At 31.3% G+C, this 72,089-nt stretch overlaps 1 protein-coding gene across 1 annotated transcript; it reads left to right on the forward strand.

Annotated features, from left to right (window-relative positions):
• The first annotated feature begins 7,918 nt into the window (after positions 1-7,918).
• LOC130443700 (zinc carboxypeptidase-like) lies at positions 7,919-15,635 on the forward strand. The gene is made up of 7 exons (XM_056778491.1): positions 7,919-8,258; positions 10,310-10,476; positions 11,762-11,898; positions 13,061-13,065; positions 13,552-13,848; positions 14,108-14,198; positions 15,433-15,635. Exons 1-7 carry the CDS (start codon positions 7,923-7,925, stop codon positions 15,633-15,635), a joined length of 1,236 nt encoding a protein of 411 aa, XP_056634469.1. The 5' UTR covers positions 7,919-7,922.
• The last annotated feature ends 56,454 nt before the right edge of the window (positions 15,636-72,089 follow it).

The following is a 72,089-nucleotide window of genomic DNA, read 5'->3' on the forward strand; positions in this document are numbered from 1 at the left end:
TTTTTATTACAGTGGCGATTTGTTTATTTGTTTTAAGACCCAATTTCTAAGACGGCCTTTTTATTTGTTTGTTTATTTTTAGAATTATTCGAGAAACTCTGTTTGATATACATACGTGCTTTTTTAACAGCGAGAAGTCAGTAAATAATCGTATGTCATCCCGAACACATTGGGAATGAATATCAAGAATTAGATAAGTGTGGATATAACACTTAGTGTATAGTTTAGTGACAAGTAAATAGTTTGAGTATACTTAGTGTATAAATCTTAAATAAATAAATAAATATAAATAAACTTTCTACCATTCTCAAGATTGTCTCATGAAATGTCATGCTCAAAAAAGTATTCTATTTTAAAAGCTATGAAAATGGATTTTTCGTTTTTATCATATTTCACTTACATTTCCGTTTTTTGATCTGAAGCAGGTGGTAATATCGTTGTCATTGTCTCCAGCATTTCATTTTGTAGTATCCAACATTTCTAAGACTTTTTATTTTATTCATTTTAAAACAAATAAGAACTGCTTTGCATTTCCTTATTTACATCGATTATCATATCATGTTTTGAGTTATTTCGTTGTTGAAATAATTTCCTCTCAAAATTTATAGGACGAGCTAACAGAACAATTGTTAAAACAGCTAAATTTTGATGAATATTACAAGAAATAATAATATTTGGGTCTATGGAAAACATTAGAGTTTGATCAGATTGTCTTCCGCTTCCTGTAGTCAACTGTTATAATTCTAATACGATTCTCCAATAATATTAGAAATTTTCCCCAATATACATCTCCCATAAATAATTGTTACTGTCCACGTTATCTTAATTAAAAAAATTATGGCTGTACCCTGGTTTCAATTACATGAAACGATGGATCTATACTCAAGCATACGATTTTGTGGGTCATAAAGTGAACAATTTAATGTTTTACAGCTGCAATTGCACATGCATGTTTTTATGACAAGCCCAAGCCGATGATAAAACTAAGATTTATACAATGTAGCTCATTGCTGCAGCTATTTTAATTTTTATGGTTTTATCATATTTTTCAAACTTATTCCAATATAATATTACATTAAAAATGTAATCTACATTATTATTTTCTGTGTAATCTATGCCTTTAATGTAAATATAACGTTATATATAAAACTAATCGAATTGAATGTTTCGGTTTGCTAGATAAAGCAATAAAAATTCAATAAATGTTATTATCCAAATAAAAGTAGTGTAAGTAAGTAATTTATTGAACTCACTGGTTAAGTTAGTTATTTACTTTAAAACTTAAATATATTCGTAGTTTAACTACAGGAGGCAAATATAAAAAGAGGCCAGTTAGCAAGGACAAAAACAATTCGAAACATATATTGATTCACGTGTACTGTTCTATTCTGATTTTTCTATTCTATATTCAAGATAAATCGGTTGGCCCTTAGGCACTGCCTTTCCCTCAACAGAGTGTCGTAGAGAAAAGAGAGATTTTCGAATTGTGCTTTGGTATATGCCCCTGGGATCTACGGAAATAAGCTAACAAAATAAACGATTGGCAGAATTGGTTGTGGTTTATCATTCCCTATATTTTTTTAATATAATTTTGTTGTCATTGGTTGGCAGATTTTAACCATATCCTTATAAATTTCTAAAACAAAATTTCCACAGCCCATCACTTTCCGAGATATCACCTTTAAAAGGTGGTGACTGATATTGAGTTTTTATTTATTTTTTTTTTCCTAGAGTTTCAGTGAAGCTATAAACTTGGAAAAATTCTGTAATTTTCATGCAATGACAAATAACTAACCAGGGTTTTTCTTGAATATTCCTGTTTCATTATACGGGGCTGAAATTAGCAGCCCTTATCTTATTTCATATCAAGCACTAATTTATAATTTTTGTAATAAATTGAGTGGAAAGCACTAAGGATGTAAAATGTGATAAGATTCATAATATTTTTGAATTTTGAATTTAAAAATTTATGTAAAATATTTTTGGATAATACACGGATTTTAAGTTATAATTTCAATTCATAAAATTACATCTCGAAAAAAGTTTTAAAGGTGATATCTCGGGAAGGAGCGGGCTGAAGCAATCACCTTCTGAATTTATAGTTTATGATCAAAAGTGAAGACAATAATGGATCACAAAAATTGAACAATAGGATACAAGCTAAAAATATATATCTGTACAGCCTAGAAGATCTCATAAACTTGATGCAAGACGACCAAACAACAGGATACCTATAGGAAAAACCTCTACTAGGTTAAATACTACTCGGATAACCTCGATTTTTGTAGAGAAGCTATAGCGCAAAAGAATTATTGATATTCTTTTGAGAGTGGAAACCAACTTGCTGATATATCCACAAAACCATTTATAAAAGTTAAATTTGATAAATTCAGAAGCGGTTTAAGATTAACTGTTCAATGTTTTATTTGTAAAAATTAAACAATAAATGCATTTTATACAGATTTTTGTATGCTGCCATTCAAATTTATAAATGTTATAACAAAGGACTGATGCTTCTAAATGTATATACGGAACATATCGTTAACACACAAAAAAATTTCATAGCATTTATGAAGATTGAAGTTCATTTTTTCTGATCAATTAGATCACATAGCCCGATTTTTGTTCACTTCACGGGGTGGTTTGTATATTTACGATAATCAAATAACAGATGATTCTTGACAGGAGCAATATTATATCGTAATATCGTAATATTAAAACGGCAGTCAATTGAATTTCATCAATTGAGTATTACTTGTTTGTACAATGTATAATCATTTGGAATGAGAAGTACAACAATTTTCATCTTCTGTCAAGAGCACACACATTAAAAGGTGAAGCAGAAAACTAGAATTTTCGTTCCTAAACCTAAATTCTCAAATACTGGTGAATTTATTATGAAATAGCCAGCCTTCCGAAGTTTTTCTGGATCACTTGATGCTAATATATAAAACATAGGTCAAATTGTTTGGGTTATTCATTCTGGAAATTTCAGAATGTAGACATTTGAATGAATGATTGAACAGGGGTATATTGAATTTGGGTTTTATTTTACATCTATGAAATATTTATAAACGCTGAAAATTAGTTTCTGAGAAAGTTTTTATGTAAAATGTCTCTCATACCATTATAATTCAACAACGCTTGCTCTAAATGAAGTTAGTGCTCTTACAAATAGGTCCTCCTATGTTTTCAAATTGTCTACTATGACTTTCAATTCTAATTTAGCTTAACTAATAGAAAAAAAAATAGTTACAATTAGAATGTTAATGATATATATCATGACAATTGTATACAGTTAACTGCTGATTCTCTAAATATTGACAAATTCACAAAATTCGATGAAGATGATAAAATTCTTATCAATATAAAATTTTCTGATTCCTAGTTTTTTACATCCACCAATTTGATCGGAATAAATAAATGTGGGAAGTGTGAGTATCATAAAATATTGCATTTAATGCATTGAATAAGAGTGTTGGTGTTTTATGTTTAAAGTTTTACTGTTTGGTGAGACACAAACTATAGTCAGTTACTGGAGAGTACTTAAATGTTTCATAATTACAATTTCATACACGGAGTTTCGATTACTATCACTCACTGATACAATTTGTGTTAATTTTCAACATTTTTGAGGTTGTATATTATTGGGACACTTTTATTCTTAGCTGACATATTGATGAATAAAAAGTGCTAATTTTAAAACCTAACCTCCATATCTCGGTTTGTAGATAAAATTGAAAAATAGAGTGAGAGTGGCGCTTTATTGTCAAAAAATTGTTACAATTTGTTGACAAAAGCGTGTAAAAACAAAAACAAACATAAAAATAACTAAATAGATATATATTTGATCGATTTGATTTGAATTGGCAAGTGATTATGCATTTCTTTTGCATTGTAAAATATTGAGCCCTTGACTAATTCCGAACGTGGAGTAAGTAGGTAAAGGTTGTTTTCCGCGTTCCTAAGTGGATAGCCGTGACAGGAAGAGTCAAAAATTTTAATCTTTTGAAGAAGTCCTTGGTAATGTTATTTAATAAAAAAGGCTGCAATCTATTTTTATTTGATAAAACTTTGGTTTTATAAACGTTGAGTCAGAGAAGATTAGAATCGCACCATCATTAAATGGTGATTAGGTCACTAGACAGAATTCTATAAAGTGCCGTGAAATCAGAGAAACTAGTGTCTGCAAATAGACATATTTTACAACTGATGTCTAGATAGGCGATGTCGTGTGTACACAGAAGAAACAAAATTGGGCCTAGTACTGAGCCTCTACATCGTTGTGTCAACCCTTCTGTTGGTGAGGTATGACTTTAACCATGCGAGAAATATACACATTATAAAGGAGGGCGCAGACTCGAAACCTTTTTTAATGTAAGTCCATCAGTTCCAAATGAGTATTTATTGTTGATGTCATTAATTGTACTGCGAAGTTCTGCTAAAACTACGGCCATAAAGAAGAAACTGTGTTAGTTAGCATTAGTATCAGGGAGTGTCAGGATTATATGAAAACGGATCATGAGAAGCAGTTATAGAATTTGATAAATTTTTGGCTACTTTAACAAACTAATTTTTGCGGTTATCAGGTCTTATGATAAATTATTCTGTATAATTACACGTAATTTCTGATGAAGACACTATCTGAGAATTTCCTTAGGTGAGATAAATATCGCATGTTCTTTGTAGATATACGTAAACCTTTGGTGGACCAGGGTTTATTTTGCTCATTGCCAGTCTAGTTAGTGTTTTTATGAATCTAGAAAATTCGTCGAGATGTATTCTGTATATGCGAAGCCACACGTATTCTTAAGAGTGGCAGTTTGTACGCTAGTTTTGAACTACAGAACAACTACTTAACTCTCATTTTGAAGGTATTTAATATTGTGAGAACCGTAAACAAATTTTGGTGAAATAAGTAATACTATTTCAATTAGATATAACTAAAGTGGGAATAGAATGTGGAAATAGGAAACTCAGGTAGTATTATATTTCATGGTACCATTTTTTATCGTACAAATTCCTACTTTGCAGGATGAGACTTGCGAGCAGATGATTAGTTTTTATTGATTCCTCAAAAATGTTATAACTAAGAACTTGAATTATCGTTACTTATAGGAAATGTACAACCTGAACTATATTTAATAATAATTTGAATTATAAGTACGAAGGATATGGTTTTTATGTTTAGTGAATATGGTTCAGTTGCTAACAAAAAGAGAAACGATTTTCATATTTATCAATGAAGCAACACAAACAGAAGTTTTAGACACAATCACTGGTGGTAGAAATGACATAAGGAACAATAAAGGAAGCAGTATAAGTAAGTACACTTAACCTTTTTGGAACTTAAATTATTAAACAGAGTTTTGACGACGATATTAAGAGAAAGATTCAATTTTTTGAACGACTTTTATACTTGGAAACCAGAATATTTTATACAATATTTACTTTACCGATAGGTGTGAGTTTGTTTTGGTATGTTAACGACCAACAAAAATCCGGTACTTCGTAGGAAAGGTAATACACAATATCCATGAATATTTCGGCTGGTATTTTCGAAAAATCCAATTGATGTGGCCAATGACATTGGCGAGAAGATCTCATCAAGATCACGATTCATTAAGGGAAGGAATAGAATAGCCACCACGATCACCCAAGTTAGCTCTCTTATATATCTTCTCATAAAATAATCTGCAATCTGGCCAAATTTATTTCGAATTGTCAGAGAGGAATTTTTTAACAGACTTTATAATTGTTTGAAAAGTAATGAATGACATTACGGAAATTAAAAAGAAATTTCTTCTAATAAATTTTGATCATTGTAAAATAAATGAAATACTGTCTATTTCCCTTAATTTCTTGCAAAGTCCTAAAGAGAGAAATCAAATAGTTTCTACCCCCCGCTTGAGGATTACTGTAATTTAATGAACTAGGTAACAAACTGTCTCCGTTAAAAATAAGAGTGACATATCTTATTTTCTATAGGGGCCAAAATATACAACGTAGGGTTATGTAGTTATTTTTACATTCTTCTATCATGAAATTTATGAATAAGGAGAACAACAAACGAAATTTTGTTTATGACCTGGAAATAAAAATCTAAATGTTCATTATATTTATGGCCAACATTAAAAAAGTAACAAGCGAATTGAATTCACCAGTCTATTGAAACATTTATTGTGTATGATTTCTTTAGTGGCATTAGGTAAGTCGTAAAATGATATAAAACGAATGTTCGATATTGAATTACAGAAGTGATTCTTGATAGCTTCTCAGAATTTTCTATATAGGAATATTTCTTATTAAATATTCATCGTTCATTTCTAAGGTGTATCTAAGGGTTATTACAGTTTTACCCGTATAGTTGAAGAAAAAATATGTGATTTTCTTGAGAAATAATGAATTAGGTATACAGTTAGATCTTTGGGGCAGTTTTATTTTTGTAGTTAATTTGACATAACTATCTAATCCATCTTAACACACATGGAACTCAGTTTCATTTATTTTCTATTCTTAGGGCTTGTTGTGAACAATTCCTTGAAATGGGAGTTACATATCCACATACTTCATATAAGTTTCACCTGGATGTTTTAATTTATCTATCAAAACATCGGATTTATGTGTAATTTTACACATTCATCAGGAACTAATAAAAATGAAATAATTTCAAGAGCTCATATCTTCGTCAGGGTCACCAAATCAGCATGAAACGGAATCTTAGGGATCGAACATTTCACTCAATTTGAATAATAAGAAAAGCTAAATATTTTGGCTATTCGTTTGAAGCAGACGATAATGTAGAATTTCATGAATTTGTCTCATTATCCATGTCAGCAGCATCATATCGTGGAATGTATTTTTTAAACTCAATGTTTTTGCCAATATCGAAGTATCAGATGAACCGATGTCAGTACAATAATTTGAATTTCATTTTGACCGACTTTCAATGATCAGAAAGCGTTGGCATATTTGTTAAGACCATTTATGCATCATGCTTAACGATGTCCTTTCGAATATCAGTAACTCATCAAATATTAACATGGATTGAACATTGTCTTTCTGAGCTGGATATCAACTGCCTGAAATATTCAATGCTACACGGCTGATCATGCTGTATTTTAAATAAACTCTCGGGTATTTGCCGTGAAACAAACTTGAGTAGTTGCATTTAGACGCGTACGGTATATGAAAGAAAGAGAAAAGAGAGAGAGAGGCTTTATTGTCAAAAAATTGTTTGAAATTTGTAGACAGGAGCTGATGAATAACTTAAAAAAAGGCACAAATAACTGAAAAAATCCACAAATAATATAAAATCTAAATAAACAGCATAGATTCGAAAATTACAGTGAATAACGATATTGCCTTCAGAAATGTACATTTATACACGTAATATACATTACATGAATTTGTATATTGAAAAACAACTCGATTTCATATAAATTCAGAGCATTAAATTGAATTATTACATTGCGAGATAATTTATAAGACTAAGATTAATGTAATTAAAAATAGATCTTGCTATGAGAATAAAACGACGTGTCACTGTTCTAAAAGCGTGGGTGCTTTGTACATTTGTACATTTGTACAATTTCGTATGAAACTAGTAAGAGTTTAAAACTATTGATTTGAGCACCTCCTCTTCTAAAAACAGTAACAAGAAGCTACGAGACAGTTTTTAAAGTCTCATTTTGAGAAATAATTTCGGATTTGATGAACTATAAATACGGTTTTTCATATAAACTAGTATCATAACATTTAAATTTCTCATATTATTGATGATCTAATTAAATTTACTCTCTTGTAACGTTCAAACTGACCGGAAAACCAAAAAAATATCATATGCTGTCTATATAGGAAGATTTTATAATTGTACATACTTTCAGGATATGATGAGGCTATGTATTTCACTATTTCTGGTGATGGTATCTCTCACTCTATCAAAACACTATAGATTCGACAAACACAAATTATTTAGAATGCTCCCCAAGACTTTGGATCAGTTACAATTGCTGAAAAAAATGTATACAGATATAAAATACGATTTTTGGAGTCATCCGAGCCAAGTTGATGTAAATGTCGTAGTTTTAGTGGCGCCAGAATATCAAGAAGATTTTATGAAGCTTTTAAATGAACACAGCATAGACTTCGAAATTGTTGTCAATAACATACAAGAATTAATAGAAGAGGAACGAGAATCCTCATTGCGAAACATTGAATTAGAATTCAATTGGGATAACTACCAGCCACTTGAAAAAGTGAGTGCCTTTTTTAAGATTCTCAGATTAACTAACAAGAGCTATAGCACTGAAAATTCATCATGATTAGAATGTGGGTAATCAATTATTAAAATTTCTTCTTTCCACTGTCCAAATCAAAATTTTGATTCTGTTTCATACTTCCATTGTGTTCTTCCAATTAGCTTTATATGAAATCATTCCGTGGACGTAATTTATAAACAGTTATCGTGTTTGTAATGCTATTTGCCCTATATATATCTTATCATTCAATGTTCTCCTCTATCGTATGTTTCCAGCTCTACATTTCATATATTTTTGCTGATTTTCAATATATTATTACATATTTTTTCGTTCTAATGAGAAATATCACCGTCTACCTAAATGGTTACTAGTCAGTGATAAGGAATGGAAAAGAGACTAAAAATTGAACATACAGAACAAGTATATGTCTAAATACTGGAATTAAAAAATATCAGAACTCTAACAATACAAACATAAAAGTTCAACTAGAACAATAGAAGTATCCATAACTTTATACTATGAAATGAACAAAGTGAATTAAACAATTTTTGTTAATCTGGTTTGATTTAACATGCACTTTTCATTCCCTCTATCATTAATAAAAACTAAGTTGGAATTTCTGGAACAGTAAGTCATATTCATACTGCATTTGCACTACCACTATACCACGGGTAGGCAACCTTCCGGGTCGGGAAAGACAAAAATTATAATTCACAAATTTCACAGTAAAGAGTCACAAAATTTTTTGTTACCAACAATAAATAGTACACGCATAAACGCTTTGGTACAAAAAACCAATCTTTTATTCATAAGAAAAAATATCTATTCAATCATATATTCATATTGTTTTTCAAAACAAATTAGATTATATACATACATATCTTTATGGAATTATTAGATAAATACTCCAACTCCTCTATCGCTTTTCAAACCTGTATATTTTTCCTCCACAAAGCTTTACTTGTTAAATCTATGAATTTTATTTCTAGAAATCCATTTACAATACCAAATGGCTTAATGTGAATAATTTTGAATTGATCAAATCGATCAAAAAATCTTAATTTTTTCTACAGGAGTTCTGAAGTAATTACTGTCAACAGTTGCACTGTTTTGCTATCGTGATATTACTTTAAACATTGAAAATGAAGTAATTTGGCGCTCTGAATATCTTTTGCAAAAAGAATTAATTTTTCTTTAAAACATACCAATTCTTCTATAAAAACATAGGCTGGTTTTACCTTTCCTTGCAATTTTAGATCACTTAGATTTGCAGTGATATCCACCATAAAGATAAATTTGTTGCAGCCATTTTCGCTCTTTAGTTGCTATTGAAACGATTTTATTTAAATTGATCCTATTGTCTTTGATGCATTTTTCCATGGCATTCACTATATCTTCGGTAACAATCCTAGAAGTTCTTGTTTCGGACCTTGACAAGACAAATATCTGACAGAAAAAGCAGCTTATGCCGTACCTTTTTTTCGCAAGACTCATCAATAGCAAGTGTTGTTAATGGCAAATCTTTGATCTTTTTCAAGATTCATGGTTTGTTTTTGAAATTACGTAACAGTAAAAGTCGCTGAGAGACATAATCGATGCCTAATTCTCTTTAATAGGCTCATAACGATTATCAATTTGTTCTTATAAAATCAATAATATTTGCATATAGAACTAAAGTATCATAGCTTCACATACAAAGAGCCGTAAGTGGCACTTCAGCCAAAGGTTGCCGAACCTTGCGCTATACAAACACTCACAAGTGCACAGAAGTCTCTGAATATCAGAGATGAGACAGTGTAATTGTATTTGTTGGTGCAGTAATAGTGTAAACAGTATGTTTAGCGTAATAAATTTTTGGTTATTCCTATTTATCACCATTGTTATATAAATTGTTTTATTCCCTAAGTATTTATATCCAGGTTATGTTGGCAAAAACGGAAAAAATTTCTCAATAACAAATGATTTGTACATTGAACATATAAATTTAATCGAATTTCTTTTAATTTGTTTCTAAGGGTTCAGATAAATATTCCGTTCATATATTTTAGATTTACAATTGGCTTGAGAACCTACCTCTACAATATCCAACAGTTACTCTGATCGAGGGAGGTAGAAGTTATGAGGATAGGAGTATACTTGGGGTCAAGGTGTCATTTAAGAAAGAAAACGAAAAAAGAGCCGTTTGGATTGACTCCTTAATTCATGCTAGAGAATGGTAAGATTTATCGGTTGCTAATGAAATTTCCAGAAACAAATAAACACGCCGGAAAGTAACTTCTCAATGAAAAAGTTGCTTCACGGTGAAAACTTTATTGGTTGTTCAACATGATTTCCTTTCAATTCTAAACACAAAGTACAGCAAGTTTCCATCTCCTCTTTCTAAGTTGAGAAGCAAAAATTATTAGAATATCATCAGATCAGGTGATTATAACAGTTTCGATAATAAATCTTAACCTCTGAGAATTGAGTGAGGCATTGTTGTGATGAAACAGAACTCAATTTCACACGAGTATTGGTTCACTAAAAAGCTTCTTCACCAATGGGTACGTATTCTCACAAATGGAACAAAACCCTAACAACTTGATGACATGATTTACCAGGTTTTTTTAACTGATATATGACCATTTATACTATACTATTATAATAACAATCAGTTGGCAAGTTGGCTATAAATATGGAATTTTTTCATCGACTATTTGGAAAAAAGAAATAAATCATTGACACTGTTTCAAAGCAACGATTGAATGACTAAATATTGCTATTATGCGTGGATGTTGCAGTGTTCTTTGTCGATATTTTTACGAAAAATTTATCTTAGACTGAATCTGAGCTTCGTTTAACCAGATTGTCAGTGAATTAAATTAAGAAATTGAAGTTTTTTCAAAAATTACAAACATGGAGGGAAGTTAGTTTATTAACGAACAGTGAAATTATGAAGTTATTCAAAGTTATGCAATAATTAAAATTGAGAAACAGAAAACCGATTTGGGAAAATCAGTAAATTGATTATAAATAATAGTATTTAGTAATATTAAAACAAAATTATTGAGACAAAGGAACTTCACAACGCGTTAATAATATTTAACTTACCTTTTGCTAAATCGCAATAGGTTTCATGAATGAAAAAATTGAAAATAAGACGTTCACGGTAGTACCAGAAAGATATCCAAAACGTGTCAATCCAATGAATAAAATTTAGCATTGCTTTCGCATGTACCATATTCTCCAGATAGGGTCTACAGCGACTCATTTCTGTTTTCAAACTAAAAACGTAAGGAATAGCGATAAAATGCTCTAAATCCCGAACTAACTTTGAGAATGACTATAAAAATCTCATAGGAAGACCGAAGCAACTTGTTTGTATTGTATCACTTTTAGAAGAAAATACCATAATGAATAAAACAATATTTTCTTTATTTGACATGTTATGTTAATAACAGATGACTTAAATCTGGGATCTCACGGCTGATTTTCGTATGATAATAATTTTAACTTTTTAGGATTACCGGGGCCACAAGTACTTTCATTTTAAATGAAATATTGACTAGCACAAATCCAGCTGTTAGGAAGACTGTAGAAAATTTTGATTGGTATATATTGCCTGTTCTTAATCCTGATGGATACGTATTCACTCAGAGTGTAAGTATCGTACCGATTACACATTACATAATCCAGATTAGTTAATCTCTCAATATTTTCTCTTAATTGATTTCATATTTATGAACCAAATTAATCTTGAAACTGGGTAATGAGAGAAATTAGACTCCAGGTGTTTTTCCAAGAAGAAATATAAAACTGAAAAACACACTAGATTAAAAAGTGATTTCTATAAGTAGTTATTCGTACTTTTTCATCTTCATTTAGAACTTTGCTTATATTAATACACATTACTATCACTATACCAACACTCACAATAACTGTCTACCTTCGGTCTCTGAAAATGATAACTTGTTTATCGATACAGTTATTTTGTAATTGTGAATGTTGGTTTTTTGATATCAAGTATTACGTGTCAATTCGAAAGATTGGTCTGCCGTTTTTGAAAGGAGAAAACAACTTTCCTCTCTAATTCCGCTCTAAATATTGAATTTTGTCGAGACTTAAAGAGAAATGTGTGCTCATTTCAGTCACATTGAGCTCTCAGTCCAGTTTTCGCGCACGTATCTATGTCTAGTGCCTTCTCTTTTTCGTCCAGAAAATGCCTCTGAATCGGTCTAAGAACGAGTAATAAACAGTGAACATACGAATCCGAGAACGAGAAACTTATCACACTCTCGGGTATTCTCGGGACTTCCCATCGAATTTGTGGTAATTACCATACATTAGGTTTGGCAGCACTGCATTATTCCCGAATAGGATATCTAGAAAGTAGAAAAAAGGGATTTATACTCGAGGTATTGCAAGTTTGACTGATGCTTTTAATCTTTTCATGGCTCACAATATGACCCGCATTATTACAAATTCATTCAAGTACAAATGAAGAAGCTGAGGAAACTTATACTTGTATCATATTCTTGTTTCCCTACAAAAGTCAAAAATTCCAATCGAATATCCTAAGAAGACTCGAAAAGATCGACTCGCGAGTAAAGCTTGAAATTGACGCAGCTTGAAAACTGAGATGTTAAGGTAGAACTTTGGATGGCAAAAGGGGAGCCACTGAAAAATGAAATTTATGAAAACATCAGCAAACAATACCATAAAAAAGGTACATAGGATAAAATAGCGGACATGACGATAAAAGGAGTGAGATTATTAGAAAATTTAATTTCCAAGTTAAACTTTGAGATAATTTCAATAAGAAACGGTACGTAGTAGAGAACCAAACATGATAATGAAGATTATCTTGTATCCAAATTCGTCACGTTAAATAGTTTTTCTACTATTATTAGACATAATTGATAACATGAAGATAAAAAAGACTGATTTACATTCACTAGAATGAGACAATGTTATCTTTTATGTAGTAACATAGAATAGATAGTTGCTTATAAAATTCGGAGGGTGAAAATTTATGAAGGATACCATCTTAACTGAGATTGGAGTTAATCTTGACTAAGATTAGAGTTATCTCAATAGATTTTAGTTAATTTTTGTTTGGTGTCATATTTATCATGTTGTCCTATGTAACAAATTGTCTCAACGTTCAATCCAAGATATCTTATATTTGAAACACACGAGGCAGTATAAAACCATCTTCTTGAGAATTACTTACTATGTTTGAGTGAGTTTGTATAGTAAGGACAATTACTTTCAATTTATTACAATACTTATAATTTTTCCAAATTTCTAGCATCGACTGTGGCGTAAGAATAGAAGACCTCATAGCGAATACACAGACGAACGCTGTATTGGAGTGGACCTAAATCGCAACTGGGGTTACATGTGGAATAATCAAACAAAAGAAGCATGTAGATCTGAATTTCCAGGAAAGGAGGAGTTTTCCGAAATCGAAACAAGCTCATTGGCGCAATATTTAAGAGGACTAGAGGACAATATAAAAATCGCCATTAGCTTACACTCATTCAGTCAGTTCATTTTGTTCCCTTATGCATATACCACTGAGCACATAGATAACTATGAAGAAACGGTAAATGAACTTTTCATTTGTTTTTGTTGCGGTTTGTAAGGAAATAAGTCAAAATTTGGAGATACAAAAATTCTATTTTACATGATTAAGTATATGATTCGATAAAATATTAAGAATAATGACATATAAGCTTCTTTGATTTATTCTGCAATCTATAATGTTGATTCTACAGAATATAGTTAGTATAGCTTAATATCAAGGAAGAAACTAGTTCTCTATCTATAAACAAACAAATTGATAGTTTTTTTCTTTATTTCAGAGAGAAATTGCTGAGGCTGCTGCAAAAACTATCTACGAGCAGCCAGATCATTCTGTATATATAGCTGGAGCTGTGTCTGAATCAGACATTGGTAATATCTTATAAACATCGTACTGAGAAATTTCAATCAAAATATTCAGTTATATAGAGGAAATCATGAATTTGGCACATATATTCCAAATTACCCACATTAACTACAGCCCACAACTACTCTGTTAAGTTAATCAATTCTGTTTTACATGATAAATGAAGTCAATTCATTTAAAATGCAATCACGACAAATATTCATTTATTCTCTTCTCTATATATAACGGTGTCACCATTGATTTGTATTTTAATTTTAGAAAGAGATATTTTGACTCCACTTGTTTAGATCAGTTTTTATTATTATAAGTATAGATAAATTCCTTCTACCCTACATTTGAATTATCTTCAATAACTTTTTTCTAAATATCTTGTTTCTATATGTGTTCTTCACCACTCGTTATATTCACTGTCATATTTACATTTATTGTATATACGAGGGCCGTTTTTTTCGATACTTTCCGACGTAATCAATGAAGAGATTAAGACATTTGTCATATCTGTGGACAAGCTTTGCAATACCCAGTAACAATAGAGTACAAAACAGACATTTAAACTTCTTAAAATTTCGTAGAAAAAGCAAAAATGGTGAATCTGCGGTTTTCTTTAACCATTCTGTCAACTCGTTGAACCAGGTCATCTCAAGCGACAGATTTGGGTCCTTGGCCCCCTTCATCTTTTAACTTTAGATACCATCCACTGAAGTTTTCCCCATACACACGACTCATTCTCCGATGGATTTCTACAGCACTTCAGCCTGTAGAAAATGAGTAAGACTTCGCAATTCACATTTGGCAGGAGCAACAATAATGGCGGACATATTTACGTGGCTGTAGCACAACGCCGACTGACGCCTGAATGTCAACAATGGCGAAGTGTGTAGTGCCAGAGCTTCTCAGTCGCCTACAGCGCATACCCGCTTTCTCCTGCCCGCGTAGCGTCTGCAAGATGCGATCGGAGGTTGAAAAAAAAAACGGCCCTCATATAACAGCCTTAATATGCTGTGACAGGCTTGAATTGACCACTTAAAGCCAGATTGCACTATTTTATTCTGAGAGGTGATGACAATTCCTAGAATAATTACAGATTCTAGTCCCTCTATTGCTGATTCTTCACTTTTATTACCTTGTGTACTTCATATTTGAGGTTACGAATGGAAATTCAAAAGGGAATCTACAAACTTCTTCCACCAACTTCTGCAATTTTTCGCTACTTGACTAGTTTTTTTTGTGTTTTTTTAGGTTTAATAAGAGGCACTAGCAGTGACTGGTTCAAAGCTGTTCTTGGTGTTCCTATAGTATTTGCATTCGAATTACGTCCATCAGAAAATAGTAAAACGGGGTTTTTATTGCCAGCAGAAGAGATTAAACCGACTGCGAAAGAATTCATGGCATCTCTAATTACTATTTTAGAGAAATATAATAACATTACTACTAACTATTAACACTTTTGTTGATTTTGTCGAGGAGATCATGTTATTAGAAGTAATAAAATATTAGAACCATGAGTATTGTCAATTATGAAATGAGAAGTAACTCAAAATAAAGTAACCCTTGCCTCCAAAACTAATTATTCATCCTTTTGAGATATATATAAATTGTACCTAATATAATTTTAGAGTAAAAGTGAATATTCCGAACTAGTTATTAATGAATATATTTTTTTGTACCTACTCATGCTGTGGAATCATAAATACTGATATCACAAAAAATAGAAATAAGAACAAATACTGTTTAAAGGTTACATTGTGGATATGAGGTCAATTTACTTTTTGTGGTCACGGAAACTAGAAAAATATGAGAATTAATAGAGAATAATAATAATGTAAAGAACTTGTTACGCTCTTTGATTATCAATAATGTCCAACAAAATAATAATTTGAATCAATAATTATATATAATTAGTAATTGTAATTTACTATAATAAAAATTGTCAACAAATCTGGAGTTTTCTTCTACAATAAATAAACATTAGATATGGGTGTAGCGGGTTTAGCATTATGGGTGTCTATTGATAATAACCCGCAAAGCAGGGTTGTCCTTCCGGAAGGACACTTCGGGAAATGCACTTTCACTTACAAATAACTATTAGAATCAATAAACATTATAAAAAATGTCTATATTGAAAATTCAAACAAAAAATGCTTTAGTAACAGGGGTATACCCCAAAAATGACATTCGTAGTGAAAGTGTTTATTAGTCAATGTAGTATTCATTGAAAATGATATGCGAAATGTTTATATTGATGCACCAAACATTATTTTTTATTTTTGAAGTTGGTAGCCATTTGCGGCACGTTTGAGTTTTGTATATGTTAATTGTGTTAATTCGCACTAACATGATATTGAAGAGGAAGCATACCCATTGCTTATCATTATCCAATATAGTGAAGGTTACATGCTTTACTCTTGCCGACATTGATGGAATTAGTATGTTTCGTGAAGCGGTATATGTCATTGCGTTCTCAAAAGGTGAGTACGCAACTAGCTTTCTTACTTTATCTATAATAAGGAAAATAACAAAAATCACGATGTGTTTCGATGTACATCGGCTACCATTTTAGTAACAATAGATTAAATGACAGAAATTAGAAATAATAATATTTCAATCATCATTCGGAGTGCCATTAGTGGAAATACAACGTCTTTGCGGAATCAGAATTTGTACAGCAAAACTTCTAATCTTTAAAAACGAAATAGATATATCTTACATAAAACAGACTCTACTTTCCACATTCATTCATTCAAAAGCTTTAGATTGTTGAGTGTTTGAGAAAAAACTATTTGTTACTAAAATCAATTGACTCTACAAGGTCAGAATCATCATTGAATAATTAGAATTTAAAATAGACTTCCTCGGTTTGTAAATGTTGCCAAGAAAAATATGAAGCGTACATTTTTAAAAGTTGGATTAACTTACACCACAGTGTACCTAAGAAAAATAGGTACTCAATGCAAAAAAAAACAGAAAATATTACTTAGATTAATCAATTAATTGCATTACGTAATCGAGTAAGTAACCAACTTCAATCAGCTGTATCAATTGAATGAACATATGGAATATGTTTCAAGATTAGGAAAATTCCTTCTACCTTTTTAAGCGTGAAGCCTGTTGGAGTTAAGTTATTGCACGGGCTTTTTCCTCCACAGCTGTTTTCATTTCCTATCTCGTATCTATTATTTTATTTCTTTCTATCCTATTCCTTGTATTCCTCTTAACATTTTACTTTTTCTGTCCAACTCCTACTTGATCTTGTTTTTGCTACTTGTAAATCTATGGTTCAAATATCTTTAATCGTTCCTCTCCTATTCTCAAGACATTGTCAAACCATCATAGTTGTCCTTCTTCGATCTTGTTTTAAATTGGTTTCGAGTTAAAATTTCCTGTTATAATATTGTTCCACATTCTTTTATCTCTTGTTTTATTCAGTATTTTTTTATAAACCCTGTTTCTGTACTCTGTATTTTGCTTTTTCGTGTCCTTCTTTCTGATCTAATTTTTAATATTATTACTGCTTTTTATATATTTCTTTTGTTATTTTTTTTTTGCTATTTCCTTTGAACTGAAAACTGCCTTCATTACTTTTCGTTTATTTTTATATATATTATCTCTAGGCTCATAATATATTTGTCGTTTTTTCACCTCTTGCAATTATTACTATGTTATTTTAATATCTTATATTTTCCAGTGACTTACTTTCTATGGTTTTATTTGTTTTTTTCTTTGCTCCAAATTATGAATGTATTTAGTAGTGTGATTTTTTTCTATAGCTATTGTAGTTTCCTGTACCTTCTTTCAGTTATATTGGTGTAATTATTCCCACTTTTCCATCTCTTGGCGCTTCTCCTACGTCATATATTTTGTTAATTATTATTTTTAGTATCTCTGTTATTTCCATTTTTGTAGCTTTTCCATGCCTGTTGTTATTTGTTGTGTTCCTGATGTCTTACCTAATTTTTTGTATTACCTCTTTTGGACTTATTCCACTTTTATTATTTGAGTTTCTGCTACTCCTGCTTGCCCTTCAGATTCTTTGTTTTCTACCTCGTTTACATCTAAGACAAACTGTAAAATAGTGGCATTTTTATGCAATAGTGTCTAATATATAAATCATTGAAATAAGGGTACTTTGCAGATTTTTAAAAAGTTCTATACAATCTCTCCAAAATCTATAATATAAAAGTTTCCCACAATATGAATTTATTATCATTAATTACTCTGTTTGAATCATAACCCACTTGTTACTAAGAAATTGAAGACCATTAATTTTCATGAACTTTGAGCGTATGTTGGTACCTAATATGTATATTAAATAAAATGTGATTATAAGCGAGATTTCTTTGCGTCCATTAGGAATTCAGACGCCGGTCTCATAAAATGTACTACGCACCACAGCATCGACCTTCTTCATCCTTCAGTTTAATACTCATAAACGTACTAGGTGTGTTTCGGGATAAAACTGGAAATTTTCTATATCTGGATCTATCTATTATAAAAGTGTAAAAGTGTTTTGATACGCCACATTTAGTCACTTATTAACATAACCTAGTTTCAAATAACATTAAATCCGCCTTATTTACTACATCCGAATATATCAGTAGTTATTATATCGTTAGAAAGTTGTGGTGAATTATATATGAAAATAGTTTCGTTAATGCTCGTGCGTGATAATTAAATTTTGATAGAATCCATATAAATATTTTGAGGTTAACGTTAATTCATGTTTTCGGCTTATTATTGATTATTTAAGGCCCTGATGAGCACACTTTAGTTGATTTGCATATGAAATCGTCTAGCTCAGTGTGTGCATCTGTAAAGTGTTTTGCTTTTATCTTTGTTTGTTGCTTTTCATTATTTATATGGAGGTATATAAAATTATAACGAATATTATTCGTCATGGTAAGAGTGAGTGATATAAAATGGTAAGCAAGCTCTATCCCAATGTACTTTACTGTCACAACTGTCCCAGACCCAGTAGTAGGACTAATTAATAATTTCTTTCGAAGTTCTACAAGCCAGTGGTAGTCATTTACCAGTAAAATGGTTAAACTCTCAATATCGGTATTACAAAGTGTGGTTGAAAGTAGTATGGTGAGCTCCTTGCGCTTGCAAAATCCCCTGACGTATCACTTAGCAGTGTTAACATAAAGAAAATTGAGGAAATGACGGAGGATGAGTCGAAGAGTACTTTATGGTACACATGGTATATAAAAAAACACAATTGATCTTTCTTTTAGAACATTTTCAGTTCTTTTTCACTACAATAGATATAGAACTATATTTATTTGCGATATGGTTAATATCGTCATCCTAAAATGATCATTTGATTAGTAAAGCCCATGTCAACGAACATTTTGAAGTGAGGGGCACATTTTAGTTCAATGATTAATAATAATATTATGAACTATAACTTTTTATACTGAATAGAAGCTGAAAGCGTATAAATCTCTTAAGGAAAGTAAATACTTTGAAGATGGCTTTGTATACGAACTTTGTGCCAAGATTATACAAATTAATGTAGTTGTGGTAAAAAAGTGAAGTTTTGCAACTGCATACATTACTTAGGAGAAAAATTCTTCTTTTAAATTTTGTCCCTCAAGTTTTGAACTATGGCAACACGGATGTGAATTTTTAATGATGAACGCACTCAGAACGTGTTGTCATAAGAGTGCTATCTCAGCCATTTACAGATAATTAGAACATTCATCTTGGTCAAAAAATGGGATCAAATGAGGAACATTTTCTTGCAATGATTTTCTACGATATTCGACGTGGATTAAACTAACAGCACCATCTCGAGCCACCGTGTGTTGCTGGTTTCTAGATTCAATCGTGGTCGCACTTCACTACAGGTCCTCCAAAATCGGCGGTTGTACCAAAAAACATCGATGCTGGATGCGTGCGTAATCTGATATTGCAAGATAGTCATGTGAGATACCTTGAAATTGAGGCATACTTGGGCATCAGTTTCACTGGCATACCTTCAATATTGCATGAACATTTGGCTATCAAAAATATCTGTTCGCGTTGGATACCGCATAATTTGACAATCGCTCGTTCCGTTTGGGGCAAAGAAATATTGGAGAAATTTGATCGCGGTGTTTGAAAACATCGTGATAAGAGACGAATCATAGATCTATGCATATGAACCCGAAACTGAACAGCTATCGACTGTATAGGCCTTTCAAGACGAGCAAAATACAACTAAAGTTATTTGCGCACGAAGCACTTCGGAGCAGATGGTCGTCAGTTTCTTCGGAATAACTGAACATCTGCCACCTCTCCATTGGAGCAACTCATTATGATCAATTCTGAATGGTATGACAGTATTTGTTTGGCAGAATTTTTCGGAAAAATCAAGGAAACCAATCACAGAAGACGAATCATTCTCCACGACGACAATGCGAGCTCTCACATATCAGTTTTTGGACAGTCAAGAAATCGAATTGAAGGATTATTTGCCGTATAGTCTTTGTTTGGCACCCAATGATTCCGTCTTATTTCCTCAGATCAAAAATAAATTGCTAGGTCACCGTTTTCCTATACTTGAATAAACGGTTGATGTATTCAAATCTCGTGGTTTGGAGGTCAACAGTTGGTTCAAACGCATGCAAAAGTGTGTTGATCTTAATGGAGAATATTTGAAAATCAATAAATCCATATCCAATTATAAATATTTGTTTTTATTTGTTTAGTTCAAAAGTAGTAATCCTCAGAGAATATCCTACTAAGAACATTTTTCTCAATATGAAAATTTAAAATTAATGTTTTTTGGCGACTTACCAATAAAGTTATCATATAATAATCAATAGAGACACACGAAATTATGTAAAAAGTATTCATTTATTTACCTAAAACTTCATACTTGACTAAAATATCAATCGTTATCTTGTATATTTCTCATAAAAATTGATTTGGGTCGCAGACAATAACCTACACTACCTTTAGACGTCATACTAATTCCATTGACATTTTTGCTAATCATGATCAAATTTAGAAGTTAAATTCTCTTACATGATTAGTTTTTTGCTATACTGAACCAAAAAAAATGTTTAATAATAATATTTAGCTTTACCTCACTAAATATTTTTATTTTCATAACTTTCTCTCTCAAAAATGAAAGAAGAAGTTCAGATAGGAGCAATTTTGAGAATACACAAAATTTATGATAGTTCGTTATCGTATGAACATTAACTCATTTAAAACAATTTTGAATTTTCAGGAAACAGTGAATGACAATATGAAAATCAATTATATTACTCCGAAAACTATCACCACTATTTATATTAAATGTTCAAAAATGAATTCCCATAACTCGACGTATATAATTTTATTACTTTCCTACTAAAACCCTTCTTATAAATACCCAGCGGCCGTATATGATTTCTGACAGAAACTCACTCAACTCGTGAAAGGAGCAACTGGTTGTTTAAGTTTCGCTGGAAAGTTTACCGTGACTCCTCGGGCCTTTTAGAGATACACATCCGAATACTGTAAAATGAATTTTTGATACGATGGTTTGTATCTTAATTCGAAAAATGATTACGTTGTGAATGAATTAAATGAAAATATGATGGAGCTTTAGTATAATTTTTCTACACTGCAATGCAGCAAATTATTTTTTTTTTCTAATTAACATTCATAGAAATGCATTATTAAAATTGATATTGTGAGAGAAAGTTCGTGTTATCGCCTCAAGTTCTCAATTTATTTTGCCTTAAGGCCGCTTGACATGATACAAGACAACGTGCAATTCAATGCAAGATGCAATATTTCTTGATCAGAAGCAAGCATAAATGAGTTTCTAATCTACAAATATTACGTTTTATTTTCATTAGTTTTTCAAATGTTCCTTCATCCATTCTCAACTAATTTTCTATGTTTTCTCGTCTAATTCTCTAGCTTATATGTCCATCTGATTCCAAAAGCAAAGCAGAGGCAAATATAATTATTGCCAGAGATACACTGGTCACTTTTTTCTTGTCTACTTCATTTAGCTTTGTTATTTTCATTTTTGAACTGCCACAAAATATTGAATAGTCTGAGAGGTTAGGAAATTGTTCACTTTTACTTTTGGAATTTTGATTAGTGGCAACCATGATGCAGTAGTAAGAGACTTGCATAATTTCAAACGACATGCAATATTCGTCTATGTACTATTTTGATCTTTCAAAGAATTACATGCAATTTCTTGAACGCAGTTTTGCACCATGTCAAGCGGCCTTCACATGCTTTGAGTAATTTTTGGTTCCCGGACACCAGTAAGAAACAGGACTCTTAATTAGAAAATGATTATATATTGTGAAGATTCGGATATCGAGGCATTTCTCAATTAAGTAATAATTAGAAAATGGTTTCACCATAGTATTAGTGGGAGTAAAATATGAGACAAAACTAGAAGAACCCAAAAATTGATTCATCAATCTAATCAATCTATCTAACGGAAAACGGATAATAAATAGAGCGTTTTTAATGAGGTCTATTTTGAAAAAAAAAATAATTATCATCATAACGTTGCATCTGATAGATAAATAAAATACACACCTATTCAAACATTAAGGATTTCTCAAAATCGCCTTATAATTGGAAAAAAATCGAACATTTTGAGATTATGTATTGGAATTAGAGAAAATATGATTTTATTTCAGTATCGTGTTCATGGATGATGTTATCAATTTAATTAACATAATCCTAATTCTTCCAACTTCATCACCTTCTTAATCATTTGTGAATTTCGTGTCGGTAAGAAACTGGTTGCACCCATTTAATTTTAATCATTCGCTTCATCAAAGTATCAATTATATGTACTTTACCTGAGATGAATACCACTTCGTGAGAAATAATTACCATCTGAGGACTTAAGGCTCAGTATTTATAAATAAAGTGAAATTACAGCTACTAAGCATGTTTGACCAAAGATTGAAATATTCCTATAATTTTTATTTTGACAATTCATGGTCCTATCCAAAATCTCGTATCCCCATTGTATTTGAATGATTGAATCACTTCCAAATTGTAATGCGATTCCCTATTAATCGAGATGTTCGTAAAATTTTTAATTTTCATATAAAAATTCAACTGTGGCACCAACTTCTTAAGCTGAATAAATAATTCTACTCATTTGAATGTGAAATATAAAAAAAGGGACCTAAAAATGGAAATGACTATTAAACTTCCAGCATTATAATTGAGTTTGAGCAATAAAAAAACTGCGATTCCGATTTCTTAATTCTATTCATCTCAGTTACCAAAAAAGATGAATTCAAACAGATCAGTTGATTGAAGAAGTGAATCGTTTATTTCAACTAAATATTTATGAGAAATTTAATTTAAGATTGATGTAAACTAAAAAATATTGAGATATCATATAATGTTCATGAAAATGAAGTACTAGAGAACTCATTAAATAATCGTACCGCAAACTGAATAGTTACTTCCTTAAATTTTATAAAGATATAAGGTAGCACCAGAGACAAATTGTAGACAGAAATTATCTGGCAATAATCTAGTTTTTCCCAATTTTCACAGTAGTTTCTCGGTATTTATAACCTTCAAAATAACTTTCATACCGCTCATACAATGAAAGAACTAGACAATTCGAAATATCGCGAAATTTACTCGGCAGCTAACCATCGTACCACGCAGAAAAGTTCTCCAGTTGAATAATGCCACTGTTTTAGACCGCCTGGACTGGAATGAGGACCATTGTGGAAGAAAAGAGCACTCAAAAAACTTTTGTTTATTGGATTGTTCTCATCTGAATTATATAACGATCATTTAAAAAGTAGTATCATAAATACTATTTTAATATTACATAAATGATATCTTTTCGTAAAAACCACGTATTTTGATTTATTCTCCATTACAGGACCTTGATTGATGCTATAGGCAAACGTGGGAGGATGCAAAAATGTCTCTACAAAAATGAAAAAGAAAATTTAAGACGTAGCAGAATTTTATGGCTGAAGTTCAAAACAACTATTTGAATGTTATCATTATTTCCAACTTCCAATAAGAAATGAAAATATTCTTTCATTCTGTTTTGAAAGAATCGGAGCATAGCTTCCTGTGTTTATTATTCTTCGCCCAATTAACTATACACTGAAAATAATGAATTGAGAAGAAACGTTTCAATGAATGTCAAAAGTTGAAAGGAACGAATATGACAAAGAACAGGATAATGATATACATAATAGCCGTGTGAATGGTTACCCATCCATTAGCTTCGATTTGAAAGTTTATAAAACGAAACAGTTCATAAGAATACAAGTCAGCTAATATTCGTTAAGAAAAATAGCTTTTTAGACACACTATGTACAATACACATTTCTGTTTATTAACCCAACGATTTGTTCATCAATAATTTTCATTATTTGCCATTTCAGTTGATTGTAACAAATCGACATTCAATTCACAAAATACAATGTGATTTGTTAGAGACCCAGAACTCGATTTCTCACAATATCTGGTAAACCGAAATCATTTTCCTTGAGCAACTAATCCCTTAAATTTTTCTTTCAATACAAAACCTGATTTTGCCGGTACCCGTTAAACTTTCCAGGCGAATAGCTTGGAGCATTCGAAGTTATATTACAGTTTCGAGAAAACACATTATATTATAGATTAGAGAAGTTTCGTATACCTTTGATTATTTGATTATTTCACAGACAACCGAAGATGAATAAAATAAACATAAACATAACAGAATAACAGAAAGTTGTTATTGATAATAAAAAAATTAGATAGATTGAAATATATTCAATGTTAATGCTAAATGTTCTTTGATGAAATTTCAATAAATTAGTTGGGGCTGAAATATTTATTGAAGGCATCAGAACTTTAAACTGTCTCGAAATATCATAGTATCATGTCTACGAAGCAAAATCTAAAACAAAAGAAACAAAAAGTAAGTCCAGGAAAATTATAGATTCAGCAAGTTAAGATAGCGGCAGAAAAATGTAATATTGAATTAAATGGAATAAGACTGGAAGTAATAGATAGAAAAGCATCGAGGATAGACTCACGCCACCTACACCTGCAAGGGTAGAAAGGTTTAGGATTGAGTTGGTAATTAGATTTCACAGAAATTTATTATATATGGAAAATAGTTAGTGAAATTGTGATTTCCAAATGATGAATATGTGAATCTTCCTGCTGGACCCAAACCGTTTGGAACAATGAGTTAGTAGTTTGCATTCTATCAATGAATTTCGAAAAACTGACTTTGTTTACAATCGGTCTAAAAAATCACAGGGAATCATTGTGAAAAATCACTCACGTATCTCTTCTATCGGTTAGGAGTGTTCAACTTATTGTGAAAATATAGTTTTTTTCTATGAAAGAGATGATGATGGTTCAAGAATTAAATTGAGATTATTCGGATTGTCGACTAGAGTTTTGTGAAGCTTCACTTAGCATTTAACAGTTGACGCAAGTTTACTTCTAAACTTGTGATGAAAGCAGGTTTATTTTAGATAGTGGAGTCGACAGGCATAATTGTCATTATACCATCATACTGAACATCCTACTGATACAGTTCAAAAATTTAACATTTGGACAGGCAGTCTATGCAACTATTTATTGGTTTATTTATATATTGAGAAATTCACCTGACGACATTTACTTCACTGGAAATGTGCGAATAATTAGGGAAGCATTTGGAAACAGGCATAGTACTTGGAACAGGATTGCTTAGAAAATGATTTAGCACACAACAACTAGTACCATGCAGATGTTCAATAGGTGATTTTGTGTAATTCAGTAGTGGAAAGTTCGAAACAACTATTTTTTTTTCAAATCAGAGCACAACTTGAGATATTATAGGGTACAAATTATATTTTACTTGTTGCACCCTCTATCTTTGTCGAACTAGATGGGATAAGGAAATTGTATCAATATTAAGTAAGTTTCAAGGAAATATAATAAGAATGGTAGAAAAGCTTTTGGCTTGCCACTTTCTCAAAATTTTCTGTGATTCTGTTTCAAATTTTTAGAAAATTTTGTAATAATAATAATCATAATGGAGTTACCTTGTTCTTGCTATTGAAGTTTGAAGCTAAATGAATTGAATAAAATCATTCCAACGCTATGTGGAGAAAATCATAGCAATTCTTATTTAGATCACTTTGTAAAGTATTTCTTTTGTACTAGTTAGAAACATCCATAAATATGTTTGCCATTAGTTTGTTCAGTTAAATATGGCTATTTGTGTTAAGTTTTGGAAACTTTACACATTAAACCAGTCGTTAATATTCAGTAAAGAAGAATTTAATTTATGATTATACCAAGCGGATTTATAAAAGACCGATAAAATGTTTTAAACTTTTAAGCTTCAGCTTTAATCTTTTTTACTTGGGAGATGTTAATAAAAACAGTTGAATTGGACATTTATTTGGATTAATTATGCAAGAGAAATTTCATTAAGTTATTGTTTATTTACCTAAGAATATTCCCAATGTTAGATATATGAGAAAATCGATAATTTCCTTGCCGCAAATCACAAACATACCGTTCCAATGATTTATTGTAAACACAAATATTCACCCAGTATAAGTTTCCCCAACCTATAGAACTTTTGTAAGAATTCAAGTAGATATTAGGACAGTTACTGGATACTATATATTTATTCTACCAACAATTTTTATCGAGAAATTCACACAAAGCGTTTATTTTTCAATTTTTCAATGGACTACACCTTATCGATCTTTTAAAATCTGAAAGTAATTAGTAGTAGCTATTCAAATAGGCTGATAGAAAAAATAGATTAAACAGATTGATATAACTTGATATATCCTGTGTAATATTGGAATATAAGTCTAATTGCAATTGTATTTCCAGATAACCGTTCATTGATTGGTTTCAAAAGTTCCCTTTCAACTTGTAGTATTCCTTCAGAATATCAAACTTTCTGTTTATGCTCCGGAGTGTATATTTAACTCTTTATTTATGATGAATATTAGTTTTATAAAGTATGTTCAGTATGTCTATTAAAATAGTTAATGTGTTTTGTCAATTATATATAATCTGTTAAAATGCGGCCCCAAATTACCATCCAAAAGGTAATTTTTTAATATAAGTTAATTTGTGTGTACCACTGAAGAATTTATGGTTGAAAAGTGTCGAGTGAAACATAATTAAAAGTTTTAATTTAAAACTATCCAAAAATTAGTTTTTCCTGAGACCAAATATAGATTGCATACTCATTTTTAACTAAGAAAGTAGCTTATTTCACACATGTACTAAAAACAAAACATATATGTATTGAAATGCTTCTTTTTCTTATGTTATGTATGGTCTCAAACGATAGAGGGAATACGTGCATACAATATGAATATGGCTGGGTGCCGAAAGGCAAAAGACCAGATTTAAGAAGACCAAAGAAGTAGACAATGTGATTTTTCAAGGTTATATTAGTGTTTACAATATAAATTGGAAGTTTGTTGTGATTTGTGTTCAAATACATACTAGTGTCTGAAAGATAATTTAAACGTTAACATTAAGTGTTATTACCATTACTGGGTAATGTATAAAGAAGTTAAATGAAAATTTATTCTCAATAGTGAAGGAAAACATTCTTCATAATAATTTTTTTCCGTTTTTGTCGTCTCTCCCATTACGAATTAAAAAAATTTTCTAACTTCTCAGTACACATGTTTATATACTTTTCAACACATATATGATATTGTTTAAGTGACTTTTATTTAAAAAATACGTTTTTTTGAAAAAAATTTCATGTGGTCGTAGAAAAAATAGTGTATACAATTCGTTGAAAAGTGTATTTCGCACTCGTTACGTTTCAGCACTCGCTGCTACGCTGTAACTAGTGCCAAATGTATCACTTTCCAAACTCGTTATATAATATATGTAAAATACTATTTTGAAATTATCTCAGAAAACTGTGAGACAGAGGTCCAAACAAAAAAATTGGATATTGAATTTTCTATAAAATTGTCTGGAACCATATTTGTAACAAAAACCAATAAACGATCAAATGATATATCGCAACATTTCCAAAAAATTGAAAAATATGTTCGTTGTTTTTAATCAAATCTATAATGTGTGAGACCTCAGAGACACAAAGTGAGTTTTATGTATGGAAGGCCTCAATTATCTCAGAAACGGCTTGTACGATTTTTATGTACCTTCTAGACACTAGAGATTACTCGAGCGTGGTTTAAGGTTAATTCGATTAATAAAGAGGTGAGTTGTGAAAAAAAACCAAAATTCGTTATTTGTATATTTCAATGTAAAAAAATGCTCTCTCACGTAGCATTAAGTAGCAAATTATGATCGGTCATGTGAAAAACGTGCTTTCTTCATCAGTAGCTCTCATTAATTGAGGGAAACCGATCTAAAACGTCGTTATAACTCACTGTGATGTAAGTATAATATTTAAAACAAGCGGGTGTCTGAAAAAAATTAATTATTCATTCACTCTAAGGCCTACGCTAATACTCAATTAATTACTATTCTAACTTACTGAAAATGAGCACGTGGATTGCAATTTTTATCGTCGAAGTAGCAAAAAGTATGCTTTAGGCCTGTCATATTTTTACTGGGAAATAGTGTAGTACTATACGGGAATTACCCTATTAAACATTGCATATAAGAATCTTTCAACAGTAATCCAAAAACGACTACCTAGTAGTACTCAAGAAGTAGTGGGACAAAATCAATACGGCTTCGCAGGGATTAGGTCGACAACAGATGTAATATATACAACGAAATAAATAATGGAAAAAGCACATGAGTAACAAATAGATATAGATATGATCTTCATCGATTTTCAACAGGCCTTTGACTCAATAAAAAAACCATTTATTAACAGCACGAAAAAGAACAAGGTGTAGATGCAAAACCACAACGTTCTGATTCCTAAACTCATTCTGATTAATCATCCTCATAAAAATTTCCATTACAACACCACCTTCCTTTTTTATAATTCCATATCCTTCTACTTGATTTATTTCTACAATTCCTTGTCTATATTTACCAATTCCTCCGATTTCTTCAGTTACTTCATATTTCTCCTAAATGCTCTCCCCTTTTTCCTAATGCATTTGAAAATCATCAATCTTTTTTCTTCTCGTTCTTCTTCTGATCCTTCTCCTATTCCTTTCTACCTGTTCACCGTCCATAAGAGTCATTTTTCTTATCATCTTGTCTTTAGTTTGATTTTCGCTATTATTTATCAATGGTATTATTACATTTAAAAATATTTTTTTTCAGCCTCAAAATTCATGCACCGAGAAATAACTGACGAGCGGCGAAGATATTGTAAAAATTATCAAAACTTAGCGAATTAAGTGGTATAAATGGAGAGAGAGAACAAAATCTATAACATAAAATTGGATGCAATGAGATCCCGGTGTTAGAAAAAGACAAGGCAATCATCGGACAAAATGGTTGAAAGAAGTGGAAGTGGAAGAGGAGTGGGAGTTAAAAATTGACAGGAAAGGATAGGCAGTATGTAGTTGTGGTAGGAAATAAGCGAGAAGGTACAGACATAGATTATGTAGACTGATCAATCCCAACAAAAGGATCTAGAGAGTTTGTTTACGGCGCAACGTTGTTGGGCGTGTTAAACCATTATTATAGAGAATATATTGAAAAATTCTTGGCCTACTATAGAACCAAACAAAATTTCAATATCAAAATACTTTATTACTCAACATATTTTCCTCTTAATTGGATACATTTATTACAGCGAACCTGCAACATCTCTAGAACTTTAAAACAAATGTTTCTTTGTGCTCTACAAACCAGACCTCCACATCTTTTATTACCTCCTCGTGGGAAGAAAATTTACTACCTTTTAAAATTTTTTCCAGTTGAGGAAAGAGATGATAGTCGGACGGAGGCAAATTTGGTGAATCAAGGGAGAGTTCTAGTAATTCAAACCCCAAATTACGAATTTTTTGCATGGCAACATGATATTTGTGTGCAAGGGCGTTGTCCTGCAATTACAAAACACCTTTGGATAGCTTTCCGCGTCTTTTCTTTCTAATTTTTTCCCGTAGAGTGGTCAATGATGTCGAATAGTAATCTCCAGTTAAGTTTATCTAAAAAATCAATCATGATTACTCCATGGCAATCCCAAAAAACTGAAGCAAGAACTTTTCCAGCAGATTTTTGGACTCGAAACTTCTCAGGACTTGGAGAATCAGAGGGTCGCCATTCCATCGATTGTTGCTCTGTTTCTGGATCGTAGAAATGTACCCAAGTCTCATCCAAAGTAACAATTCGGTTTGAGAAGTCTACATCGTTTTCAAATCGAGCACAGATCGACCGCGATGCTTCTACTCTTGCACGCTGTTGGTCAACATTCAAACATTTGGGGATCCATTTTGCAGCAATTTTTCTCATGATCAAATTGACGTGAACTCTATGATGAACGCGTTCGTATGAAATATTCAGTGCTTCAGATATCCGTTTTAGCCCAATTCGACAGTCTGATAAAATCATGTAATGAACTGCAACGGTATTTTCGGGGACTGACACCGAAATTGGCCTTCCTAATCGATCTTCAATGTGAAATTTACCTCTTTTGAAGCTTGCAGCCCAATTTTTCACGGTCCATTACGGAGGTCATTGATCACCAAGGGTATTAAGCATATCTTAAATCTGTAAATTTGCTCCCCTCTTAACCCCAATTTTTCGATTTTCACAATTTCAGTGAACATCTTTTTTCTTTTAATTTATTGCGTAACTCTGGTTTACTTTTTTGACGTCAAACTTTACTCTGACACTTCTAATAAGTTATTGTTCGTTGCTATGGTAACGCAATATTTTGTTTATGCATGGAACTCATCTGGGCTAACTAGATAGCAATACATCCTTGTATGTTATATATTTTCATTAGATATGCTCTGAATGTCTCAATACATAAATAACAACTATTGCATTACAAATTTTATTTATTACATTTTCTCGCATTTATACCTTCAATAAAATAAAAATATATCACGTCTCACTGTTCAAAATCATCCTATTTACGATGGAAACAATATGGAAACCCTTGGATAAGATTTTGTTCGTTACCTTTCTATATCTTATGTAGGCTCAGTCTCGATAAAGAAAAAGCTAGAAAAATCTCATAAAATCCCAGATCTAAGCAAAAAGGTTATAAAACTACTGAATTTATTTGGAGGCAATAAAAATTTTGGAAATATCCGTATCGGTTTTATTACGTCGAATTTGAAAACTTCTCCTTCTCCAGCCTTACAAGATATTTCAGTACATTGATCTAACGAGAAACAAACGTAACTATGTTATTATAAACTGTTGTGGATATTTGATTAAACAAGCATACATAGGTTAAAGAACTATCCATTCTTTAGGTAAGTTTAGGTAAGGCTCCAGCCTTCGTCCAATGTTCAGTCAACGTTGGAAGGTGAGTGTTGGCGCAAACGTTGGACCATCGTGTCGTTGTAGCACTGCATTCAGTCTTTCTCTAATGTTCAACCGTACGCTGGAACGCGAATGTTAGCACACATTTTGGACGTATCGTGAAATATCCGATTATGTTTTGACGTTAGATACAAAAACACTCAATGCAGGATTTCATTTATATTGATATGAATTAGGAAGATTATCCAAATACTTCTACGGCTATTATCAGCCCTTTAAAGAAGTAAGAACGGCCAGAAGGCAAAGAGAAATTATATAAACTACGTCTTACAAATTTCCACATCTTGGTGATATGAAAAATAGTAATACTTAATATCCTGATAAAATTTCCATATCACAAAAACCAGATGTTTACACCTTCTTGTCCGATTTCTGGCTTTTGAATCGAAGTAACCGGCTTTCACTACTCCGTATCCTCCTAGTTTGATTCGAGATTATGGTTATTGACCTACAGTTATGAAACGGGACAAAAAAATCATTTATCCTTTCTAAAACGCTTCAAATGTTATTTAGTGAAAGCGGGAGTCATTTTTTAGTAACCCAAGACTTACTCTGCTTAATGAGATGCCTATTAAAAGTATTCTGGTCAAGGTTCTGTATTTTTGTCTGCTCTCTGTACGTCCTTTACGTGGATCGTCTTTGAGACTCACATTATCTCTAAAAATTCAGGAATAAGCTAATTTTTCTAGTGTTTACATTGAAGGTGAAGAATCTTGAATTCTTGTGTGCTATACCTTTCAAAAAGAAGAATTTTAGAACAACTAGGAATATACGAATGAGTTGATTTATATATAGATAAAGACTTCAGTAATACTGAATGAACGAACGTAATAGTGCCATCTCTTATTTAATGATAGATCTTATTAAACAGTCGGTTATTAATTACGGATGACTATGATTTATGTTAATGATGTAATGAGAATTATTCAAAAACTATCTCATTTCTAAATACTCCTCAAATATACTGTGGCAACATATTTCTTAAATATGAATAAATCATTTGTTATTGAAACATCAATAGATTCTATACAGCTAGGGCAGTAACTAAACTTTTTGTTGCTACATATACGAGGACCGTTTTTATTTTTCAACCTCTGATAGACTATAAATGGAAGACAAGAAGACATCAAAGAGATTGAGACATTTGTCATATCTATGGAAAATTTTTTCAATAGTCCTTCAAAGAAAGTTGACGTCTATGTAGCCTAACCGTTTAGTAACAATAGATTACAGAACAGACCTTGAAACTTCTGGAAATCCCGTAGACAAAGCAGTAATGGTGAATCTGCGGTTTTCTTTAACCATTCTGTCAACTCGTTGAACCAAGTTATCTGAAACGACATATTTGCGTCCTTGGCCCCCTTCATCATACACATCATCACGGCCATCTTAAGCTTTCGACACCATTCATGCACAACACCATCACTCATGAAGTTTTCCCAATACACACGACTCATTCTCCGATGGATTTCTGCGATCTGATTTCATCCTGTAGAAAACTAATCACACTTCGTAAATCACACTTGGCGGGAGCATCAATAATAGCGGACATGTTTACGTGGCTGTAACACAACGCCAGCTGACGCATGAATGTCAACAATGGCCGAGTGTGTAGTGCGAGAGTTTCGCATTAGCCTAAAGCGCATGCCCGCTTTCTTCTGGACGCGTAGCGTCTGCTCGGAGCGATAGGAGGATGGAAAAAAACAGCCCTTGTATAATATTTTGATACATTACTAAACAGAAGTGAGGAACTGCGTAATGTGAAGAATTGTTTTTGACAATTCACTGATGGAAATGGACATAACAGACTGTTCACAAAATAATAAATACTAGTAAAAACAGAAGAACTTAAATTCAACAATAGAAGAACGTCAAAAGTTTCGTAGAACAAAAAAAATAGTATGAAATTAATGGAGGCTGATGGCAGATAAATGGACAATATGCGTGCTATTTCGATACAAGTGGCAGTAGGATCAATGTAGCAATGTAACATTCTTACGAGTTATACTCTTTGTCATTGTTGCTAACTCACGGAAGGAGGACTTACAAGTTTTTACTTTTATTCCATCTACCACACGATCTCTCGTCAATCAAGCACCATAGTTATTAGTAGCCCTGATTGATAATATTTGTTGTTTTAAAAATTGAAACAAAACTTTCAAGAAAATAATAATAATGTACTCATAGAAAAAATTTAATTACAAATCTCATGTAATCATTGTTGTATTTAGTTTTAAATCTTTGTATTACCAAAGCATAATATGTCAGACGTCACTTTTATCAGCACAATTCAGTCAGATATATTACGCAGACAATAGTATAGAAATAAGAAAAATTACCAGAAAACTTTATGTTCAATATGGCATACAATAGTAGAATAAGAAACATTGGTAACTAGAAACGTCCAACAGTGTTTTCTGAATGAAAAGCCAACAATACCTCACTAAGAATTACGAAGACGAAGGATAATAGAATAAAACAGTTCGTTTGACCACCACAACACGAATTAGTTAATAAATCTATTTAAAAACATAGGACCATATAAATTCTCACTTTTGTTTGTAAACATAATTTGTACGGTACATTCATGTTTACAACGGCACAGACGAATACTAGTAAAATTATTATTGTGTGTGGTGGAAGAGCCTCCTCACAAAAGTTCCAAAACATTTCACGTTATGTGTAACCAGTGTGGTAATTAGTGACTATACGTATACTTTTGTACTATATTTTTCGAACTTTCCAAGGATTTTATTTGTTTAAGGTAAAATGTTAAATGGATAAATATATTCAGCCATGAGAACATTATTCTGCATATTTTGTGTTACGATTATTCACTGATCAGTACATTTCTCATTGTTTATTCTGTTTCTGCAACATATTCCGCTCCTTTGACTTCATGCCAATCTCAGCGCATCAGAAATGAAAGGTTATTCTTTTGTATGCATATAACAAATGAATGTTCATTCGTAACATCCACCGCCTTGAATGGAATTATTCCTTCCCACAAAATAGGAAATTTACTGACAATCTACATTAATCTTTGTATGAGTAATTAACCAGTTTCAAACACAATATTAATACTTATGTAAATAGCTCAGTTATTTTTATATGAAAAGTGAAGGTTATTTTGAGGTTGAAGAAATGATATTAAGCAGGAATAAATATATGGTGGAATATTTCACTTTTCATATAAAAATAATCGATTACAGTCTTGCGAAAATAGCATAACTTCGTTAAATATGGTTGATAAGATCGAGACAATATTATATAATGTATTGCCAGTAAGGTTACAATAACACAATACGGATGTGGCAACAAAGATGGACAGAAGAGAAATCAGCTGATTGGACGCGACGACTAAAACCTTAGAGTGTGGACCGAAAAGAAGTTTGGAGAGGTGAACTTCTACATTAACCAGCTTTCGACGAGACACACCTTCCGATGGTATCTTCACAAAATGAAGAAAGTACAAACACCTAAGTGTACGTATTGTGGAAACGACTCAGGTGACGCCGAATACACGTTCATCGTGTCTAACCACTGGATGTAGAGGAGACTGTCGGTAGCATAAATCCTGATAACATCGTCCAAGTGATGCTGCACAAGGTAGAATGATGGTAACTGGTTGCTACCAATACAGAGAGAATCCTTAGGCAAAAGAATGTAGACGGCTATCTGGTATGACGATATCATAATATAAACATAACAAATGTAACATCATACACGAACAGACCTACCAACCAGAAGTAATATCACATGGTTGAACAGAGAAGACAAAAGATGGCGGTTTAGTAGGTAGGCTACGGGAGTCCCACATATCCATCAGCTCTCTTGTAGAATCCGTTACTTGGATTCCGCATCTTCTTATAAGGTTATAATAACAGCGTCCATTTTAAATACATAAATACAGTATTTGAATAGATAAGAAAATATGACAGGAAAGTATAAAACCATACAGGTGATTTCAATTCAATGATTATATATTATTCTATAAAATGATAAAAACATTTCAAATAGTAATGACAAACACTACAACCTATGAACCAAGATAATTAGTCATCAGTAGGGATGATGTTTTAAAAAAAAACGGATACATAAAATTTTCGACAGGTTTTAGCGAGCACAATTTAAGGAAATTTTGAGATTATACATAATTGTAGATATTAATTTTTATTAAGTTCCTACATAATTTTGACCATGTTTGTATATGAGAACTGACAATAATATATAAGAGATATAGGCCTTTATTTTACCATCGTCAAAAAAAATATGAAAAGAGAAAAATAATTTGAGAGGGTTCTTGGAAGATTAGGATATCAAACTGGGTTTGAACTGCAGAAAAAAAACTCTAAAAGGTTAATGAATATGCGTTCGAGTTGAAAATTTCATTTAATTTCAAATAATGGAGAAAAAACTGTGGGTATAATTTTTCTATAAATATATTTGCGAGCAGAGAAATCATCAATTGAAGTTCTGCATGAAATATATACGTTATAAAATCGTTAAATCAGACTTTTGCTGAAAGAACTAAGAAAAAACTTGTTATTACTCCATGGAATAGAGCATATATTCATACAACTTATCAATTCCAATTGATATTTAATCAATTTATAATGAAATATAATAATAATACCCAAGGGCATACCCAAGTGAAAACTATAAGGTCGTTCAGGTTATAAGATTTCATCACGGAAAAGGTGTATGAAACTGAAATTTCAAGAGAATAATTCATAATTACAACAGTGCTTTATCAAGCTATTACAACTATTTGCTATTTTTTTTAACTTGTTATATGTATGTAAATGTATTATACTATTATCATTTTTCTTGGATTTGTAGAAACTTTTTTCAAAACTCTTGTTTCAATCCAATCCTGATTTTCCTCAAAGAATTTCCGATGGATGATAATCAATACCAACCCAATCAATCTGTCCATTGTACTTCTCAGTCAGGTCTTTATCCTTCGAAGGGCACTGAAAAATCGATCAACAGTAGTCGTAGTGGATGGAAAAATACTCCAAATATGTTTGCCTCCTGCTAAATCCTGTTTTTTCGTCAAATCATTCCACAAATCTAATTCTGCCCCCCAAACAAATAATCTTTCATTTAGTAATAAAGTTAAGAAGTCAACATAAGAGATGATCAACGACCGACTCCAGTAATCAATCTCATTATTAACTGACACAAATCATTGGCCGACAGATTCGACTATCACATCGCTAGGTGGCTCTAGATCAATATAAAGCATTAGGAGAAGTTTTGTATGATGTATGATTGTATGATAATTTTGATCGATGATGAATAACGTTATACTATGCTAATATCGTAATTTGTTATTATTAAAATGGTTGTTTTAAGAATTTTAATAAGGTCTAGAAACTAAATTTGGTAAAGCCCGATTTCGGGGTCAGCTGCCCCTCCCCTGCTCCTCGCTGGGTACGCCCATTATAATAACTGTATTTTCTAACTAACTAAGCTCATTTAAAAATATATTTTGCATGAAATACTCTCTAACAAACTTTCAGACGTAGTTCTAATAATTAACAAGTCCAACTTTGGATTATTGAAGAGAATTATTACGAAATATTCTCAAATTGCATATCTACGAATGAAAAAATTAGTTTTATGGTAAGTTTTTACTTCCACAAACTCATTGCAAATGTACCTATTATATTCGAGTGTATTTGTAGTGAACTATAGTTGAATTGGATCTCATCGATGACTGTACAAAATATAAATTCAAATGCTAACATCAATAGTTTATTTTTGAATGGTTATTGATTAATAATTCTTCGGTGCTCGTTAGTTGGCTTATGAAATTGGAAGACTGCAATAAATCAATGAACTGCATTGGTTACTGTATGACACTTGTTTAACATTCAGTGGAATTATTCCTCAAACATTTACACAGAAGTTGAAAGAATTTAAATATTTTCTTTTTATGTGAAGAACGATAAGCTTAAAAGAGCTACAAAAATAGAATTATGATCCATATCGTCTACCTTGAAGTGAACAAATTCTAAATACTATGTGTGAAAGTTTGACAGTTTGACAGACAAGTTATTGGAATTACATAAGTGCATATTAGAGAGAAATCATTTCACTTTCCAATGTACTTCCCGAAATATTTTTATCAAAATATTTCCTTAAATTATTATGTAATTCCAAGCACAATCTATGACTTTCACGGTAAATTTTTTGGAATTACTTAGAACATTGACATGCTATTGCTATTATTTTTTGTTAATATTCTGCTTGTTCACCTACCTCAGCATTGTTTTGGCTCAAGCTCGAATTGGTATATTTATATTTCTCGTAATGCATCTGCCATTTTCTAGAATATATCACGCTGACTTTCCGTATTTTTTTTATTAAGAGCCTTATAAAGAACCGAACGGTCAACAAACTTCACAAAGCTCTTGGCAGGAGTTCAACAACAATAGTGAAGCATTCGAAGGATAACTCGATTCATTTCAAAAGTACTTACCAGAATTTAATTAAGTAATAAATATTTAAAGATAATTAAGCTTGAAAGTTGTCTCGTTGAAATCAATTTTTTTAAACAAGTATTGATTCGGATGGGCTACAACAAATCCCAAATTCCTAGGAGTATACGAGTACACAAATTCTCAACTCCAACTCCTCTAATGGTTTGTAGGAGCAACTGAGGATGCCCTTCCGTAAAGCAAAGGTGTAAAAGACAAAATTTAGAGAATCTTCAAACCTTATGCTATTCGGACAATCTTCAAACCCAATCAGAAACTCTTCCACATAATCAGATCCTTTAAAGATAAAATATCCAATATTGGTCAGACAGATCGACATATTTTCGCCAGAGTCAAGGAACACTTGTTGTATGTCACTAATTCGTATATTTCTTCCACCCGTGCTCAGCATCGTGTCCATACCAGATACACAATCGAATTCAATAAAATCAAAACCATCGCCCCATTCCAAATAGAGAAGCTTCCAAACTGTCTGAACACAAGGGACGATAGCCAGAGATTATCGGCAACTTGGAAATACCTTCTTCACCCACTTCGCTCCAATACCACTCCGGGTAACAATAACATTTCCTGTAAAATCCACCGAGAAGCCGATCTCTATACATTTATTACCCCTCCCGCCAATAAATTACTTCCCACGCGCGTCAAAAACCTAAGACCCGCCAATTACAAGGTCCAGGCAACTAGCTCACCAGTTATCTCAAGACCAGCAGTGATTGTGTTAGTGTCAACAGTGTACACGTTGGCAAGCATTACATTTTGATAATTTGATATTTTTATTTGTTTTAGCTTTTCATGGTGAAATTCCAAGGAGTAGGCAGATTGAGACCACCGAATTGAATCACTTCTTACCAATGAACGAATAACCACATTCTCTTCATAATGGCTCCGAAATAGGAGCCGAAACGTCGAGAATTTTCAAATTAGTTAGGATTTGTAATGTTTTTATATATAAATAATACAATTTAAAATCGCCGCAAATTTTTACCAATTATTTCCCAGACGATGAATATATTAGTAGTTCGAAAGCTCGTGATATATTACAGTTGGTACACTTTGGTGTTTAATTTTACCGCATTCCCAATACGAAAATTCTCATAATCTATCTGGCACAAATTTCGTCCCAAAATTGGAAACATATATATATATATATATATATATATATATATATATATATATACATCTTGATTTTAGGTCTCTTTTGTTTTAAAATTAGTTTTTTTATAATTTCTGGAAGAAAGATAAAATTTGACGTTTTGCATATTTATATTGATCAATCGTGAATATCAAAATAAGAATAAAATCAAACAGACACTACAATCAGTTAAAAAACAGAACAGAAACGAAACATCAAAACATATTACATTTTTCCCTAACCAGATGTAGAAGGACTTTTCCAACAACTATCAGTATATATATATTATATTAATATAAGTCATCAAGGACATAATACGTTATTCAAATATTTCACTAAATTGAAATCACCAAAAAAAAGTAATATTATATATCAAGTGCTTTGTACTAATTGTGACGCTGTCTACATAGGGTAGACCTCTCAATATTTGTAAAATAGACTAAGAGCTCATAAATACGATTAAAAAATAGAACATCATTAACGAATCATGAAATATCAAAAAAACATAAATTCAATTATGAAGATTCAAAAATTCTAAGGTCTAAGAAATAAGAAATTAAAGTAATTTATATATATACATATATATGTACATAAATGCATATAGATTCTATTTTAGATCCTAATTTGGAATCTAATTCTCAGAAATACGAGGATTCATACGAGGAGGAAGTGGGAAAACAACAAAGCATTTTACTAGCTAGATTTTTTTTAATAACCCATCGGTTTCGCAATATTTCGTACCTCATACCATGAAGATCCCATTATGTTCTATTATTGAAATACTTTTATTACTAGGAACAAATAACCAAAAGCTATCCTCATCTAATTAACTTTAGAAAAAGCATTTAGCGAGATATGAGAGTTATTTCTTTTTTTATGAACCTTACGCTATTTCTGCAATTTTATCTCGACAATAGGTTGTTGTCAACTTGTCGTCGCCAGGAAGAGTTTGAAATGGACACTTAATTAAATTTCGGAAACGCTTGCCTTTGCCTTTGTGACCAAATTAAAATTGTTATTACTGTACGGTAACATTCAGAAATATGAAAAGTAAATTTTATTACTAGCTTAACTGGTTTGAGGTCTAACTCAATAAATTACGTGATTTTTATATAAACATCTTCTTGACGTTTCGGTACATGGATTTTTCTTTTAATTTTTGATATACGAATATAAACTAATGATACTAATATTCCGAGATTCAAAAATGAATGCAAAAATCAATATTTCTAGATTATTTCCATGATTAATTTAATGTATGTTACTTCTTGGGTAGTTACACTACTTTCTAAATATTGTGTTGTTTGACCTACGTAGAGATCATAACTATTATCCCTTTATCTACTGAGTTAATGTCATGTCGGATCGCGAAAAAAAAAAGATTATAATAGATACTGACTTATTGAAATTCTGCGGTTATCCTGATAGAACCATTGATCTGCTACTATTTTTGGAAGAAGATACGAGGTAAACTGAAGAATTATTTCATTCTATTTACTAGCTTACTAGCAACGTACTTATCTTTATTGAATCTGTGACTAGCAAGATTTGTGAAAGGATTGCTTCGGAATGGCTTTCATCTACGCAAGACAAACTTAACGCTGTTTCCAAAATCTATATTCCAATAGATACACTGCGAATGCGATCTTAGCAAAGAGTACAGTAGCAGATTGGCAAAACCAAACAGGTTCAAACTTGTCACTGCTTGTCTTAACACACAAGGGTATGAGACGCTGAGTAAACATAGCGTAAAAAAGATTCTATCTTTGACTTAATGTGTTCAGAAGATTGAACTTTCAGACAATAAAAGTTGAAGAATTATAATAAATTTACAATTTGAAAATTGAATATAGGCAACTCAAAATATCGATTTCGATTCATAGTTCTTATTATTGTTGCTCTCATAAATTAGATTTATAACAAAGAGGAACAAAAATAAAGACTGAAAGTTGCGTATGAAAATTGAGAATTCGTATTTTTGGTTACTAGAGCTGAGTTGATTATGCAGATCATGCGTACTAATTATATATACTATTATTTCTCTAACAGAATTCTCTGCCAACAAAATGTGGGATCTAAAACCCAAATTGAGGCGGATTCAATTTAAACGTTGCTACTCTCAAATTGACATCGGTCTTCAAAATCTAATTTAGTACAAATATTCTAGATGTACGCGAGGAATTTGTGTCTATTATGTATCAAAAAATTTGGAACAATTCGATTATAAAATAAATTTTTCTACAGTATAATGATAACCCAACTTCAATCAATGGATTTAAGTTGTTTGGAAAAATCTGAAATCTGAAATAGAGTAACTCAATTTTTGTAATTAAGTACCAATTAAAAACATGAAAAAGTTGTATGTTTCCATTTCAAATAATTTTTTAACTCATTGTTAGCTTTAGATGACACGTCTCAAATACTACATCAAATTCCATTTGAAAGGTATTTGAAATTTTTGAAATGTATAACTAATTTGTTATGTTGAAAAAAAAGGCATTAAATAAGATCATAAGGACTACAATCGTATATAACCCTTGTTTTCGATAAAGTTAATGATTTGAAATAGAGTGTGAGAACATATCAGCGACCTATTCGGAAACTTTATGATGAATAGCCAATAAATATATTGACTTTTCTTTCTGAAAGTTATTTGTTATTGTTTATGAAACTGAATTGAAACTGTTCGGTCAAAAGCTGGAACTAGATTAATTGCATGTGCATATTTCACAAATATGTTTATAATTTTAAATCTATAGATTGGAAATGCAAATGGTAATAACACCAACTCATTAGAAGAAAAATTCGAGATAATCGAATCAGATACATTGTCAGTTATCAACTTGAGTAGATTTGTCGAAGGAATGATTACATAAGTATTTTCTAACACACAACAAACCTGTAATTTAAATTTTAGAACGTTACAACACACTAAATATATTTCTACCTAGGTAGTGATAGTCTAGAATATTCGCTGTCCAATAGAAAATTAACTACTCTAAACAATGGCTGGCATCATAATTTTTTAAAATACGTTGACCATTCAATGCGGTCCATGTGCATGGAATAAATTCAATTTGTCGTTTTTATGTGAAAAAAAAACTGAAAAAGGTCGATTTTTACTTTTAAATTGATAATTTACAGCAAAGTTTTTTTTTCAAATTTGGTGCAATCATAACTGAGAAAATTAATTTTTAAATGTAGTTTACAATTAAATTAAATGTTAAAAATGACCACCACTCAGTTCTTGACAATAATCGAGGCGATTTTGGAAATCTCGTACATTTTGTATGACCTCAGGGTTAATTTCATTCGTTATCCTAACTTTCAAATCAGCAATATTGTCTGCTCTACTCAAATGCTTTTAGACGCCAATGACCTTTCGAAGCAAAAACTTCTGAATCTCTAAGATCGTACACTGCCGCTTTCTGCTGTATTTGTGCGTCAGTTACTAAATAATCACTCCAATAAATTGGGAGTTGTTTTGCAACACAGCTTCAATGCCCTCCAAACCCCAGATGTGCTCAGTAACGCATTTCGAAATAAGTTATACCATTGAATGGAATTCAATAAATAATTTAGAACAATTAGAATTCTGCAGGGTGTTTCTTCTCTTAAAAAAATTCTACTAGTTATACAGAAAGTTTCAGAATAAGTAGATTTTTCTGAGACAACCTATGAATATAATTATATTTGTCATATAACAATTATATTACTTGTATCTGATACTAATCTTGATCATCTAAAAATTGCCTCATCTAATTCATTTATCCCATAAAAATGGAGCAAATGAAGTATTGAAGATGGTTAATTAAACAAAACAACTAGAATATTTTTAGTTTGGTAATTGCTCACCCTGTTTTAAGATTTCGTATCCATTCAGTTATCATGACAATATATTCTCGTTTCCATCCTCATAATTATATAACAATTTTCGAATGAAATGTTTCCCATGCCATTTTTCAATTCATCTTTCACGTTTTCTAATTCTAATTAGTTAATGAAAGAAACACATTTTAATTATCTAGATACTTATTTGAGAATGTTTTTTTGTGAAAATAATAATTGCTCAATTTTGTCTGCAATAAAAACGGCTCCATTAATATTTGCTCTTTAATTGATACGAAATCTCCTTTTTTTTCTAGTTTGGTCAACTTATTCTTCATTATCTTGACTGAATTTTGAGCTCTCCATATTATTTGTTATCCTTCTCCCAAGTCCTGTCACTTACAAATGAAATTTAATAGAAAGCAACGATAAAGATGATTTGTTATTCGAAAATATTCCATTTACACTTTCAATTTAAACACGTGAAGCCACATAAGTTTCCAATTTCATCGAATCATATGTTTATATTGAATATGTTCGCTATATCCGCAAACAAAACTCGTATTTCTTTATCTGTTCCAAGACCCTTTTAGAATTGACGGTATTGGAGAAATTTACGATCCTACAAATATTGCAACTACTCAAAAATCTCCACATTTGTCCCGTTATTTGTTTGGACTCGAGACAAAGATATATTTATAAGGTATAGAGGTGAAAAGATTTACGACAACACTATTTCATTTATTAGAATTGTATTTGTTTATATACAGGTTGCTATAGAATGCAAAAAATTGATCACAATTTATGATGAACGGTTTGCTTGGCATGTAGAACGATCTAAAAATCTACATATCTCCTAAACAGGTACAGGTTATCCCTGTAAAAGTTGTAATTTTGAAATTATACTTGAATGTCACAGCATTGTTTTCACGTCATCTACTCATTCCCGGAATTTGTCTTCAAATTTTGATAGGTTATCAAGGATTAAATTGAAATTCGATAAATATAGAAAAAAATCTTCACAAAATATTTCACTTTATCGTAGAATACAGTTCCTAATATTTTTTATTACAAAAGTCTCTCATAAAATAGATTACAAAATACTAAATATCTGTTCCCTAGTTGACCATACATACATAATATACTCATTGGATCATTTTTAAATAATAATTGCAATTTTAAAAAGTATGCCTTCAACTTTTGTTGAATTGGGCCATCTGGAAAGACTCATACAGTCGATTGTTGTTTAGATTCGGGTTCATATGTATAGATCCATAATTCGTGGCCTATGATGATCTTATAGACGTCTTTTGAAGAAACACGATTGAATTTTTTCAGCATTTCTTTGCACCAATCTATACAAGGTTTTTTGAGCGCTTGTCAAATTATGGGGTATCTAGCGCGCACAAATATATCACATGACTATATGATGTTTTCTGGTACAGCCGATTTTGGTCGATATTCACGATAGTTGAAGTTGAAACGAGTTGAACGGCACTTATAACAGCATTTATCGCATGATAATGTTCAGGATTTAATTCCATTTTTTGATCAAATTTAATATACGAGGCATATTTTTTAAGTAAGTACCGTTTTGCGATTCCGCCGCCGCAACCCCAAGGTCGGCGCTCCGCACATGCTCACTGGTTACCTACATCTCTTGTCTACGCACTGACGCTATTACAGTATGGTTCTTCATTGTGTACGTTGTTTACTGAAGGTTTAAGATGCCCCCGACAATCGTGAGTCCTACCGATTGTAAAGTACGGGCTGTTATTCGATTTCTTAGTGCTAAAGGCGTAAATTCTATCGATATTCATCGTAAGATCTGTGAAAAGAATCAACAATCCATGGAATGGCGACATTCATCATCACTCAAAAAAGTGAAGTTTAAGCAAACAATTTTTGCCCGGAAAATCATGTGCACAGTTTTTTGGAACAGAAAAGGAGTATTGCTAGTGGAGTTTCGGCCTTGTAATGAGACAATCAATGCAGCGTCTTATTGTGAGACATTGAACAATCTGCGTCGTGCAATCCAGAACAAAAGACGGGGCAAGTTGAGTAAGGGTATCATTTTGCTGCATGACAATGCCCGTCCACATGTGGCTAATCGGACCAAAGATCTCATCAAATCTTTTCAATGGGAAACTCTAAATCATCCTCCCTACAGACCTGATCTGGCGCACAGCGACTACCATTTGTTCCTGCACTTGAAGAAACACCTGGGCGGTCAGCGTCTTCAAGACTATAACGAAGTCAAAACAGTTGTGATACATTGGTTAACAAGTCAGACGGCAGAATTTTATGAGGAAGGTATTCAAAAACTGGTGCCACGTTATGACAAGTGCCTCAATATTCACGAAAATTATGTAGAAAAGTATATTAAAGTACAGGCTTTCATGTAAAAATAAAATTATTGCGATATCTTTGCACCTCTTTTTTTAATTTCTAAACGGCACTTAATTAAAAAATATGCCTCATATCAAGTATTTTTAAACTGGCACTCGTATGACAACACGTTCGGAGTACGATTATAATTGAAAATGTCAAATATTATGATGGCACAGTCAGATTTAACATCACATCAGTGTTACCATATTTCAACCCTCGCACCATAAAATAATATATTAACAATTCCGTAACACTACGTCATCACTATAATCTTTTACGTTTAATATTGATGTGACTAGAAGGAATGAATAGATAATAACAGAAAATGTTTTCATAGTTTCAATCTCAGTGGGTCAATAATAACTTTATATGGAGAGCTGAAATTTTAGAAAAATATTCCATTTTCATGTCAATAGATTTATGATATCATTTGAATTAATGAGGTTTGTTCGAAATATTCACAATTAAGCTTAAAAAGTGTAAGAAATCATAACAATCATAACAATTCGGCATTAGATATTGTATTTAACTCAACACAATCAAATTTCAATTTAGTTTTATTTTATATGTGAGAAAACAAAATGCACAAAAATCAATTAATTCAAATATATTCATTTCCAAAAAAAAAGACATCTGCTTCCTTTCCTAATAGAATACTGTATTTTAGTGTCGGCACTGTTTTGAAACGGTGCGGTTATATAACAAAAAATAATATATTCAAAGTCAAAGGTCACAGAAATATATACTTCATCCGTTTTTCAATCGAACAGTGAGTTTTATCAGAAAATTAACGAATTCAAAAATTGTAGTATAGATCAAATTTTATTATTTTTTCTAAGAATCACCGTTTTTGAGGTGTTATTTTTAAGGTGGTTCCTTAGCAATTCCTATACGATGGTCTATCGTGATCTTGTTAAATTTGGAAAGTTTGACTAATAAATAAAATGATTGTATCAGTGACTAATGTAACTTTGAAATAACTGTAGACAATTGTTCGTCGTAATCATGGATTAAAGCTTTATCAAAAAATTACCTCCATTAAAAATTGTAAATCATGAAAATACCTTTAAAAATTTCTAAACACTTGTTCATCTACGAGCCATTGCTTCTAAAATATAAGGATTCAAACATATTATTATTTTTCATTATATGTATATATATATTTAAACACAATCGCTGGTAGCAATTAGCTCGTCTTCTTCGAACCTCTACTCATTAACATTTATATATTAGCAAGTTCGATTGTAGCTAGGATTGAGAATAGATTGACTATACTTTTAACGAGTCTAGACATTATTTCCACCTGAACGGGTTGTACTCTTCAACACAATTGTCTACAACTGTAATGAAGGATGTACTACCAGATGCGTTCGCAAAAAAATTGGGCTTTTTTATTTCATAACATGTATTAGATCGCAAGGATAGTCGTGCTCAACTGTTGAATCATCAACCGCACAGAATTCAATTAATATTAATGAGGAGACTTGAGATGGCTCAATATTGAGACAATTCACTAGCATAAAAAAGAACAAGAAGAAAAGGAAGCAGTAGTATCTGACAATTATGATTCTGACGAATAATTTTTCTTCTATTATTTGAAAGTACTCCTCGGCACAATATTTTACAACTTTTAAACTAAAATTGGGTTGCTTCGATCTATGTTTTTAGATGTTAAAGCCAGCCGTGCTCCAATGTCCCCATCACTCAAAATTCAAATAATATTAACGAAGAAGCATGCTACGAATCATAATGGAGACAATTTACTTACATCTAGCTGGAAGAAGGACTAGAAGACTAGAAAAATAAGACGAAGAAAAAGAAAATGAAGCAGAAGTATTCGACAATTATTTTCACCTTCAGTCTCTAAACGACGATAACTTTATTATCAAAATTCGCGTCAGATTGTGTAATTGTGAGTGTTGGTGTGGTGGTATTGTAAATAGTGTGTTCACTATTTGACAATTATGATTATATTACGTTTTTTCGGTTATTTGAAAGTTCCCCGCTTTTTAATACAATCATTTTTCTATTATGCAGAATTTTTCAACCAAACACATAATAATAGACAGTGTTACAAAGAAAGCTGGCTGCATTTCAGTGAAAAAACAAAAACAAAGAAAAAACAAGACCTCCCTCGGAACTAGTTCGAAAAAAACAATGTAAACAAATCAAAAGCAAAGAAATAACAAGACCTTTCTAGGAATCGATTGAAAAAACAATGTAAACAAATCGTCTGCTATTATAAAAACATAAATGAAATTAAAACTTAAACGAATTTCGCTGTCTATCCAACGGACCGTGAGCTCTCCAAATTTTAGAATTTTATTATAACCGGCTTCACGGCCTATGTCTTGGACTTGTTCGTAACAATATGTCTGATTTGGTCTTTGTCGTATTTTGAATATTGATAGAAATAATTGTAATCACACACAATCGACGTTTGCATGGTTTTATTGTATGGAATATCAACGTAACTAAATTTTTCAATCTCTTTAAGATCTATCTTGAAAGTAAAACTAGATATTACATTTGTTCGTAACTTAATAAGGTTCCATGACAAATGAGATCATTTTTAAAAATTTGATATCGTATATATTTTGATTTAAATGCAAGTGTACAAGATGTTATAACAAATCTGAAATCCTTCTAGTTCTGATGATGTAACCTATTTAAATTATTTCGAATCATAAAAATAATAATATTATACCGCCAATATATCCAGAATAGAAATCCACACAATAAGCTGCACAAAAACGTCAATTATTATTATCAAAATTCTTTCGGATATCCCAGGATGTCTCGAAGAATGGAATGGACATAAAATAAATGAAAATATCACCTCAAATCGAAAAGTCTTCGAAGCCAAGAAAATATTTCTGTAAACTTACCTTCATATATATCCTTCTGTCGCTTATTTTTGTAGCTCATAAATTTCGTATCTTTTCTAACTCTGAAACCAATAAAGTTTTTAATTAAATTGTTTTTCTTCTTTCGGAGAGGGAATTAGTAATTTATTGGCACGTTACTCTCGTAATTTCTGTTCATAATGAACGCTCATTCAAGTTTTTTAGTGGGAATTTTAGTGTAACATAAAATAAATGATCACATTTGTGAACTACCCAATTTAAAAAGTGCTGCTACAGAATGGTTGAGTAACTAAATAAATATAATACCAATATCAAAGAATGCATTTCGATATTATTTGAATTTTTTGCAGAAGGTTGACAGTAATCGTGGAGACCATCCATGAAATCATTGTAACGGGCTTCTCGCTATAAATTGACCTCCCTTCTACTTTGTAACAAATAGAGATAAATAAAAAACATAGACAGATTGATTTTTTGGTAGTTCAAATCCAAAGATCAAATTATGTATATAAATGTTTTTCCAAAACCGCTAGTGAATATGCTCCGTTCAATTACCAAATTAATTACTCAAATGATTCAACAAAAGTCAGTTGTTCCAAAAGCTAAGCTACCTCTGGTGGGATAACATATCTAATGTTGATGCGTCATGAAAAAGTACAGGTTTCTCAATGTTCTCAATGCCACAATAAACAGACTTTCTCCAATATTTTTTAATTTGAATGACTTTTTGTTGTTTGTGTCATACGTTGTCTACATTCCACTATTGATATTCTGTAAGCAGATGTGCAGGTATTACCTGGTGTTGCCAATACTGTTTCTTTTTCATACTATATAAATCCTCCCACAACGTATTTGTTTAAAGTTTAAGTGATGCTTTCTTTAATCCAATTTCTGGATTTTATAAACCAATTTTTATAAAGTTAAGATGTTGTATTCAACAAACATAAGCTCCTTTCAGAATGAAGTGATATGTTTAGATCTTGTTTTACATTCCCTAAGACTCTACGTTTCTTCCTCGAACGTTGAAATTCTCATATGATTTTATTGTTCTTCACATGAAGTGAGAATCTTTTTAAGACTTACATATTGTAACGTTTTTCGTATCTATTTACACTCTTTCTATTCGTGAGGTGATTTAATAAACATTATCTCTCACGTTCTCAATTTTTTCACACACTATTCAATACAATTTACTTATAATAATTTACTTATAAATATATAAAAAATAAAAAAAAATAAAAAATTGTTTACACTCAAACATCAAACGAATCCCGCCAAATGCGATTAAACCAAATTTTAAAATTACATTGTAGCTGCACAGGACCGGCCTACAGAAACAAGGTAACAAAAAAAGAAAATCTACAATATATATTTGATTTATCTAAATAATTTTGAAAAACAAATGTTTTCATACAAGTATTGCATAAAACATTTTTTTTGTATTTCGTATTGTGCCAAAATAAAGAATTTCACATAAAATTCAATATCGAGTCATGAAAAGTTTTAATTTCATAATGTAAGGTATTTCATAAGAAACAAAATTAGAACTTCTTGGCATACAACAATTTTTCTTTGAAACCTAAAAATGCAATGCAATAGATATCAAACAAACCAAATCTATTATTATGGGATCACAAGACAAAAAGAAACAAATGCTGAAATTATTGAATGAAGAGACATATTTTGAAAAAAGAAAACAGGATACTACAGGAAAAAAATAATCTTATCGATGTTTGGTGAACAGATTGTCATTTTATCAACAGAATTTCATCGACACCTTTTTGATAATTACTACTTATAACCGACAACAAAACAGAATTAAAATGTTTACAATATAAGAAAGACGAAAAATACCACTCCGCAACGTCTTAACGGAGATAAAGCATACGGATTCCGTCTCCAAATGTAATAGAAACCCAACAAATTTTAATTGCAGTGAATGGGATTATCACAATCTGATTCAAAGATCAGTGATATTGGAGACTTTTAGTACCAATGAGAAGGGCTATTAAACGATAATAGCATACATGGTAATACCACTAATAAATTGAGTGTGCTATCATTTGAATAAGGATAATAATGAAAATTTATTCTATTTTATATTAATAAAATGTATAAAAATTATACATGAACAGTTGTACCAGAAAGAGTGGATAGACATAGAAGAAATAAAAAAAACATATACTACCACACAATATGTAAAGCAGTATTAAGAGAAATAATTTTCACAAACTAGAAGTATTCACCTAGAGAATAGATTCATCATCAAATAGAAAATATTTAATGCCTTATTAAAATATCGACTTGCATTAATGGCCGTTCTATTCAGTGGTAAGTTTCTAAGAGAATCATGGCTGTGACATTTTTTATTTACAAAATATTTATATTGCACAAAAAAATTATTTTGGTTATATAAATACATGTCTCGTGTTTATTTGAAAAGAAAGTGTCAAAGGTTAATATTGTTAAAAACTCGTCCACAACATGGATCGTGAAGACGGTCCTTCTTGATTATTTTAATAGAATCGAAAATTTGGTTGACGTGCCGGATACAAACTTCATAGAAATAAGCAGAAACAATTAATAAGGTTTTTCATAAATTATTTACAGCGGCGATATGTTTATATTTTTATAGAACGAATTACTAGGAAGGCCTTTTTATTTGTCTGTTTACATTCTAGAATAGAATTATTGAGAAATTCTTTTTGTATAAATTGTCGCTTGTCTATCAAAGAGGAAGTCTATGAATAATTGAATATCACAGTAAATGGATTGTAATAGTGAAAAGTATAATGAAAGTAATAGTGAATGAATTTTTATGAATTGCCAGTAGTTAAAGAATTTAATTCATAGTATATTGTTCCTAGTGTAAATATTCTAATAAATAAAGTATAATAAGAAAAACATTACAATATTAAAACTAGTTCTCTAAAAAATTCTGTTCAGAAAATGAAAATTTCATCAAACAACTTAATTAAGCAGTATTTCAAATTTAATATCTTTTTATAATTTTCTTGAATACATATTTATTTTTCTATATAGTCATATTAGCTATTAGATATAGTGTACTCTCTCTAATACCCATTCCTATTAGTAGCAAGATTTCACTTCAGTGCGCGTTTTAGGGGTGTCCGTAGATAACTTGAAATGTTTTGCAGAAGTTCACTATTTTCCCAGCAAGATAGTATAATTTGATACACAGCTCATAGTTCGGAAACATTTTCATTAAAGATGTTGGTAAATAATACTATCCTACTTCTAATTGAGATTTTAAGTACCAGTCTTGTTCTGAACTGAATGAAATCTATAATTGGAGTGTAACTTTTATTATCCGTCTTCGCAGAACTAACCAAGTAACCATCGAAAACTAGAAGATCACATATTTATATCTAGTTATTTCATACATATTATTATTGAAAATATTACACAACAAATGAGATATTTTTTAATAAAATAATGAGACCCTGTTTAGAATACATATATTTCCCGTAGGCATACTAATAAAAAGGAAAATCTAATATTTTTTACATTACTTTTTGAAGGATATTACAACATGATTTTTTCAAATATGCATAATATCCTTTACTGAAAAAGTTATACACATTTGTCTCTGAATTTATTATGAAACTTTCACAATTTATCTTTCAAAATACTAAAATTTTATCAATTAACTTTAACGGCCCCTTTCACGTTTTTTATTTTCTGGAAGCTACACGTCACATTTTCTTGCTGCTGGCGGTAAATATGGTTTGTAAGATTCTGGCATTCATTATTCTCCAAACTAAAGTCGTGAAACTCTGATAAGAAGTTGGAATTTATGATTTGACTTTTATCGATTTCAACCTCAAAAACGTAAATTCAAACAGAAAGTTCACTTACTGAAAATGCTAAGCTTATAGATTTCACTTGATTGAAGATTCTCCTCCATTAAATAAATGGCTTTACGAAAGAAAAACTATTTCATGGTTTTCGGATTACTCGTATAAACGATCATCCAAAAAAAGATAATTTCTCATACGTAAATCATTGATTAAAAGCCACAAATATAATTTTTGACCAAAAACAAAATTGTACTGATATTATTCAAGTTTAAAATTGAAAAAGTGCAATTCTCACAAGGAATTCAACAAAAATTCTACTAGTTTCCAGCACTGAGTGAAATATTTTAAATATATTGATTCAATAACGAAAGATGGGTGATTCCCTCAGCGCAGTTTTTTTTGGCATATATCATGAATTAAAGGAGATTAATAATTAATTTGCTGTCAAAATCCGTCATTATTCAACTGATCATTCACTTAAATCTCCCCTGAAAACTATTTATAATTTTGTTGCTAGGAATTAGGTTTAAAATTTTATATTCAACTAGCGGAGCCGACAGACGTTGTCCTATGCCACGTCTTAAATGTAAACTTTCGGAAATTAGCTGTAACAATTTTTTTATAAAAATTTTTATCAGAAACTTATTACAAAACCTAACGGCATTCGTATATATTTATCACAACTCAACCAATCGATAGCGTGTGAGTATGAGTATTAGTATACTTTCAGAGATGTTGAATGTAGAAGCTATATTGAATAAAAAGTAGTGTTAATTGAAGGTGAAAAGGTTGAATCTTAAAATATTCTTCAACGGGTATTTATAGTTAATTATCTACAAATACTGAAATTTTTGATTAATCCTTGAGAGGTATAAACAAATAAATTCGATGGTTTTCCCACTTTCGAGCACGCAACGTGGAAACAATAATTAAATTAACGAATTTCACGCAAACAACTTTGATTGAGATGTGTTTCCAGCTAATAGCGTTTTCAAAGGTTCTGGTGGCGAATTTTGTGATGGCAGTGAAATTTTTTCAGATGCGCAGCATAAACCAGCCGATTCACCTTTGTATTTGGAAGCATGACATTGACATTCTTAGCGAATGTGATGAATAGTCTATTTCAGGGTCATATTCAAACGCAAGGCGATAAACGATGCTCGTACCAGTGCTCGATGATTTTGCACCCGCCGTCGCTCATTTACTCTGTGAGCTTCGGTCACTCGTTGACGCGCCTCTCGGTGCTTTAATGTATTAGCAGGAGGACGTTGATTGCGTTGCTCTGAATTCTCATTTTCACGTGAGTTTCCTATTTGTTCTCTTACATTCTACAGTTCTGTTCAGTCGGTAGTTATAGACCATTTGCATTATGAGAACGTCGACCAATATTTTTTGCTCTTCCGCGAAGATGTGGCATGTTTTTGTAGAAATAAAATACTATGAAAAATACACAACAACCATTGTAGGTAACTTCTAAAAGTGAAAGTTTACAGGGCTAGACAAATATTGTAATTTTAATTTCATTTCTTATTTTTGTATAATCACTATTTCCAGTGGGATAATAAACGAGGGATAATTTGATATCTTAGAAATCTAGAATAGAAATAGAAATATACCAAAAAGTAACAAATGTGTTCAGCCGAACTGTCCTTTATGAATCTTCATTCAGATAAGTATCGTATAGACGCAACTCAAACTCAAATATACTTTTGAATATTTGACTCGACTGCAGCGCAGCCTGCCGAAATTCTATGGAAATTATTCTAACATCAACAACAATTTAAAAATAATTGATAAAACATTATCTAGTTGATCGAATTATGAATCTACACCATCCTGAAATCCCCTTGAATACACAAAAAAATTGATTTATTTATAAAATTATAGATATTTTTATCATTCTGATTCAATACATTGTAATTGCAAAAAAACTGTTATATATATTTCAACTCATATCTGCAATTTTGTTTTGAATCTATGTATATTTTTCTTCGTTGACGAATACTTATTACACTAATACGATTTAAATTTAATTGAAGACAAAGCAAATCTCTAAATTAAGATGGATGGATGTGACAACTATAACAGATTTGAACCATTCAACAATATCTCGTACATTAATTTGGTCCCGAGATTTTTATTTATGAAGCATGACCTGTAACACGCCGTAAGAGGGTAAACACGCCCATCAACTCTTATTTTCAACTCTTCAAACTTTGCGTCAAAGATATGTCACTGAAAAACAATTAAAACATGAGCAATAGCCCTTCAAAAACGCTAGAATTAGAGCTAGATAGGCTGCTACTACCCAGGACTAACCAGAGAGTGCTGATCTGGAAAAGTGGTCATTAAAATAATACTCTTCACAGATAAGTTGAGATTTTGTTTAGATAAAAAAATGCAAGTATAAAGAGATGGTGGACGAGTAAATTTTGGAGGGGGTTCTATTATGTTTTGAGGGGGAATTCCTTTTAGGAATTGATACCGATATATAGATTCATATATCTACGCTCGACTGAAACTTTCCAATTTCATACGCATGTAATTAGTCCCCTGGAAATGTTTTAATACTTCTTCTAGTCCGGTTAATTTAGACATAAAAATAGTGGTCAAATAAAAAAATTCCCGGAGTGCTGAGGTTTACCATTAAAAATGAAGTTTTAAAAATCCCCATAGATCCTGTGTGTGCTACAAAGATTATTCGTCAGAGGTTTCTCGAAAACAGTGAGTTTTACCAAACCAAAGTTCAAAACAAAGATGTAGATCTTGAAATTCTCTGCAAAAATGGTCCCTATGATTTTTTACCATTCCTGAGATATAGCACATATAAGCCACATATATATATATATATATATATATATATATATATATATATATATATATATATATATATCAGGCACTCAAGATAAGTATAAATACTTACTTGTGTTTCTTTTATAATGTCAATATTTAAATTATTCGAAAAAAAAAGATTTCACTGACTGCGCGAAAGTATTTACATATATTGATTCCACACCACAATGAAGCTTCAAAAAAATTACTTGCATTGATAAATACCAATACTTGACTATTTCAAAAAATTCGCCAAACAAGAAAAAATTACAACTATCATGTCTTTCTCTAACATCATAATCTGCTATTTTTATCGAGTATACTATCAAGTTTAAGCATGGCTAGGCAATCAACTGAACCCAGAAGACTGGGGCTGGAATTTGATAGAAAATACTCTGGAACCCATCAAAATTTTACTCTCACTTGCTCCAGATAAACTCCTAAGCACTATTTTTTGCAACTGCAATAAAGGTTATAGTGTCAAATTTGGCTGTAAATAAGTCGTGTTGCTGTGTTCTCTAGCGTGTATCAATTGCCAAGGTCAGTCTTGCTGAAATGTCCAATTGAGTACAATAGAAGAAGATTCTTGGAATTTTAATGAAAGGACCAGAAGACTCAGCCACATATTTCAAACAATTTATGAACATGCAGCAAGAGAAAGAAGATGAAATCGAAGAAGACATGACTGTTGAAGTGGACTTTAAAGAGTATGGATCTGATTAAAATATCTAAAGGAATCAATATAATAGTTAACCCTATAATCAAAAGCAATAATAAGGTAATATCTAGAGCTTGACGGGTATTTCTACCTTAAATTATCCTAAAATTGTCATAACAATTAGTGGAGTAGGCCTACAGGGGAAACTATGGTAAAAAAATGCACCGGTAACACTAACTCCAAGAGGTGTGGAAATGTATGCATATCATTTATAATGTGACTCTTAGAATTGCGATATCTCAGGAATGGTAACTCTTAAGAAAAAAATTAGTTGAACCGTTTTTGTAGAGAATTTTATGATCTACAACTTTATAGTCTGAGATTTTTCTAATAAAATTCACTGTTTTCGAGAAAAATCGAAAAAAAACTTCCATTTTAACCTTTGACCCCTTTGCAACACACATAGGATCGATAGGAATTTTTAAAAGTTCATTTGGAATGGCAAACCCCAGCTCTTCATGAATAATTGGCTTTTCGGGAATTTTTGTTATTTTAAATGTCTATATTGACCGGACTATTCAATACATAAACGATTTCATTATCTACTCTCAACTATCTCAAAGCAAAAGCGACCAAAAATAGCGCAAATAGTATTTTGCAAAATTATTCAATTTATATCAGGACGAAACTCGATTATATATTTCGACACCAAAAAAATGTTTTTAAGAACTTTATTTAATACATTAACAAAAAATTAAAATTCAACAACATGAATGAACTACCCAATTCAACTAAATTTAACTAATGAATAAATCGAATTCATGCTAATAAACTGAATGTATAAATTGAATTCATCAATTATTATTTTGCAACGTTTCTATTTATATTAAAATTAATGCTGGTAACTTTGCTTTTTTATTTATTACTTCTTTTTGCTTTACAATAATTTTGCGTCGTTTGGATTCTTCTGAATGTAACTCTCCATTACTTTTTCCTAAAGTTTTTAATTGTAATGCGAATTAGTGGAGTTATTTGTAAAAAATTTATGAGTAATCATAAAATTCAATTTACGATAACCTCGCCAGAAAACAACATAAAAAAAATTAGAAGAAAAATTAAAAAATTAAGCGTAATCAAAAATATCCATACACCTTCACGTCCGAATCTTTCACCATGTTTGTCCTATCTTTGACGGAATACTTTGTATGTACCTGGCGGCAGCTTATGCAGCTTATGATGATAAAAGTTAAATATTCATAATTTATGGTATAAGATAAAATATTACGAATTATTTCGCAGGCTGACGAATAATAGGCTAGTTGACAAAATTTGGAAATTAGTTTAAAACTATAGCTTAGCATCTATTTCACCCCAAAAATATATTATTTTAAGAAAAATAGGTTTTTTACTTTAGTATTTTGAGTTTTTAGAAATGAACTTAAAATTGATCGCGAAAAAGGCCAAGACTGTCATGGCGTCTTGAATGATGTCACACGTCGCGAAATAGCTGTGTTTGTTTATGACGGTCAATTGTGTTTTATAATAAATAATGAATTCCTCTTATTATAAACACTGTATACTGTATAGTGCCCCAATGTGAAATTCCAACGATAAAAACGCCAGACAAATTATTCATGTACATTAACAATAAAAAAATACAAAGTAAGTGGTTAAAAATGGCAAGGAGACAAGATGCTCTTACTTAATCAACTAATTCCACAAATCAGTTAAGAATTTTCAATCCACAGTGGGTAAATGCGACTCTCTGACTGCTAACTGCTAATTAAATAAGACTTTGTTTTTCACATAATACTTACATATAAGTTTTAACACTGCGCACGTGAATAAACGCATCATTTAGTCGATTTTATTTTCCTAAAATATTATTAATCTTTTATTATTTTTGTAAAGAAATTGTATTTTTATTCACTAATTATCATGGTTAATCATTAGAAACTCAAAGCAATCCGATTTATTCTTAAGGAAACAAGCCTATTCATTCAACAAATTATTTGTTGGACGCCTTTTAGGAATCAATACTCAATTATATTTGCAAACATCTACTCTCTCCCAACAAATTTGATTCTCATACAAATTCGATATTAAGATTATTCGTAACGTATTGGTAGGATGCACGATGACAACGACATCTGATGGTTGCATAAAATCATGCTTGGCCATAGTATGATATGTAGGATCCGAATAAAAATAATACCGTGATCCTGTGATGAAAAATTACGATGAAAAGAGTAAGTATAAAAAAGGTTCATAAAAATCTAAAAGACTTTTTTTGGACATGACATGACAAGTGCAATAATAAAAACTGCTAAAATAGTTGATTATTAAAATGGCTATCTGATACAGAAATACAGAAATTTATAATTATTAAATTAAAAAACGGAACCAATTTTCAAACAATCGTGGGTAGTTATTAAATTTACGATACGATTCTATAGACAAATAAAAAATTCATTATGCGATATTTCAATTCCACATACAGGGTGTTTCTATATTCGATCGACAACGCTCTACCACAGAGAGATCTCAATAAATGATTCATTTTGATATAGGAATACGAACCCATACGGGGCCTAGCTGCTGAGATATAAGGTATTCAAAATTTTAAATGAAAATTGAAAATTTGTCATAAATCAAGAACGCCTATAATTTTTTTATCTTTTTTCATATTTGGTAACCAATATGCTTCTTAATGAAGTCATATTTTGACATAGACAAACTTTGGAAAAATTGAACGAGTGGAGCGCTGTCAGAGGGTTAATTGTCACTTTTATCCCTCTATTTTTCACGTCACTGGAGCAAATTCTTTTATCAATTTTGTTTTAAATTTCCTTATTATTTTTAGTTAAAAAACTTATGGAGCTATAACCATTTATTAAGATCTCTCTATGGTAGAGCGTTGTCGGTCGAATATAGAAACACCCTGTATAAATCACAATAACTTTTAACACGCTCATATTAGCTTCACCTGTATGTGAGTTTGTTTGTTTGTATGTCTCCTTTGGACTGAGCATGTGTCTTATTTAATAAAAAATTCGTTGGCCAGAGAATTCGAACCTCCCATCTCCATATTTGAAATTAAGCACTTACACCGTTTCAGCTCGATACAGGTTTCGACGAGATGAAGATATGTAAGTAGCGAAGCCATTATACAAGGGTGATATCAATTAAATAAGCCAAAAAACACGCTTTCATAAAATATAAAACTAAAAAGTTGATAATAAATATAAAAAATTTCTATAAAAGCTTAAAACAATAAGTTGATGAAAAATACTAGTACTATTGTGAAAAAAGCTTGGGGAGTTGTTCCCTATTTCTTGTACATCGAGCGCCCGACGCCTTTTTTACAATAATATTAGTATTTTTCATCCATTATTTTTTACTCTTATTTTGAAAATCATTTTAGCTTTTTGGTTTGATGTGTTTGAAAAGCGTGTTTTTTAGTTTTTTCAAACTATAATTTTTAATATTTCAAATCGACAGCGATCGTTCTGTTTAAGAAATTTATTGCTTATACACAAATATTTTTTAATAATATTAATTTTAGAGTAAAACATATACTACTCTGAATAGGCAAAATTGGCACTCCACAACACAAAAACTATTATAAACCATTTTTCACTCAATCTTTAGACGTAATATTAAGAGCATGTTTTAAACATAATATGACCACATCGAGCGCTGTGATCGATTCAGTTGCCTCCACTAAATACTCAGTTCCTACCGACAGTACAGAGATAACAAAAATATTTCCTTTTTTTAATGTCAATTTAGCCGTAAAGCGTTATTTCAAAGCTCAAATTGATGAATCCATAACTCATCACTGAGTTTCATTACGTATGATTGACATAGGCTCACTTTTTAGCATAAAAGCGATGTAATATTCGTCTAAAATGAGAGGAATACAAAAACTCCAAGATTTTTCACTTTGCGACTCACATGAAAATTTCTAATTACCATAATCGCTACTGAATAAATATTATTGGAAATATTGGTACCTTCCCTTATCAGGGCAAAGCGTCACCAAGTATTGGTCGATTTTGTATGAATCTCGGTACTTGAGGAAACTACAATAAAGACGACGCTCAATATACGAGTGTGGACAGAATACAGTTGTACCCTAATAGCTGCACAAAATTTTTGTAATATATAACAAGAGGCGATTGTATCTCTCCCCCCTCTAGATATAGGAGGGTATCTCACTAAGTCACGGTAGTCGTAAAGACGAGAGTATGTAAGGAGTCTCAGCTGAAATAAATTGTTGACAGCTTTGTTCTCCCTGATTTTACTAGAATCTTTCACTGTCACTTGTTAGTTGATTCAATCCGACTTGAAACTTGAACCTAACGTTGCTTGTATTCGAAGAATTTATTTGTTATAACGATAAGGACTGTATTTAGCTCATAACATTTTTTTTGTTTCCTCCTATTGTTCAATTCAAGTATATGAACTTCAAGGGGGAGGTATGTAAAAAATTCTTGTAGTAGTAGGAATTGCATTTCCCACCCTTGGATATAGGACGGATAATCGTAAAGACGAGAGTATGCAATAAGTTTTAGTTCGATCGTTGGAAATATACATTATTAAAACAAAATATAAACTAAATATATTCATAATCATTTTCAACAAATCGGTCCTTAGACAAGCAAATAATGCAATGTTAACAATAAACAAGTGATATAAGTAAAGAAATTACTATTTAAAAACTAAAACAATGAGGTTGTTTCTTAAGAGTAAAATAATGAACCAAGTTTCGTGGTTTCCCTTATCACAATAAAAAAACGCAAGAATTGTGGTTACAAATCTAATTGGTCATATCCCAGAACTTGCAACAGCTTTTCCCAGTAGCGATTATAGGATTAAATAACCGCACTCGTAGCATAACGCTAAGCGTAAGTGGAAAACTGTTTCGAGAATATTCTATTGCGATGGTTGCATTTTTTGCACATCGAAATTTCGTCGAAATACTGATCAACAAAAAAAATTTCCCAATACAACTATTTAACATTTGATTCGATCAATAATTTCGATTATATAATTTTTGACAAAATTAGATAATAGGAATTGTGTGAAGCGATAGTAACTTACTGTAGATGATTCTTAAAAAGTCATAAAACTTTTTAAAATCACTTTGTATTACTTAGAAATAGCTCCTAGCATATGGAGAAGCGACACAATAGGATATTTCATTTATTCATTATTCAATCGTAACGAATACCGCTCGAGCTATCGAAAATAATCGATTACTTTTAACTCGACCTAACCCTTAAAGAACCACTCGAGTTACGTTCCAGTTATTTTTCGCAAATGACGTCTCATTACTAGTTGTCAGACCGTCTGCTTATACACAGCTCATCAAAATACGAGGGTTAAGTCAGGACCATTGATGACCATACAATGATCACCATCCACTGACGAACTCGAGCCTTGTAGCAGCGCTTCACTGTGAGTCTACCGGTAGCGAGAGCCATCAGAACCTTGTTGAATGTTGAGCCTTTACTGTCCAGACTTTTTTGTTTTCGGTCAATTATCAGTTTTTGACAGGTGTATTTCCAACATAGAGACTATGTTGATTGTTATCAATAAACTTAACAAGTGTCAGATTATAAAGTTATAAATGTGGTGATACTTTGTCCAGTTTTTTTTTAAGAATTACGAGAAATATCCATCACTCACTAACTTTTATATGCATATAAAAATGGAGATTGTAATGTGATACGAATTCATAGAGAATAATTCGTGCAGCATTTTCTTCATCTTCATAAACAAACTCAATTATGTTTGTTTCAAGAAAGGCTACAACTTAACGTTTGATCACAGAACAAAGTTGATTCAACAAATTTTTGGTCTGGCTATGTTTTCGTCCACTTTTCTCACATTCAACTTACCACTACCACTATCTAGCACAAATTATAAGCGCTCCGAAACGCGTAACAGTTGTTCACCGGTTTCGTCCGATGAATGCGACCAATGAGTGTTAGAAAAGTCCGAAAATTTGAAAGGGACTAGAAATATGAGGACTATCCCAAAATCAAGGTTTGGGACTTTAATAAAAAAATATTTCTCGTACAACAATGTATAAATTAACCGGACCATCAAATTCTGGGGTTTATCAATACAATTTCTTCAAACATAAGTTGATTTAGCAAATTAATGAATGCGATATAAGTTATACAATATACAAAATAGTGAGCCTCATAATACAGAGAAAACAAAACAGCGTATGGAAACAATCTCTTAGTTTGGTTATTGATACTATATACTAAATGAATCCATTTTCACTGAGATAATACCATTTATTTATGAATCATTGGTAGTTGAAATAATGAAAAACGTCAAGTCAAGAAAAATATGACCTCGATATAGTCATTGAGTCATTATCCAGTCCCATATTTTCAGTCAACTGAAACAAAATATTTTCCATATGGCAACCTCAATTTCCAATACTATCACAGAAATATCAGATTTAAAGATATTGAAAACAGCAATGATAGAAGCGTCTGATGAAAGGATTACAAATAAAAATTTTCTTAGTTACTTCGTCGAAGTTGCGTGTATAGGAAAGGAAGGAGGATCATGATTGACATCTTGTTTTTAAAAGAAACGGGAAATGATATGGTTCTCCAACTGGAATATTATATAGGTAATCATAGTCTTACCAAAACCACAGAGGGAGGAGCTAAGCGGTTTACTAATGATGAATTACTTTTGCTCAACTATAGTGAAGTAATTTGTCGTGTAAAACTTGTAGAAAATATTAACCTAAAAGTGCTCATTCATTTGCAACAGATCATTCCAAACGAATCAAACGTGCCGCACGATCAGAACAGCCTGCAACAAAACATTTTTCGTGAAGCGATCCAGTGTTCGCTGCGTTCCTAACAGTAATCAGTCCGTTTCGTTTGTGAATTTGTGGATATGGATGCAACTGATATTAAAAGAACGAAAAATGAGGGCCGGATGTTTTTTTTGCGCCGTCAAAATATGGCCTTACTTAGTGATCTAGATTAGATGCATATGAAAAATTTTACAAGAATGGCTGCAGAAGATCTCCAGAATCCAATATGTTCATTAGGTCTTAAATTTTTCATTTGATTAACTCTAAACACTTTTCCCCACGCAACTCTATAATTACGCACAGTTAAACCACAAACCAACGAACATTCAAAACTGCCGTACCCACTGAACACAGGCGAACGAATAAACTCTTTTTGAGCAAGTCCCATTTACCGAAAAACCTGTGAAAATTTCTTTCGCGTTCTGTTCGGCGTAGCGTACTGACTAGATGAATTTCATAGATCGAGTATGATACGTTTGATTCGTTCGGAGTGCTTTATTGGAATGGAATACTAGGGTAGGGCATAAAATATCGATATATTAAACTATCGATATTTTTTCAAAAAATAATCGATAAATATCGTCGATTTTTTTTATCTTGAAGTATCGATAGTCGATATTTATTTTCGAGTATCAAATTCGATATTTTCTCGAGATCTTCATAATATTTTATACTAATTATGTATTCTACTTACTGTCATAATATTTTACCCGTTTTAAGTATAAATTAATTAAATATACGAGTAAAGGTAAGTATACGTTTGAAGGTAGACCAGAACGCGTGAGCTTTATTGTAAGTGCTGCCTCTATATGTAACAGTGGCAACCACAGTTACAGTTGTGTATTAGGTTGTGTGTGTAGTGTACATACATAAGTGACCGTTTATAGGCAGCAAGTTACTTTACGTGGCGTGGTTTATTGTATTGTAGAAGAAGAAGAAGAAGATTGTTTGGCTTGAAATTGTCTACGGTGTGGAATTTCCACACCAGTTCTATCTGAAATAACTTCAAAATATTTGATCTGTCAGGCTTCCTCTGTATCATCTGAAAGACTTGCTTCGGCTGTCAAAGTAGTCGTTCCAGATAACAGAAGCAGGTTAACTGGAGAGCATATTAAAGAGCGAATACTTTTGATGTCTATATATCTATACCAGATGATTACTGGTTTGAATAAAATTCAGATTACTATTAATAAATAAAACTGAAAAAATTGAATATGTGTTGATATTTTTTAACGTTCGAATAATTTGACAAGTTTTTGGGTAATCGCACCTTGAAGTAAAAATATCGATATTTTTTATTCTGCATGAATCAATATTGTTTGAAAATATCGATACGATATTTATCGACATACTTTTTTCATTTGCCCATCCCTAGTAAAACATATACGTTACTTCTGACAGTAAATTGTTAGTAATTTAAGCACACCAATTTACGTATCACTTTCATACAATAATTCCTTTCTTAAACTATCAAACTGAAACTTTTTCATACAAGTTATCAATGGATGACCTAATTATTCTGAAATACTCATAAGTTGAATAATAATTATATAGCCCCTTTCTACGCCATCGAAACATAATATAAATTATTTCAAAGAAATGTTTTTTTTTTATTTTTAAAGCAATAAACGGTTGTATTTTCAGAAAATAAATCGGACCGAGGAAAAAATAGATATTTTTGTATTTTGCAGATCCGACACCCACAATTACAATATTTCAAACGGATATATGAAGATTAATGGTATCGTTCGGCTTTTTTTTAAATGTTCATTCGACTGAACGTTTTTTTATTATGGGCTTTTATTCCACTAGTGCTGTTTTTATTGAAGAAGGTCAATCAAATGATTGTTTGAAGTCTGTTTGGTATTTTTCTATATCGATACAATTACAAATTATTAAAGAGTGCTCAAAAGAAGGAATGCATTTATTGAGGTATGATTTTTTATTTCCTTCTTGTTCTATTGATAATAGAAAAATGATAAAATAATAATAAAAAGTAAGCTAGGACATAAAATTGGGATGACTTTGGAGAAAAGACAGAACGAAACACCAGAAAAAATATGAAACTATTCTATAAAGTTTCATGTGAAATACATGATTATCAGTATTAGATGGAAGCATATTTCAATTTCTCGTAAAAAAGATGAGATTTTAAAATACAAATATGAATGGGAAGAAATAAATTAATGACAATTATTACGTATAAAACTGAGAAAGGAGAAAAGGAGCGTCGGAGATTTAAGAATATTTGAGAAAATTATCAAAAGAATGGAAAGAAAAAACTGAGGATACCGCGAAATTAATTATAAGGAATAGAAGGGCTTGGAAGTAATTAATTTTCGAAAGTTCAACAATATGATTTATGAAATATTTCTGGAATATTTCTACTCACAAATTTCTTTATTTTTAGAACACTTTTACTTTAATTCTTTTTATTTTTCAATATCAGATCAGATATAACCATAATGTTTTACAGCTATAGTTTATTTCAGAAATATATAGAGTAATAAAATCTCATTAGGTATTCAAAGGGACCACAGAGTGACCCAATGAATATTTGAGCTACTTTCATAGTTTGGCATTGATTTCATTGTAAATTTTTTTTTATCAACTGCAGGTAGTACCACCTAGGTTGGGGTCAATATATGAGTTTAGTCTATTATTACCCATTCACAAACACTGAAATTAATGTGCCAAAGGCGTACTGTTTTTTTGCTTTACCGCTTCCACCAACTTCGCACAGACTTTTGTCATGTGTAATTACTCGTGTAAAATGTTTCTAACCGTTTCTTTATCGGCGTTTCCAGCTTCAACAATCATCCGTCACAGGGCGACTTGTGTCCCCATAAGCCTCTTGCAACAATTTAGAGCACTCAGTCGGAGCTTTTTTCAATTTAACGAGAAATTTGAGATTGATACGCTGCTCATGATTTTCGTCACTTATGGTTTTTGACACGAGAAAAAAACACGTTCGTTTCAAACCGCTACTGCACAAATACTATAATAGTGACAGTTTTGGGATGTGCATAGACACAATATCGAGATCGTTAGTCTCGTCATTTAATAGCCAGACCTCGTATAAGCAATAAATAGCAGCATACTTGAAACAAGTGGGTTGTGGTGTGTGCGTCCTTTCCCAAATTTTTATAATGAATACAGTTCAAATGTGTTTTCGGAATATACCAAAATTTGAAAGACGTAACATTGAGTTTTGCTTTAAAGAATATACAACTTTTGATCTCATATCATTTTGCGTCCAAAATTTCTCAAGTAGAACGTATGCATTATATATCACTAATAGGAGAAATACCTTATTTTAATGGAGGTATTATGAATGAAACATTATCTATAATATAAGACCAGTAGTTGTGTTTTATTTTTTTTTTAATTTCACAACAAGGAACTGCTAAAGAATATTCATATATACATTTGTTGACCATATTCATAAAAAAAAGAGTTGATAACATTCATTAATTCTTCAACGTAAGCAACAGTCTCTCAACATATTTCTGAAAATGGTAGGAGTTATATTCTAAACTTTTTGAAAGTTATGTTAACGGCCCTTGTTTAACAAAAAAATAGGAAACCAGAATTAAATCTGGCGACATATCTACTTAAAAAATATTCAGATATTGCCATGACTGTTGCCGTTAATGTAATGGTAAGTCAAGAAGAAAAAAGTATACTTCGTTCTGAACATCGAAAACAAACGGACCGAATATTCTATTCTTGATAATCCCACACCAAATATATGTTTCAAATAAATATTGATTAGACACGGACTGGGACGACTTGGAGCCTTCAGCTCGACTGTGGAGTATGAGAGATAAGTGATATCGTCTGTAAAGTATCCGGTGTCCCCCCCCCTGGAATCTTTTTAAAAATAATATGGCTGGAAACACGTTTATTGACTATTTTTGGCACTTAAGAAGAAGAAATTCAACTAGGTTTTATACAATACATATTAAGATTTTCGACTTTTGTTGACTTTATTATTCATTTAAATGAGAAATTAGTTACAATGGATTTCAAAATAAAGTGTAGTATTTTATTCACACCAAAGTATTGATGAATTATATCAAAATTATTTGTGTAATAAACACAATGACAAATGGATTTTTTATGTCAGACACTGGAAACATTGTCTACTTTCTTCAGTTGGGTCTCATTCGTCTTCTACGTCACTGCTTCTGTCTTCGTAGTTCTTACCGGACTCTGCCGCAATGGAATTACTGTATTGCTGTGCAAACTGTCGCAGGTCTATCGACAGCAAAAATTGTACACAGCTTAAAAACACTGTGTAGGGCTTCTGTAGGGATTTTTTAGCGTTTCAAGATAGAGAAACCCGTTTTTACGCTATTTTTGGCAACTTTTCAAAAAATACTCATTCAGATTTTCGACTTTTATTTTTTTTATTATTCATTCAAATAAGAAATTCTCAGTATTTTCAGGATACCACAACACTACCAATCACATGCTGCAGAACTGCCAATAGTTACAATGGATTTCAAAATCAATTGTAGGGCTCCTGTAGGGAATGTTTCGCGTTTTAATATAGTCAAAATGTTTGGGGTCCAATCAAAAGCAATCCTGTGGAATTTTGCACTGTAGATAGATAGCATTACATCTAGCTTCGTAGCTTCCTTTATAACGAATTTCTCATGTTTGTTGTTGAATTTATTACTAACATTTTGAATCTTTTTTCTTTGTGTTTGTTATTGAATGTTTCACCTGAATCCCGATGTGTTTAATAACTTTCATCCGTAAATAGTACAATTTCTGTTTTTTTCTCTTAACTCAATGCTACCGGCGGCGTGGTGTTTTCATTTAAATTCATTGTAATTATATAATATGTATATGACGTTTAATGTCAAATATATATATCAAATTGATTAAAAATTTACTTTTGCATTTATTACAGGTGTGAAGTAGAAAGTAGAAAACTGTATAAAAGCATCGTTTGAAACATTTTTAGGACAAATAAAATGAAATTACTTCAATTTTGATTAAATTTCATATTTTCAAGAAAACTAGGTTATGATTGAATAACTTCAATAACTGATAACAGTTGGTTGCATCACTTTCATACCATGTAGTATTATTTATTTTGAAGAATAACTTTTTTTGTAATAATAATGAAAAAGTGATCCATGTGCTGCTAACTTAAGTAGACGCATTGTATATTTTTGATGAGTACAGCCGTATGACTATTTCCATCATTTTATTAGGAGCAGTCGTATAACCACGCAAACTTCGTAATTCTCTTTCAACTCCAATTTTCCTCCAGTATATGTTCCAATTTCTCAGGACCTTGATATTTCCTCGTATCCCTGAATGAAATATTTCATGGATATATACTCTTAATTTTCCATCTTATAGTTGTTCTGTTTCTTGAATTCTTCTCGTAAATGGTTTCTCTGTGAAATAATCTTTTCCATCTCTGATATATTAGCATATTTCTTACATTGCCTTTTATTGGTCTCTAGAAGTTCTAACGAATATTTTTTTGTTTTTTACTGATGTTTCTACTAAAGGCTGTAGCAGGGTAAGTTATTGTGGCCCCAATGACAACTTCCCTCCAAATGCAAGTTACAGTATTGACTCAACATATACAGAATATTTTAAAAAAAGGAGGATAGATAGAAAACTTAAACATATTTGTGGTTTGCTCAGTAAGAATTTTCGTAAACTCACCCGTATTCAAGATAGAGGACGTTAAAGAAAAAAAAACTATTTTTTACGTTTTTTTCCGTAACTACTGGCACCATTATATATTGAAGTAATGATAAATATATCAATTGAACAATAAATCACAGGATGGGAATTTTAAAAAAGGCTTATAACATAAAATGGAATTCAATTAGAGTAACTGTTCAAAATGTAATCCGTTTCCAAGAAAACCCAAAACTATCCTTTTTTCTAAGGATTTCAATTCTCGAGGTGAATTTACCTCTGCATCACAAACTTTTTCTTTAAGATAAGAAAACTGTGTAATCCAAGGGATTAAAATCGCATGGCCGAGGAGACCAATGAATCGGATCTTCTCCCCCTCTACGATTCCATCGATCCGGAAAAAGGTTGCTCAACCAATTATGTCACCAGCGTTATATCTTCTAATATCTCGAATAAGTGATTGCTTAAAATCTCCAGGTACATATGACCTTTTAAATTTCCATATAGAATGTGATAACCTATCAATTTAACGTAACGTGATATCATTTTGACATGTGGATTCTCATCACACCAGTAGAGTGTATTGTGGGAGTGAAGCATACCTTGTCGCTTAAAAGTTGCCTTGTCCGTGAAAATAATACATTTTAAAACATTGTAATGTTTGAAAAAAGTCCGTTCTAATCGGTAGATCATCTGGTAAAAACTTTTGGACTTGTGTGTAATGATGTGTAGGTGAAGGTCTTTAAATATCCTCCAAGTACTTGAAAAAAACGTATTTGTTTGCCTTACAACATTCCTTATCGATAACTGTTGGATTTTGATCAACTAAATACAAAATTATATTTTCTTTATTATTAGTTTTTGTTGTTTTTGGCCTACGAGAATTTATTTTTTCAAGTCTCACATTCTCAGTTTCTCAACAATGTCATTTAATGCTTCAAATGTATTTTTTCTTGGTTTCTTCGAGGAAACTTTTCTGTATAACGCGTAACAGCTGCACAATAGTTTTCTACACACTCGCCTAAGGTTAATAACATGTCAATGTTATTGAGTTTAATTTGACTAACAATGTCTAATTTAACAAATAACAAGGTTTCGAAAATGTAATTGTTATCGACTCATCGTCATACATATATATATATATATATATATATATATATATATATATATATATATATATATATATATATATCAATTAATTGTTTTCTATGCAAACAAAATGCTATTGTCGTGTAAAATTCAAAGTTAAATAATTATGGGTACCCAGTTTTTGGGGGCATTAGTATGAAACAAACAACAGTTTGAGTCCCAGAACCGCAATACATGATCATCAAATTGTGGTTTGTTTCATACTAAAGACTCCAATAGTTCAGTGTCCATACTTATTTAATTATGAGAAACAAGATCCTATACTGATTAGACTCGATTTTTGTGAAAGGAGAATTTTGTGAAACAAGAAACGAAAGCCTTCAGTCCCAATTTTTTTCAAATGTATTGAAAACGTTTTATCGATGGGTTCACATTTGAATTTTCAATTCACATAATGCTTACTAATTGATAATAATAATTACTAATAACTTTATCAATACTTTACACCAGCATCGGCTATAACTTCATAATTCCCAAAACCAAATATTCCGAAAAGGCTAGAGAGTATCAAGTTTTAGCAAAAGTACGTTTTTGACGTAAAATTAAAGGATGTTCAAATATTAAAAGAGTTATGTTCAACACTACTTTGCACGCATTGTGTAACTAGCGCCCTCTATGAGAGTTAGTCATAAAAACAAATTCATTAGATGTATCAGCTTACAAAACGTATTCGTATAAAATTTCAATACTTTGTTGCCAGTAGTTGTGGCAAAATCTTAAAAAATGTGTATATCCAATTTATATTTTTTTGTCGCTTTCCGCTTCAATCTGGAAAGGGTGTAGTATGATTATCCTTCAAACAGCCACATCTCAAAAACAAATTGAGCCAAAGAGATGAATCCAAATTGAGGTTGTAGGTAACGTTAGAAAGTAAGTTCATTTATTTTAGAGCATTCATATAATTGTAAGCATAGACAATCGATGAAAAAAATTCAATCTCCCATTTTCTTCGTGTTCTCGGTGACTTACAATCACTTGACCAGCCCTGTGACTCATAACAATTTTAGTGGAAAAAGTTGTGCAGCATTTAAAAAAAAAATAAAATATAAGAAAGTTTAAAAATTCAAAAATTAGGCGGGAAGTTGAAGTTGTTCATGGTAATATTGCACAAAAACATGTACTTTGCGTAATTGTAGTGCCTAAGTTGGGATTGCTGGACAAAAATGTTGCTGTTTGCATAATACTTATGGCAAAAGACTTTATTCAGATGGAAAACAAAAATAATAGGATATTTCCGCTTGCTGCTAAGAGATGGCGATTCTGTCTTCCGCTCTCGCTTGTCTAGGCACGCGCTGCCCTTGAAATTACTTATAAACATCCGTAGACTTGAGAGTACGAGTATTTAAAACATCCGTAGAGGAATCCAATGAAGTCTAAAAGCTCTAAAAAACATGATTCTTCGTTCTGTGACACATTGCGATCGCGGGCCTTATTGACATGACTGTATTACAACATATTTTTTCGTGATTGTAAGTCACTGAAATTTCCATTCATTCATTATCTATACTCGTAATTATTTAACTTGTCTTTAAAAAACCGAACATAATGTCCAGCCTTACCTACTACCTTATTCTCGATTCATCTCTTTAGCTTAATTAGTATTTGAAATATGTCTGTGTAAGGGATAATCAGAATACACCAATATCTCCAGATTAAAGCGGAATGCGATAGAAAAAATAATTTAAATTACATATATACGTCGAGTCAATACATGCTTATGGAGAGAAGTTGTCATTAGCGACCGAATTACAATTACAACTTATCCTGCTACACCCTTTATTTGTTCGCACATTCACACTATCAATACCCCAATACTCATAATTACACTGACGTACTTTTTGTTACCAAATTGTCCCCTTCAGTGAATAGAGATTAATAAGTTGTAGTTTCAAACTATACATATCAAACTTCCCAATGGCAACAGCTCCAATCTAGGGATTGTACAAAAGTGAGATATCAGAAATTATAAAAATAAGATTTGTCATGTTATTGATTTTTTATCAAGGAAAAGCAAAGCAGTTGGAAACTTCAAGACCAGGGGATTTAAACTATAATCTATTATCTCGTGTAGATGCATTGGCAAGTACGAATAGGTCATTAAAAAGATATTCCATAAGGAATATAAAAATTTCAATGAAGCCGGGTCTGTGTGTAAGGCCTTACCTCTGAAAGTATTATTCGAACTCTACACTCAATCAGACCAAAAACTAGTCGGAAAGAGCAGAATGTTGTTGTTAAAAAGTTTTTGGCAAGTTTTCTGTAATCCATCTTTGGAGAGATTCCTAATGTAGACTCACGTAAAGATTGATGAAAAGAAGAAAAGTTTAGTTAGAGGTTACAAAGCGTCAGACTCAGTGCCCAATAAACCACCCACAACTGGGAAACACGTTCTTAATTTATGATCGCTAATAGCCTCAAAAAAAGTATCATTTGTACTTTATCTATAAAGTAAAACTTAAAGTTCAGAATAACTAGACTTGGGGATTTATACGTGGAGTTGAAATTTGAATAGAAAAATATATTTGTTTATTCATTTCGAAATTTATTATTATATTTTCAAGCTTAGTTATAATAATATTAAATATTAATAACAACTTAGGAAAAAGCTTTTGTTTGAGAAGTATCGAAGTTACTTAGCACTAATCTTAACGAAATTTCCGCATACCTGTTCTCACCATGATCAGTCAAATGGATGTTATTTTAAAAAACTTAAAAAAGACAAAGAAATAACATTTTTTCAAAATTAAAATCATCAAATGAATATATTATTA

The sequence above is a fragment of the Diorhabda sublineata genome, chromosome 1 (genome assembly GCF_026230105.1).
Source record: "Diorhabda sublineata isolate icDioSubl1.1 chromosome 1, icDioSubl1.1, whole genome shotgun sequence".
Classification (NCBI taxonomy): Eukaryota; Metazoa; Arthropoda; class Insecta; order Coleoptera; family Chrysomelidae; genus Diorhabda; species Diorhabda sublineata.

Excerpts from the sequence above, each read along its gene's own strand:
- LOC130443700 (XM_056778491.1), top strand. The coding sequence starts at position 7,923 with ATGGTATCTCTCACTCTATCAAAACACTATAGATTCGACAAACACAAA. Across the intron at positions 10,477-11,761 it reads TTAATTCATGCTAGAGAATG|GATTACCGGGGCCACAAGTA; the intron begins GTAAGATTTATC and ends TTAACTTTTTAG. Across the intron at positions 13,849-14,107 it reads TAGATAACTATGAAGAAACG|AGAGAAATTGCTGAGGCTGC; the intron begins GTAAATGAACTT and ends TCTTTATTTCAG.